The sequence below is a fragment of the Heterodontus francisci genome, chromosome 8, assembly GCF_036365525.1.
Source record: "Heterodontus francisci isolate sHetFra1 chromosome 8, sHetFra1.hap1, whole genome shotgun sequence".
Lineage (NCBI taxonomy): Eukaryota > Metazoa > Chordata > Chondrichthyes > Heterodontiformes > Heterodontidae > Heterodontus > Heterodontus francisci.
In genome coordinates, this window is record NC_090378.1 from 34,739,091 (window position 1) to 34,811,179 (window position 72,089).

General features: G+C 44.9%; 2 protein-coding genes across 2 annotated transcripts in view; both read left to right on the forward strand.

Annotated features, from left to right (window-relative positions):
• Positions 1–9,454: 9,454 nt before the first annotated feature.
• pif1 (PIF1 5'-to-3' DNA helicase homolog (S. cerevisiae)) lies at positions 9,455–43,426 on the forward strand. The gene is made up of 13 exons (XM_068036370.1): positions 9,455–9,737; positions 13,154–13,727; positions 14,825–14,954; positions 15,801–15,926; positions 17,584–17,737; positions 20,450–20,564; positions 21,409–21,515; positions 23,124–23,263; positions 25,579–25,685; positions 26,045–26,132; positions 30,883–31,028; positions 32,723–32,914; positions 42,953–43,426. Exons 2-13 carry the CDS (start codon positions 13,161–13,163, stop codon positions 43,022–43,024), a joined length of 1,944 nt encoding a protein of 647 aa, XP_067892471.1. The 5' UTR covers positions 9,455–9,737; positions 13,154–13,160; the 3' UTR covers positions 43,025–43,426.
• A 10,626-nt stretch (positions 43,427–54,052) lies between these two features.
• Positions 54,053–72,089, forward strand: part of rad54l (RAD54 like) — a 56,754-nt gene continuing 38,717 nt past the window's right edge. Inside the window, exons 1-6 of the mRNA XM_068036929.1 lie at positions 54,053–55,864; positions 56,982–57,050; positions 58,014–58,133; positions 61,844–61,904; positions 65,889–66,024; positions 68,401–68,470. Of these exons, the coding sequence (XP_067893030.1) occupies positions 55,862–55,864; positions 56,982–57,050; positions 58,014–58,133; positions 61,844–61,904; positions 65,889–66,024; positions 68,401–68,470 (459 nt within the window). The 5' untranslated portion in view covers positions 54,053–55,861. The remainder of the gene's footprint in view (positions 55,865–56,981; positions 57,051–58,013; positions 58,134–61,843; positions 61,905–65,888; positions 66,025–68,400; positions 68,471–72,089) is intronic.

The window sequence follows — 72,089 nt, forward strand, 5'->3', positions numbered from 1 at the left end:
CCCTCTCTCAAACAGATATACCGCTTTGGATACTGTTGTGGGGGTTGGCCTCCCAGTGGAAAGCAGCAACAGCCAAGTTCATGGCACCACGGATGGCTCTGCTGCACAGCAGGGCAGGAAAAGGGGTAGAAGAGCTATAGTGATAGGGGATTCTATTGTAAGGGGTACAGATAGGCAGTTCGGTGACCGCAAACGTGATTCCAGAATGGTAAGTTGCCTCCCTGGTGCTCGGGTCAAGGATGTCATGGAGCGGCTGCAGGACATTCCGAAGGGGGAGGGTGAGCAGACAGAGGTCATGGTACACATTGGTACCAATGACATAGGTAGAAAGAGGGATGAGGTCCTGCAACAAGAATTTAGGGAGCTAGGTAGCAGATTAAAAGGCAGGACCTCAAAAGGTTGTAATCTCTGGATTACTCCCAGTGCCACATGCTAGTGAGTATAGGAATAGGAGGATAGAGCAGACGAATGCATGGCTGAGGAGATGGTGCAGGAGGGAGGGCTTTAGTTAGCTGGCCCACTGTGTCTGTTTCTGGCAAAGGTGGGACCTGTACAAGTTGGACGGGTTGCACCTGAACCAGAATGGGACCAACATCCTTGCTGGGAGGTTTGCAAGAGCTGTTGGGGGGGTGGGTTAAACAAATTTGGCAGGGGAATGGGATACAAAGTGGAGGTACAGTAGGGGGTGATGCACAGTCAAATATAGAAGAGAAACTGAGTCAGTCTGGAAGGCAGAGCAAATATAGACCAGTTAAGCACAAGTGAAAAATGCAAGGCTGGATTGCATATTAATGCAAGGAGTCTTACTAATAAGGCAGATGAATTAAGGTCATTGATTAGCACATGGGATTATGATATTATTGCTATCACAGAGACATGGTTGAGGGAGGGGCAGGACTGGTAACTCAATGTTCCAGGGTATAGAATCTTCAGGTGTGACAGAGGAGGGGATAAAAGAGGAGGTGGCATTGCACTGTTGATCAAGGAGTCACTTACTGCAGTAAGGAGGGATGATATCTTAGAAGGTTCCTCAAATGAGGCCATATGGTTAGAACTTAAAAACAAAAAGGGGGCAATCACTTGGCTGGGCATGTACTACAGGGCTCCAAGCAGTCAAGGAGAGATAGAGGAGCAGATATGTAGGCAAATCTCAGAGAGGTGTAAAAATAATAGTAGGGGATTTCAACTTACCTAATATCAACCGGCACAGGCCAGGGACGTGAAAGGTGGCCCGAGTGTCCATGAGGCGGTCGTCGAGGCTCAGGGCCTCAATCCGGCCTCGGTCATCCTTCCGCCGTCACTGCTGGGAGCCGGGAAAGAAGCTCCACCAAGAGCTGGATGGCAACCACGAGCGCAGCATCAGCCTGGAGGACGATGATATCGAGGAGGCCATGCAGGCTGTGGGCTGGCCTGTTCGCCAGGGTTGCGACCCCTGCCGGACGCCTCCCCCCGACACCACCTTCCCCCCAGCACTCCCTTCCCAGCTCACCCCCCACCGCATCCCCTTCCCCTCCCCCCCACACCCCTCCCAGCTCCCCCCTCGCACCCCCTTCCCCCACCCCCTCTCCCTTGTACCCCCCTCCCAGTTCACCACCCTCGCACCCCCTTCCCCCACCCCCTTCAAAGCACGACAAAAAAAGGAAAGAAGATACAAGCCCTTCGTTTTGCAAGCTGGAACGTCAGAACTATGTGTCCTGGCCTGTTGGAAGACTTTACACAAATCAACGATTCTCGGAAGACCGCCATCATTAACAACGAGCTCAGTAGACTCAATGTGGACATTGCAGCACTTCAGGAGACACGCCTCCCTGCAAGCGGATCTCTAAGAGAGCAAGACTACACCTTCTTCTGGCAGGGTAGGGATCCTGAAGAACCAAGACAGCATGGAGTGGGCTTCGCCATCAGAAACTCTTTGCCCAGCATGATAGAGCCACCTTCAAATGGCTCGGAACACATACTGTCCATCCGACTGCTCACCGCCTCTGGTCCAGTACACCTACTCAGCATCTATGTTCCAACACTCTGCTCCCCACCTGAAGTTAAAGACCAGTTCTACGAGGAACTCCAGAATATCATTAGTAGCATTCCCAATACCGAACATTTGTTCCTGCTGGGGGACTTTAATACCAGGATTGGGGCCGAACATGAATCATGGCCCTCCTGCCTTGGGCGCTATGGCATTGGAAGGATGAATGAGAATGGACAGAGACTGCTGGAATTGTATACGTATCATCACCAACTCGTTCTTTCATACTAAACCCTGTCACCACGTTTCTTGGAGGCACCCAAGATCACGTCATTGGCACCAGCTAGACCTCATCGTCACAAGGCGAGCCTCTTTAAACAGCGTTCAAATCACACGCAGCTTCCACAGTGTGGACTGCGACACCGACCACTCCCTGGTGTGCGGCAAAGTTAGACTCAAACCAAAGAAGCTACATCACTCCACGCAGAATGGCCACCCGCGCATCAACACTAACAGAATTTCTTATCCACAGCTGTTACATAAGTTTCTAAATTCACTTGTGTCAGCCTTTCACAACACTCGTACAGGGGATGCAGAGACCAAGTGGGCCCACATCAGAGACGCCATCTATGACTCAGCAATGACCACCTATGGCAAATATGTGAAGCAGAATGCAGACTGGTTTCAATCTCACTTTGAAGAGCTGGAACCTGTCATAGCTGCTATGCGCATTGCACTGTTGGACTACAAGAAAGCCCCCAGCGAGTTAACATCCGTAGCACTGAAAGCAGTCAGCAGCGCTGCACAAAGAACAGCCAGGCGCTGCGCAAATGACTACTGGCAGCACCTATGCAGTTGTATTCAGCTGGCCTCTGACTCCGGAAACATCAGAGGAATGTATGATGGCATTAAGAGAGCTTTTAGGCCAACCATCAGGAAAATCACCCCCCTCAAGCCTAAATCAGGGGACACGATCACTGACCAACGCGAGCAAATGGACCACTGGGTGGAGCACTGCCTAGAACTGTACTCCAGGGAAAATGTTGTCACTGAGACCGCCCTCAATGCAGCCCAGTCTCTGCCAGTCAAGGATGAGCTGGACGAACAGCCAACAAAATCGGAACTGAGTGACGCCATTGATTCTCTAGCCAGTGGAAAAGCCCCTGGGAAGGACGGCATTACCCCTGAAATAATCAAGAATGCCAAGCCTGCTATACTCTCAGCACTCCATGAACTGCTTTGCCTGTGCTGGGATGAGGAAGCAGTACCACAGGACATGAGCGATGCCAATATCATCACCCTCTATAAGAACAAGGGTGACCACGGTGACTGTAACAACTACCGTGGAATCTCCCTGCTCAGCATAGTGGGGAAAATCTTCCCTCAAGTCATTTTAAACAGGCTCCAGAAGCTGGCTGAGCGTGTCTACCCTGAGGCACAGTGTGGCTTTTGAGCAGAGAGATCCACCATTGACATGCTGTTCTCCCTTCACCAGCTACAGGAGAAATGCCGCGAACTACAGATGCTTTCATTGATCTCACCAAAGCCTTTGACCTCGTCAGCAGACGTGGTCTCTCCGGACTACTAGCAAAGATCGGATGTCCACCAAAGCTACTAAGTATCATCACCTCATTCCATGAGGATATGAAAGGCACAATTCAATATAGTGGCGCCTCATCAGACCCCTTTCCTATCCTGAGTGGCGTGAAACAGGGCTGTGTTCTCGCACCTGCACTGTTTGGGATCTTCTTCTCCCTGCTGCTCTCACATGCGTTCAAGTCTTCAGAAGAAGGAATTTTCGCTCCACACAAGATCAGATGGCAGGTTGTTCAACCTTGCCCGTCTTAAGAGCGAAGACCAAAGTACGGAAGGTCCTCATCAGGGAACTCCTCTTTGCTGACGATGCTGCATTAACATCCCATGCAGAAGAGTGTCTGCAGAGATTCATCGACAGGATTGCGGCTGCCTGCAACGAATTTGGCCTAACCATCAGCCTCAAGAAAACGAACATCATGGGACAGGACGTCAGAAATGCTCCATCCATCAATATCGGCGACCACACACTGAAAGTGGTTCAAGAGTTCACCTACCTAGGCTCAACTATCACCAGTAACCTGTCTCTCGATGCAGAATTCAACAAGTGCAAGGGAAAGGCGTCTGCTGCTATGTCCAGACTGGCCAACAGAGTGTGGGAAAATGGCGCACTGACACGGAACACAAAAGTCCGAGTGTATCAAGCCTGTGTCCTCAGTACCTTGCTCTATGGCAGCGAGGCCTGGACAACGTATGTCAGCCAAGAGCGACGTCTCAATTCATTCCATCTTCGTTACCTCCGGAGAATCCTTGGCATCAGGTGGCAGGACCATATCTCCAACGTAGAAGTCCTCGAGGTGGCCAACAACCCCAGCATATACAGACTACTGAGCCAGCGGCGCTTGAGATGGCTTGGCCATGTGAGCCACATGGAAGATGGCAGGATCCCCAAGGACACATTGTACAGCAAGCTAATCACTGGTATCAGACCCACCGGCCATTCATATCTCCGCTTTAAAGACGTCTGCAAACGCGACATGATCACAAGTCATGGGAGTCAGTTGCCAGTGATCACCAGAGCTGGCGGACAGTTATAAAGGCGGGGGTAAAGACTGGTGAGTCGAAGAGACTGAGCTGTTGGCAGGAAAAAAGACAGAAGCACAAGGGGAGAGCCAACTGTGTAACAGCCCCGACAACGACTTTTATCTGCAGCAGCTGTGGAAGAGTCTGTCACTCTAGAATTGGCCTTTGTAGCCACCCCAGGCGCTGCTTCACAAACCACTGACCACCTCCAGGGGCTTGCCCATTGTCTCTTGAGACAAGGAGGCCAAAGAATATCAACTGGGATAGTCTTAGTGCAAAAGGCTTAAAGGGGGTGGAATTCTTAAAATGCATACAGGAGAGCTTTTTGAGCCAGTACGTAGAAAGTCCTACAAGAGAAGGGGCAGGACTAGACCTAATCCAATGGAATGAAGCTGGACAAGCAGTAGAAGTGTCAGTGGGGGAGCTTTTCGGGGATAGTGACCATAACTACCTTAAATCTGACTGAGTTGTGAAAAAGGACAAAGATGGGCCAGAAATGAAGGTACTGAATTGGGGGAAGGCTGATTTCAATCTGATAAAACAAGATCTGGCCTATGTGGACTGGGAGCAGCTACGTGTAGGAAAGTCTACATCAGACCAGTGGGAGTCATTCAAAGAGGAAATAGTGAGGGTTCAGAGCCAACATGTACCCATTAAGGTGAAGGGTAGGACCAACAAGTCCAGGGAACCCTGGATATCAACGGATATAGATGACTGGATCAGGAAAATAAAAGGAGGCTTATGGCAGATTCGGAGCGCTGAAAACAGCACAGGCACTAGAGGAGTATAGAAAGTGTAGGGGGGGTACTTAAAAAAGTAATTAGGAGAGCGAAGAGAGGACATGAAAAAACACTGGCGGGCAAGATAAAGGAAAATACTAAGGCGTTTTATAAGTATATTAAGGGCAAGAGGATAACCAGGGTAAGAGTAGGGCCCATTCGGGACCAAAGTGGCAATCTGTGTGTGGAGCCGGAGGACATAGGTGAGGTTTTAAATGATTACTTTTCATATGTGTTCACTATGGAGAAGGACGATGTGGGTGTAGAGATCAGGGAGGGGTATTGCGATATACTTGAACATATTAGCATTGAAAGGGAGGAAGTATTAGATGTTTTAGCGGGCTTAAAAGTGGATAAATCCCCAGGCCAAGATGAGATGTATCCCAGGCCGTTATGTGAAGCAGAGGCTCTGACACAAATTTTCAGATCCTTTCTGGCCTCGAGAGAGGTGCCAGAGGACTGGAGGACAGCGAGTGTGGTACCATTATTCAAGAAAGGTAGCAGGGATAGACCAGGTAATTACAAGCCGGTGAGTCTAACATCAGTGGTTGGGAAACTATTGGAAAAAATTCTGAGGGACAGGATTAATCTCCACTTGGAGAGGCAGAATTAATCAGGGATAGTCAGCATGGCTTTGTCAGGGCGAGATCGTGTCTAACTAACTTGATTGAATTTTTCGAGAAGGTGACTAGATGTGTAGATGAGGGTAAAGCAGTTGATATAATCTACATGGACTTCAGTAAGGCTTCTGATAAGGTCCCGCATGGGAGATTGGTTCAGAAGGGAAGAGCCCATGGGATCCAGGGCAATTTGGCAAATTGGATCCAATCAGAGAGTAATGGTCGAGGGTTGTTTTTGCGAGTGGAAGCCTGTGACCAGTGGTGTACCACAGGGATCAGTGCTGGGACCCTTGCTGTTTGTAGTGTACATTAATGATTTAGACTTGAATATAGGAGGTATGATAAGTAAGTTCGCAGATAACATGAAAATTGGTGGTGTTGTAAATAGTGAGGAGGAAAGCCTTAGATTACAGGACGATATTGATGAGCTGGAAGATGGGCGGAGCAGTGGCAAATGGAATTTAATCCTGAGAAGTGTGAGGTGATGCATTTTGGGAGGACTAACAAGGCAAGGGAATATACAATGGATGGTAGGACCCTAGGAAGTACAGAGGGTCAGAGGGACCTTGCTGTACTTGTCCATAGATCACTGAAGGCAGCAGCACAGGTAGATAAGGTGGTTAGGAAGGCATATGGGATACCTGCCTTTATGAGCCAAGGCATAGAATATAAGAGCAGGGAGGTTATGATGGAGCTGCATAAAACGCTAGTTAGGCCACAGCTGAAGTACTGTGTACAGTTCTGGGCACCACACTATAGTATGGATGTGATTGCACTGGAGAGGGTGCAGAGGAGATTCACCAGGATGTTGCCTGGGCTGGAGCATTTCAGCTATGAAGAGAGACTGAAAAGGTTAGGGTTGTTTTCCTTCGAGCAGAGAAGGCTGAGGGGAGACATGACTGAGGTATACAAAATTATGAGGGGCATTGATAGGTTAGATAGGAAGAGACTTTTTCTATTAGCGGAGGGGTCAATAAATAGGGGGCATAGATTTAAGGTAAGGGGTAGGAGGTTTAGAGGGGATTTGAGGAAAAAAAAATTTCACCCAGAGGGTGGTTGAAATCTGGAACACACTGCCTGAAGAGGTGGTAGAGGCAGGAACCCTCACAACATTTAAGAAGTATTTAGATGAGCACTTGAAACACCATAGCATACAAGGCTGTGGGCCAAGTGCTGGAAAATGGGATTAGAATAGTTAGGTGCTTGATGGCCGGCACAGACACGATGGGCCGAAGGGCCTGTTTCTGTGCTGTATAACTCTATGACAACGGTGGAGCAATTAAAATCGAGTACGGTCGAAGGGAAGGGGAAAAAAGGACATTTTTTTCTTAGGTTAGGTTTTATGATCTACTGATGAGCACTAAATTAACTAAAAAGTATAGTTTGTTTAAATTGTGTTGTCAAGAGTTATTTTAATATTCATTTTGGGGATGTGGGTGCAACTGGCCAGACAAGCATTTATTGCACATTCCCTAGTTGTCCTTGAAAAGGTAGTGGTGAGTCTTCTTCTTGAACCATTGTAGTCCATGTCGCAACTATGCTTCCACAGTATTGTCAGCTGGGGAGTTCAAGCATTTTGAACCAGCAATGATAAAGGAATTCCAATATATGTCCAAGTTGGGAAGTCATGCGACTTGATGGGAAACCTGGAGGTGATGCTGTTACCATGCACCTACTCCCCTTATCCTTCTATGTGGTGGAGGTTACAGTTTTAGGAGGTGCTGTCGAAGAGGCCTTGGCGAGGCACTGCAGTCACAGTGTACCAGAAGTGGAGGGAGTTTATGTTTTAGGTAGTGGATAGATCATGCCAAGCTTCTTCAGTGATGTTACGGCTGTTCCCATGCAGGCAAGTGTTAGCAGAGTTTTGTGCATATGACTTACATTGGCTCCTGGTTACATAATGCCTCGATCTAAAAGTCCTTATCCTTGTTTTTGAATCCCTCCATGGCCTTGCCCCTCCCCATCTCTGTAAACTCCTCCAGCCCTACAATGGTCTGAGACCTTTGTGCTCCTCAAATTCTGGCTTCATGCGCATCCTCGATTTTAATCGCTCCACCATTGGCAGTCATGCCTTCAGCTGCCTAGGCCCTAAGCTCTAGAATTCCCTCCCTAAACCTCTCTACCACCTCTAAGATAGTCCTTAAAACTTAACTCTTTGACCAAGCTTTTGGTCATCTGTTCTAATATCTCATGTGGCTTGATGTCAAATTTTGCTTGATCAAGCTTCTATGAAGCAGCTTGGGACATTTTACTATGTTAATGGCACAATGCAAATACAAGGTGTAGTTTTGTGGTGGACTGAATTCTTAGATCTGCAAACTCTGCTTCACAGCCATCGTATTGAACACCAGGGAACATTTCATGTACGCCATATATGTCTGAAGTGCAAACCATAACAATGTTGTTGTCCTAAGCTCATCATAATTTTCATGTTAATGTCAGCCGAGGATCATTTGATTACACTCTCACCTGAGTCAGAAAGGTTGTGGGTTCAGATTCAACTGCAGAGACTCGAGCAGAAAAATCAAGGCTGACACCCCAGTGTAGTACTGGGAGAGTGCTACACTGTTTGGAGCGTCATCTTTCAGATGATAAGTTAAACTGAAGCTCCATCTGCCCTGTCAAGTTGGCGTAAACAATCCCATGGTACTATTTTGAAGAAAGTCATGGGAGTTATTCCTGGTGTCCTGGCCAATATTTATCCCTCAATCAACAGCTGGCTGTTTATGGATGCTTGCTACATTTCCTACATTACAACAATCACTACACTTCAGAAGAACTTAATTGGCTGTAAAACACTTTGACATCCTGACGTCATGAAAGGCGCAATATAAATGCAACTTTTTATTATCAACAGGTGGAACAATGTCATCTGTTTACAAAGGTAAAATTAAAAAGCTGAACAATTGCAAACTTCAGTGGTTTACCTTTTTAAATGAAGTATTTACATCTTCATGCGACCGCTCCTTAACCTCAGTCCTGGCTCTGTAAAAAAATAGTTGTATTAGTTCATCCTGCACACATAATGCACACATTATGTAGCGCCTTTCACGAATTAAAACGTGCAAATGCACCTCACAGGAGCATTAGCATCTCCTATAAAGCTTTGGGGAGAGAGGGCTCTGCATCTCTCCCCTTCCTTAAAAAAACTGCAGACACTGGAAACCTGAAACCAGAACAGGTGATACACCTGAAAATAGATGCAAACCACAAGCCTTAACCTCCCTTTTCCACTAATAATAACAACCCCAGTATAGATTTCCCTTCCTGTCTGGGGCGCGTGTATTTCACTCTTTGCCCCACAATGTTGCTGCCGAACGCCCCTCAATGACGTCACAATGGAGAGTACGACCTCTGACCTGTGCCGTCGCGACGCATGGGAATGTGATTGGCTAAAACTTTAAAACCCCCTCCCCTGATTGGTGAAATTCGCGCCGGCAAATTTGAATGTTGCAGTGGATGCGGAGTGGGGCAGAGTGAATAAACTTGGAGAAACATCAGCTGCTGCCTGACTAATAAACAGTAAACTTACACGAGTCTGTGTGGAGGGAAAAAGGGGACAAGGACGCAGCCTGTGGACTGAAGTAGGGAAGCAAATCTACAGACAAAGATTCTCATTAACCCGTTGATTGAATCACAGAATCAGAACAACACAGAAACGTGAAACTGATTACATCTACAGTTGAATAGTGATACCCAGTAACTGAAATCGGTTGCGGGGCCGAGCCATATTCTGTGATTGACCCAGATAATCAAGTAAGTAATGCAAAGGATTTGGTGTAATGCAAGAATGTTACAGATAATTCTGTGTGTGGGTAAACTAGAAATAGAAGTGAAGCTAATCTAGAAACACCAAGTAACTTTCTGATGGTAAGATTTGCAGTTATGCTGCATTTCTAGAGGGATAGAATTGAAAAGTAGAGAGGTTATGCTAAACCTGTATTGAACCTTGGTTGGACCACACTTAGAGTACTGTGTGCAGTTCTGGTCGCCAGATTATTGAAAGGATATAGAAGAACTGGAGAGGCTGCAGAGAAGATTTACAAGGACAATACAAGACATGGGTATACATATCTGGAAGGGATTGACAGGCAGGCAGGTGGGGGTGGGGGGTGGTCTCCTTTTTTTCTCTTGAAAAAAGGTGAAGGGCTGACCTAACAGAAGTTTTCAAAATAATGAAAGGTTTTGATAAAGTGCGTTTGGAGAGAATGTTTCCTCTTGTAGGAAAGAGCATAAATAGAGGCCATCAATATAAGCTAGTCACCAATAAATCCAATAGGGAATTCAGAAGAAAATTCTTTACCCAAAGAGTGGTGAGAATGTGGAACATGGGAGTGGTTGAAGTGAATAGTACAGATGCATTTAAGGGGAAGCTATACAAGCATATGAGAGAGAAGGGAATAGAGGGTTATGATAGTTTTAGATGAGGAAAGATGGGAGGAAACTCGAGTGGAGCATAAATGCTGGCTGGTTGGGCCAAATGGCCTGTTTCTGTGCCATATACCCTTTGTAATTTACTGGTCTGAGACTGCTATCTGTTTGTCCATTGCAATTGGATACACCAGAGTTATACTGTTTCTTTTGCTTGTCCCAACACCATTGTCTTTTGCTTGCACCATTATCCCTTTTGTCATTCTTCCTTCCAAACTATCACAGCCCTTCCGTTTTCTTCTTTCCTACCCACCCACCTCCTGCCTCTGTACTTGTTTAAAACCTGTTACGTCTCTAACCTTTTCCAGTTCTGAAGAAAAGTCAATGACTTGGCGCAGTGGTTAGCACTGCAGCCGCACAGCTCCAGCGACCTGGGTTCGGTTCTGGGTACTGCCTGTGCGGAGTTTGCAATTTCTCCCTGTGACCACATGGGTTTCCTCCAGGTGCTCTGGTTTCCTCCCACATGCCAAAGACTTGCGGGTTGATAGGTAAATTGGCCATTGTAAATTGCTCCTAGTGTAGGTAGGTGGTATGATAATTGAGGGAAGGTGGGGATGTGAGAGGGAAATGGGATTAATGTAGGATTAGTATAAATGGGTGGTTGATGGTCAGCACGGACTTGTTGGGCCAAACGGCCTGTTTCGGTGTTGTATCTCTCTATGACTTGAAACACTAACTTGATTGCCTGTCCTGCTATTTCTAACATTTTCTGTTTTTATTCAAGAGTTACACTGTTATTCAGCTCTATTATATTTTAATGAAGAAAAAGTCAGTTCTGGGTCTCTGCATGTGCAAATAACATAGATGTGATGCAGATACATATAATTATTTATGGGAACATGTGCACATCATGAATTTTGAAATTGCTTAAATGAGCAGTGAATTCCATTTTAGAGCAAACACCTGGGGCAGAATTTTCAGGCCTTGCTGAGGTCGGGAACAGAGATGCCAGACATTTTAGGGGAGGTGGGTTCGGAGGCCAGCAGAGCTGTCCATCCCCATGTTGAAGTGCTCTTTGTTTAATATTCGTTCATGGGATGTGGGTGTCGCTAGCTAGGCCAGCATTTATTGCCCATCTCTAATTACCCTTGAGAAGGTGGCCTTATTGAATTGCCGGGAACCTGCTTCCATGCCAATAATGGGGAAGCCCAAGTCAAAATCCCAAAAAGTGACTGTTGCCCCCGGGGGCAGTTTCGGGACCCAGAAACTCATGTTTCCTGCCCCCAAAGTGAAAATTCAGCCCCTGGTCTTTGAGGGAAACAAACTACGTAAATTATTTCTTACAGAAGCAGAAAATGGTGCAAATGCACAAGCGGCCAGTCAGCAATAGTGTTGAGAACAGACAAGTTTGAATTTTGGGTGCTAATCTTCAGAACAAGGGCCTTCAAATGAAGGGTTTGCACTCAAAATGTAAACTTGTCTGTTTGTCTTAATGGAATTCTGAATTTGTACTATTTTTGAAGTTCCTTTACAGCTATTTTTATTCTGTGAAACTCTTGAGTGTCAATGAAACTTCATTGCATTTCACTGCTACTGTATTGACTACAATGAGTGTGGATAGAGTGGAAGTTTAGGGACTGAGAGGCATAGTCAAATATTCTCTTTTAACCTTCAGTATTGGTTTTGAAGAGCGATCACAAGGATTAGTGGAGCGCTCCATACATATCAAAATCAGTGCCTTCCATCTATCTCTATGCTCAATTATGTTTGTGCTTATTGTTTTCTTGTAGCATGCCAGGTGTCCAGAAACCAGCCTGGTAATCATAAGAAAAAGAATATAGATCTACCTGTTGTTGAGTGCTGATGAAGCTCTGGGCTGAATGCAACATTTTTCCCTGATTGGTGTAACTTTGCTATTTACTCCATTACATGAAACTTGGTCAGAAGTATTCAACCTGTCAACACCTGATATAATAGTACGGCCAGAATTTTACGTTGGGCAGGAGGCCCTGAAAAGTCGATGGTGAGCCCACCTCTGCTGGGCCTGGGGAGCCATGCCACGATTTTTCACTCCCCAGGCCCTTAACTGATCTTGGGCAGGGCTTCCACCTTCTTGAGGCAGGAAGTCCCACCTAATGGAGCTGCCAGTCGATCAGCAGGCCAGCAGCTCTTATTCCCAACGGCGCCACTGGGAGCGGACTGCTGGGACTACACCCAACCATTGGAAGTAAAAGGAAGGACAGCCCCCGGAACTCTGCTATGTGTCCCCGGCGAGGCCCCAAAAAGTCAGCCAGGCCCCGGCGAGGCAAGGGGGATCGGTTGGTGGGGATGGAGTGTTGTGCGTCAGGGGTGATTTGGACTCCGTGGGGCACAGAGTGCCTGATCAGGAGGGGCCCCCACCCCCCTCATCCTGCAAGCAGGCTGCCAGGTTCTACCAGGTGGGGTTCTTGGGGCCTTTGCCGTCTGGCCGCTGAGGGTAAAATACCCGTGGCAGTGGGAGGAGGACCCCAAGTGGTAATTACTTGGCCACTTAAGGGACTTGATTGGCTTGGGGTGGGCGGACAATTTCTTGCTGCTGTCACCCCTCGTAAAATTGCGGGGAGGGGGCGGGAGGGATTCAGGAATGGCCGCCAGCACCCCCGCATCTCTTTTTTCTCCCCCCCCCCCCCCACCACCCTCTCAATTTTATGCCTCACCCTGTCACCAGCCTGATCGTTGGGAGGCTGTAAAATTCCGGCCTTTAAGTCATAACTAGTAGTTTTATTTCAAATTGCAATGACAACATTTGTTTTCACTTGCAGGAGTAGAATGTTCTCTGCCTCTACAGGTGCTGAGGTCCAATGCAGTGTTACAATTGAATACCTCAACCAGGCTGGCCAGGCCACCAAGCGCAAAGGTATTCGCAATGCCACCATCACCCTTGGGCGTAATGAATTCCGTGACATTCTTCTCCAAGTACATGATGGGAAGCTGTCGCAAAACTTTGTCTTACGGGAAATCCAACTTTTTACGCGGTTTATTCGGGACGGGAAAAGTTCCATCAAACTGATTCCTGATAATATTCAGATCCTGGTTTCGAACTGTCCACCAGATAAACTGAAAGTACTCTTTAAAACACTTTCCATCAAATACGCAGCAGATAAGAAGATCAGGCAACCGGTCAGTGACCGCACACGGCTGCTCTCCACACTCCCTCGGACATTTGATACAATCAGTCCTGTGCAGGTACAGGACGTGAAAAGAGCTAACGAGCTTCAATCGCAGGGAGCTGTGCAGACGCCAATTTCAACCAAAGGGTTGAAGAATCAAATTGGTCACACTGGCCCAAGCAGGCAGATCAAACGACTACGCACTATCTCATCAGAAAACTGCCTGGTATGTAATCTTTTCCCAAGCTGGTTTATTTAATGTTGGTTTCAGTACTAGGTGACATACCAGAATGCCAATAGGAAGACAGAAAGGTGGTTGATTTGGAGGATGATGTGGTATGGTACCTTTGGTATACCAGTGTTTTGGACCACTTATGCCTATATGTTTCCCCATGCCAGAAGGACTGTCAAGAAAAGCATCAAGCAGGAAAGAGATGCTTCTTTCACTGACAAATGGAGAAAATTGTAGGGTAGTCACCTCCTCCTGGGGATCGTGAATAGGGAACCATTGACAAAGGTCTGCAAGTGGTTTGTCTTCCTACCTTCTCAGCTAAGGGGCTGCATGGAGATGGGGGCAACAGCTTTAAAAAATTTTACTGTGGTATTTATTAAATAATTGGGTCAAAATGGAAAGACGTCTTACCAGCCCTTAAACAGCAACAAAAATAAGAAAATTCCATACTAGAGGCTACAAAATTTTGTTTTTGATCTAGTGTGCAACTGGTGAACATTCCTATTCCATCCATTTACCTTTAGGTCCTGGGTTTGACTTCAGCTCAGAATAGGGTGCTCATCTCTTTATTAGCTGTGAGAGTCTAGCATGAATTGAGTTTGCACTGGTCCCAGTTTCTACTGCGCATGAATTCACCATGATATCTGCCCATTATTTGACACTAAAACCCATGTATGTGTGATACTTATTGTGAATATTGCAGGTTAAAAAACCTTTGCCCTTATGGCACATTTTTACAGACATTCCTCTTGGGGAAACTGGCTGACCACTGTTAAAGTTGAGAAACTGAACAACAGGGAGGCTGGCAGTCTCATTATCTTATTTAAAGTACCAAAGCATCTCCTTGGAGTGGGTTGGTCACCTGCCCAACTTCCTGCCTCCGTTAAAGCTGGAAGTGGGTGGGTTTGGGCTGGGATTCTGATGTTTCAAACTTTAACCTCCCACCTAACCCAGACCCTCCTGTTTTTTCTGGTAAAACACCACCCTAAGTTTTTACAGTAGATGGTCAAGCAGTAAAGTGAGGGGAGTGGTGGGGGGGTTTAGAAAAAAAAAGTAAAGCTTTTTGGTGTTTGTGTATTGTCCTGATGCAGGTTACAGCGCTGAAACCTGCCAAAAAACCCACCTTGTCAATGCCAGTAGGAAGGAAGCTCACGAAGGAACAGTCACATGTCCTGGGCATGATCCTGAAAGGAAAGAATATCTTCTTCACTGGAAGTGCTGGTAATTCTATAACTATTGTTAAGCTTAAAGAGGAAGATTGTGGAGACATTTCCTCTAGAAAAATATAATGGTCTGTGGCTCAAATTATAAATTATTTAGCGTAAGGTGGTTCAAAGTATTATAGAACAGCAAATCAGAATGATTGTTTGAATCTGTGATGAGTCCACGTAAGCGACAGATGGAGGTTTCACTTCTTATAAAGCAGGCCAGATTATCCTGGAAATGACAGAAATCCAGCATAGCCTAGTCTTGCCATCTTCTGACGAGATCAGCCAGAGGTACGATTCCTGAGGAAATTCGGAACCCTTCTATTCCCTCTTTTATTCTCACTACTTACCCCTGCATTTTTACACCAGGCCAGAGTAGCTTTACTCTTTATTAGTTTTGTCAAATGATGCCTGTGTGGAATGGGAAGCTTGGTGGATTAGCATGTTGTTATTCCACCTCCCGTGATCTGGAATCCAGGCCAAAGTTAACCTCTCCCTGCTAGCTCTGAGAAATGTAAGCCAAATGTACCTGTATGTAAATCGGTGTTTTGTAATTATATGATCACAATGCAAAATTTTCCATGAGGAAGCATTACCTGGTGCTAAATTGATAAGTGCTGCTCAGAGAAGGGGAAGGCTAGTATCAGAAATGTCATACAGGGTCATTTTCTGAGATTTGATCTAATGCACGTTGTTATCACAGAGGTGATAGAGCTGCACCTTGTTTCAAAGCTGTGATGTTGGCTATGAGGTAAAAGCTGTAAGATGTCCTATTATTGACACTGATTCTTCCCACCATATGTGTACAAATTTGTACTTTGCTAACCAGTCACTTTATTTTTTTAAACTTTAATTCAAGGGACTGGGAAATCTTTCTTGCTGAAAAGGATAGTCGGAGCATTGCCACCAAAGAGTACCTATACCACAGCTAGTACTGGAGTGGCTGCCTGTCACATTGGAGGAACAACCCTCCATTCATTTGCAGGTCAGTTGTGTGCCACGGTATCGTTCTCCATAGTAAACTGGTACAAGACTGGGAATGAGAAGGAGGTTATTCGGTGAACTGCAGCCACAGGACTGCCAAGAGGGTCCAAATCAAACTGCACTTCACAAAAAAAGCTCATAGTGGAGTTGGAAACTTATCCATGCCTCATGGCCTCTCAACAAGTTAATGTTCACTAATCCCATAAACCGGATGATAAATTGGTTTTGGACTCAAACATTTAATTTGTGTTTTCAACTGACCATGTGCTACATAAAGAATTCTCTTGAACTGTAGAGGTTTCGAGCACTGAAGGAGGCTAGTCACCCCATCATGCTTGTGCTAAAACATTCCAAAACATATTCCCATTGCCTTCTATTTTCCTATGGCTCAAATGCTTATCCAGTTTTCCCTTAAAAGAAAGCCTGTTTAGTCTCCTCGGAGTGATTAGCAACTCCAAATAAAATTGAAAAGTGAAGTGTGATATTTTTCCATGGTACACATAATATAATGAAAATTCTTGGATATCAGCTATTACTGTCCACATTGTTAACCAGCCCAGTGCATTCCATAGATGGTTAGACACAGCATATCAAGCCCATTTGAGAAGAACAAAGGGTTACAGAGGAAAGGAAGGTGTACACCCTATTGATTTTTTTTTTTACTGTTTTAGATAGCGGCTAATCAAGAAAAACTGGATCAAATAAATGTGCCAGCAAATGGTACAAATTCACACTGCTCAGCCTGCCTCTATTTGTTCATACATGTGTCTTGCCCCTCACAAAGTTATATAAATTACAGTGTTATTAGACCAATTTATCAGTGACACCTTTTAAGTAGTTCACTGCACAGATTATCTGGCTCTGTTAGTCCAGTTTTTAAATATATTCATTTTTAGGTAATGTTTCAAGCTGTTCCTTTTTAGGAGGATGGGCCCTTTAAGGAACAAGTTGAGAAAATTATTAATCTTTTTAATTAAAATAACACTAGCAGAAATGCCTCCAAATTATAGCTAATGATGAAGTTCTATCAGTCTGTCAAAGGAGCAGACGTATGCCCGAGGTCAAAAAGGGGAGAATTCTTTGAGCTAACACCTCAATCTAACACCTTTACACCTTCTCTCTTCTTTTACACCTTCTCCTTTTGTTATCTCTTGCTCCACCCCCGCTTTACTTGCTTATAACCTTTTACATTTCCAATAGTTGCTAGTTCTGAAGAAGGGTCACTGACCTGAAATGTTAACTCTGCTTCTCTTTCCACAGATGCTGCCAGACCTGCTGAGTATTTCCAGCATTTCTTGTTTTTATTTCAGATTTCCAGCATCCAGAGTATTTTGCTTTTACCTCGATCTAACAGGTGCAGTCAAAGGGAATTTCCTCGTTGTCAAATTTCAATGCCAGTCATCGACCTGGAACATTAAATGTATCTTTTTGTATAGATGCTGCCTGATCTGCTGAGTATTTTCAGCATTTTCTGTTTTTATACTCCATCTTGACCTATATTGTCTAAAAAGGTATAATTGGATGCTGGAAATGATTAAAACATTGTCATGAACGAGGGAGACAGTCTTAAGAGTTGAGATTGAGGTAGTGAAAGGACTGAAGTGAATATTTCTGTCCCTAAAATGTGTTACAAATATTGGATTTATTTTTTTCATTAGGAATCGGTTCAGGAAAAGCTCCCTTGCAACAGTGTGTAGAGCTGGCTCAGAGATCTGGGATTCTAAGACACTGGCAAAGCTGCAAACACCTCATCATAGATGAAATCTCCATGGTAGAAGGAGAATTCTTTGACAAACTTGAAGCTGTGGCCCGGTAAGTCATTTGGTAGGAGGAACAGATGTGCAGAATTATTCTTAAATGGTAACGGGATTAGAAAGTGTAGATGTACAAAGGGACCTGGGTGTCCTTGTCAATAAGTCACTGAAAGCTAACATGCAGGTGCAGCAAGCAATTAGAAAGGCTAATGGTATGTTCGCCTTTATCGCAAGAGGATATGAGTACAGGAGTAGTGAAGTCTTGCTTCAATAGTATAGGACCTTGGTTAGACTGTACCTGGAGTACTGTGTGCAGTTTTGGTCCCCCTACCTTGGGAAGGATAATATTGCCATAAAGGGACTGCAACGAAGGTTCACCAGACTTGTTCCCAGGATGGCGGGATATCCTATGAAAAGTGATTGGGGAAACTGGGCCTGTATTCTCTAGAGTTTCAAAGAATGAGAGGTGATCTCATTGAAAACTGCAACATTCTTAAAGGGATAGACATGGTAGATGCAGGTAAGATGTTTCCCCTGGTTGGGGAGACTAGAACCAGGGGACACAATTTCAAATTAAGGGGGAAACCACTTTGGACAGAGATGAGGAGAAATTTCTTTACTCAGAGTTGTGAATCTTTGGAATTCTCTACCCCAGAGGGCTGCGGAAGCTCAGTCATTGAGTATGTTTAAAGCAGAGATTGACAGATTTCTAAATACAAATGACATAAGGGGATATGGGGATAATGTGGGAAAAAGGCATTGAACTGGATGATCAGCCATGATCATATTGAATGGTGGGGTAGGCTTGAAGGGCTGAGTGGCCTACTCCTGCTCCTATGAGCTGCAAAACCACTATAGTACAGTTTCTTCTCTTTCCATCTCTTTAAACATCCCTGACCTTTTAATAGGACCGTGTATTGTAATGTTATCACTGCTGCACCCTGTCAGTGGCTGAGAGGGTATGTTGTCCACAGTTGACCATTAGAAGGTGTGTGAGACATCCCCAGAGTAACTGGCTGTCAAATGTGGCCACCTTTCTTCTAAGGAAACATCCAGTCTGTGCAAAGTGCTTTCACACAATAGCACAAGAGATCTATTTTGTAAGCCCATTGGACCTTGGCTACTAATGTTCCACATTGTACGATATGCTGTTTTTCTGGTATTCGTCACTGCATGGAACTTATTAAATGTACAATTTGCTTGGCTTCCAAGTACTATTCCATAAATGACGCTTTTCTGATGATCCCTGTCCTCCTGAACCTGCTAATGCTGCAGTGGTTTCTGAAAGTATAACACTGTTGACAAACTGAAAATCCTTGCTGTTTCTCAGCTTGCTTTCTGTTCATGTTACATGATTGTGGTGATATTTAGCTGGCGAGTATCATGAAATGGACTCATTTGGTAACATCATCTAAAGACATGGGGGTTAGCCTCCTCATGTCCACTAACAATACCCAAATCTTCCTCACCATCACCTCTCTCAATCCCTTCATTGCCTCTGTACTGTCAGACTGCTTATCTTGGATGAGTCCCAATTGGGAAGATTGAAGCCGCCATCATCTTCTGTCCCTGCCACAATCTCCATACCCTCAGCACTGATTCAATCCTCCTCCCTGGCTGTAACAGGTTGATTCAGATTGTTCATAACCTGAGCATTCTATTCAACCTTGAGCTGAGCTTTTTATCCCATATACTCTACATCACAAAGGCCACCTATTTCCACCTCTTCAATATCCGCTGCTTCCATCCTTACCTCAACCCATCTGTTGTTGAAAGTCCAATCCATGCCTTTTGTCACCTCCAGTCTTGACTATTCAATTGCTCTTCTGGTTGATCTCACATCCTGCATACTCTAAACATCAGTTTATCCAAACGTCTGCTGCCCATATCGTGTCCTGCACCAAGACCACCTCACCATTACATTTGTCCTTGGGATATACATTGGCTCTCAGTCATTCAACACTTACAATTTAAAATTTTCATCCATTCATGACCTTTTCCCCACCCTATCTCCATTATTGCCAACCCTACCAGTCCCCTCAGAACTTTCCATTCCTCTGACTCTGGCCTCTTGTGAACCCCTTCCTCCCTTCGCTTTACCATTGGTGGTTGTGCCTTCAATCACCTAGGCTGCATGCTCTGAAATTCCCTCACTCTGCTTCTCCACATTCCTCCTCTCCTGTTAATACCCTCCTTAACTTTTTCTTTCTCATCAAGCTATTTCTGACCCTGTCCTATTATTTCTTTCTTTGGCTTGGTGTCAATTTATTTCTGTGCAGGGTCATGGGTCATTTTTCTATGTTAAAGGCGCTATATAAATGGAATTTGTTAATGTAGTAAACATAAATGGATGTAATGATAATGGGTTTTATAGAGTAACAGTACTGAGGTTTTCAGTGGGTACTCTTTGTCATATAGCTGATTATTGGCTTGTGTTTTAATCTGCTTAAGGCACCCCGTTCCAGATGAAACTTGCTGGACCCTGCAGTTTACTTGTGGATAACAATGCAGAACATGGCATATGTATCGTGATCTTGACTTAAGAAACATTGGCAACCACTTTGACCCGTTTTTTTATAGCTACTTAATTACAACATGACTGAATGAGGCTCAGAAAATCCCAAGTCTTAGTATAATATAACTTCCTTAAATTGATGTAAAAAATGAACAACCTATTCATGAAATGTTTATGGATGTCTCTCCTATTTCTTTGTAGTCACTGATCGCTGAGCATCTTGAGCTGATTCAGTGGTCCATTTTACTATTGCAGGATTGTTCGGAAATGCAATGAGCCATTTGGTGGAATCCAGCTGATAGTTTGTGGAGATTTTCTACAGCTTCCTCCTGTGACTCAAAACAAGGAAAAATACAAATTTTGTTTCCAGGTAATGAGTTGACTAATCTAAACGTTTTTTTTGAAAATTCAGGTTTTACAAAAAAAAAAGTTCCACCACCTTGTTTCCCAAGTAGTGCTTTGCGTGTACCTGCTCCTGATTCAAAATGAATGAAGATGCAAGAACTGTGATTGAGTTAACTTGCACAACCCGTGCCCACAGACAATAATTATAAGTTGTCAACATGTAATGCAAAGCCATCTGTATTTTCATTGTAAAAATCAGTCTTTAAAAATTGCAGATGTTATTTTTGAGTATGGCAAAGTGTTAAAATGGTCAGCAATTCAGAATCAACTGTCAATGTGATGTCAGCTACTCCTTTTAAGCACTGATGTTTTGAGGATTTTTGTTGCGAGTTGGCTGTGTTCAAAAAATTTCAGTAGCCATGCACTGGGTCTTTGGAAGGGAGAAGTAAAAACGGCCACCTTGAACAAGGTTTAGAGTATAGATGGGTGTTGTCTGATCTGACTAGATTTGGGAACTCTTTTTATTACGATCTTGAATGATATTGAATCAGATCGTATTGCCGTTCACATACTCGGTTATTTAGAGCTGCAAATTATAAACTATTCCATTGTGCTCCGTTATATTAAGAGAACAGATAGTGGAAAATGAAGAGAATTGATGGACTGCAGAGGATACACCATAATGGAAAGGAGAAGTGCAACAAGGAGGAAAACAAACATGGAGAATACCTAATTGTGCACCCTGTTGTACATTATTTATTTCATAAGTGGGAAAGAGTTTACAGGAGATACTCTGTCCCATTTATTGGATTTGAAGAGCCTCTGTTCAATTGCTCAGTAAAGTGAATGCACTTTGCACTTTATTTAAGGCTAAGAGTTGGCAGAAGTGTATCCACGTGAACATGGAACTAACAGATGTGCGAAGACAAACGGATAAAAAATTCATTGCAATGTTGCAGGCTATTCGGCTTGGGAGGCAAGTATTATATAGTATTTACAGCACCAAGTATCTTGCAAAAAAAAAAAAGCCTCCATTTTCAGTGATGCATTTTGTGACTCTGGTTATTGCAGTGTGTGTGTGAGATTGAATTTTTCATTTAAAATGGATGAAGCTTGCTATATTTGACAAAAGGAAAATCTGTCCAAAGCACAACAAATATAGCCACTGAAGCAGGCCATATAAATGAATTTAAGAGGCAATTGGATGTGTTTCTGGACAGATTGAGAGAAGGAAGAGATTGAGGGATATATAGTAAGTGCAATTGATCTTCAAAAATGGATGTATTTTTGGGCCTAATGGCTTTCTCCCTAAAGTTCTTTTATGTTCTTACTAAAGGTTTTCCAAGTGCCCAATAAAAGTTTACAATGGTTTGAATACTTATTATTTTGTTAGTGATAGCATCACTGAGCTTGGCCAAAAAAGATCTATCCCCTTCTCCCATCCCATCTGTTGAAAACATCAGGCCATGATATATTTTCTGTAATTTTCACTTGGGGAGTAGTGTAGTGGGAGAAATTAGATGAGCCAGTGAGTTACAGTCCCTCTATAATGAGAAGTAGTTGTTTCAACCTTGGGTCGGAGGGTAACACTTTCTCCTCTGAGTGGATTCAAGACCCATTCCAGAGACTTGAGCACATAATCTAGACTAATATTCCAGTGTAGTACTGCATTGTCTTAAGGGGCATCTTTCAGATAAGACATAAAATCAAGGCCTCATCTGCCCTTTCAAGTTGATGCAAAAAATTCCTTGGCACTATTCAAAGAAGAGCAGTGGAGTTTTCTCTGGTGTGCTGGCCAATATTTAATCCTCGCTAAAATATCTCCAAATTGTTATCACCATTATTGTCATTATCTTAACCTGTTTGTGGGACCTTGCTGTGCAATGTATTGAAAAGGATATTAAACATGAGGAAGTAATACTGGAGCAAAGTGCATCTAAAGTTTGTTATGGAGGGGAAAAAAAACACTGGTGTGGACTTGATGAGCTAAATGGCCAGTATCTGTGCTGCAGCAATCTATGGTTTGACGATTAGTTTTAGTTGCCTCATGTAGCCCCTATGATCTTCACCATTTCTTTTTTTGTTTTGTAACTCTGGATCAACGATCCCTCTAATTTTTTTTTTTGTTTAAGTGTGTGGGTAATTTATTTAAGTGCGTTGCTCCCTTAAATATCTTTTGTGCAGCCGCGCAAGCGGGGGTAATTTAAATGGGCCAACTTGTGTGCGGCCTACATGGGAACTTTTGAGTTGCTGCGCAGCCTAGAGGGAACATTACTCGCGACCTATTAGTATTTAATAAACTGGGCATCTGACTGAAATATCACTGGCACACCACTGCACCTGCACCCCCAACACCCACTGCACCCCCACCGGCCAGGGCATTTTGTGCTCAGAGTGCACTACACATTTTAGATAGGAAGGGGTGATGGGTGGAACACTGGTCAGATCCATCCAGCTGCTGACAACGACCCATGTTGTTGGCTGCTCTGGAAACTGTATCAATGGTGGTGGTCTGACTATTCTGTAGATGTATACTGGAAATTACTTATGGCTGTTCTGAAAGGCACATCTCTCTTGAAATCAGATGCCCAGAAGAAGTTGCGGTCCAGTTGATCAACACAGCCAACCAGAAGATAGATCAAGATGGAATCCTAGCAACGCGGCTTTGCACGCACAAAGATGATGTGGAACTGACCAACAAGCAAAGGCTCCAGCAGTTAACAGGTAATGGGTGAAGGTCCTGTGTAGAGTTCTGTGACTGATCCAGTGAGAGTCCATCTTGTGCTGTTGACAGATTGATTGATTCAGCATTTGCTTTATTGTAAACTGTAAGGCTGGGACTTTATCCAGGCGATGGGGGGTCTTGACAGCTAGAAAAAGTGACACCCAGAACCCTGCTTTGCCTCTTCTATGTTGGCCCACCGAATCAAATGCCACTTCGGCACTTTAGTGGACTGTGGCAGGCCTTCCACGGGATCGAGTATCCTGGTGACGGAGGTCCTACCTTCAGAGCTGCTGGCCAATCAGAGGCCGGCAGCTCTTTAACTGAGCAGTGCCACCTCAGAGGCAGTGGCTGCTGCCAGTGGAGCACCTACCTGAGGCCCAGGAGAGGTGTTGGACCCAGGCCACAGGTAGGTCAGGGAGTGAGGGGTCTTGCCGGGTAGGGGTCGCAGGGGAAGGGTATGTGGGGGGGTGGCAGCAATGACGGAGGAGTGGCTCTCAGCGCCCGCGACCCCTTTCCCAATGTTGGGCCACTCTTTCGGGCACTGTGTCTATTAACAAAGGACACCCCGCCCCACCCCCCACCCCCGAGCCGGTATGCAGCCCACAGGGTTTCTCCTGTCATGCTTCCTGTGCAGCGACTGGGCTGCCCACCGCACGGGTAATTGCGGCGGTGGGATGAGGCCCTTAATTGGGCATTAATTGCCCAGTTAAGAGCCTCAACTGGCACCAGGATGGGAAGGTCATTCCAGGGCAGGAAGGCCTTTGACTTAATTTTGGCGGAGGCGGGAAGGTGGCGGGGCTCCCCCCCCCCCCCCCGACACTACCATCCCACCCCATTATATGCTCTCCCCACCTCCAAATCTGCCATGGGGGAAGAGTGTAAAATTCCCCCCTAAGTGTTCCTATTTCCAACCAGATTAGCTGACCCATCAGGTTTGAGACAGTCAGTATTATTTGTAATTCGACAGCAGCTGTTTAGTATTACAAAGGATATACTTTGAGGATTTCATTGGACAATAATCATTATACAATAATGGGCCAGTTTGTATTTACTGAGTTACGCTGAATTATTCAATGAGCCACTGTTGGTCGTGATATGTTTTCACTTTACACTTGGGTTTATATATATTTCTTTTAATTGAATAGTTTTACATTTGTGTTCAGGGAACTCCATGCAGTGAGGATAAGAGAATTGCTTGGATGTTCTGATGTAGCTGTTGCTCTGTGGGTGAGCAGTTGTCACGACAATGCAGAGACTGAACTGCTCAGTATGACGACTGACTGTTAGTTGGTTTGTAAGATTGTTTGTTCCTGTGGTCAGATTTTAAAAATCTGATCCAGCAGGTAATACTTGCTTTATGTCTTCAAAATCTTACTCCTGAGGTTATGGTGATCCCCTGCTGGACTTCAGCTACTTTCAATGTGCAGCTTTCCATTTTGTTTTCCTTCACCCAAGTGAGGAATCTCAATGCTAGGAAGTAGAACATTTTCACTGTCAGTAACAAGCAGCCCCACCCAGTTCTGGTGAAACACCAGTTAAATGCAAGTAAAGCTTGTTTCATCTGTCTTGACCTCTGTCTCAAGAGCACCCCACTTCTTTAACATGACCTCTTCCCAAAGAGATTACCAATTTAGTATGGAACAGTATCCACTTGCAGAGGTCCCTCCTTCCCTCACATCTGCAGATTGAGCTCTGTGGCAATGGCTGATGTGGGGGGAAAAAAATTCCACAAGATAACAACGGATAACTTGCCTAACCTTTGTAGGCATCGAGGACTCTCGCCTCAGTGGTGTCAGCTTTTCAAAGACGGTAAAGTGAAAGCACGTGAATGCCACACATCACGTATAAGATTGCAAACGCCTGGTAGGATCGTGGCAAATTAGATACAAATTCAGGCAAAACAGTACGTAACAGATTTAAATTATGATCTTGTTGCGGCAGAGGTGCCGCCATGGAACTTAGCAGCCTCCAAGAAAATCAGAAACTGACATTACAGCATCGGGCTCTGTGGTAGACACTGCCAATTCTCCGGCTCCCCCGCCAAAAAAAAACCTTCTAACAAAGCATAAAATCCAGTCCTAGCTGTGTGTGGGAATTGCCACTATATAGGCATGTGTCATAAAACTCAGTGCTCTCACTTCTTAGCACTCAACACAAGTCACAATGAGCTACTCTTTGAGATGAATGTAATACCTTAAGTTAAGTCAACTTAATGTAGACGTATAACCCTTGTACTGCAGAGGAGGAGCTAGGGTGACTGAGTTGACTGTAGTCCCTGTGAAGTGCTCACCTCATTTTTATTTTCTTTTTCTAGGGGAGCTGCACACGTATGAGGCTGTCGACAGTGATCCCATGTTCGTACAAATATTAAATACACAATGTCCAGTAGGTCAGACACTGCAACTGAAGAAAGGGGCACAGGTTAGTATTTAATATTAAAGGCTAGTGTTTCTGCACTAGATCCAGTTAGCTCTGATATTCTTCTTATCCCTTTATTATTATTTCCCTCTTGACTCCCCTGCCCCCATCCCCTTTATGTTGGGTACCTGTTGGTTTCTTCTCCCATTAGACCCTAAGATTGATGTTTTAAACTGGTTTGATGTCCTGGTTCAAAACAATGCTAGACTATGCTGCCCAATGATAGCTAGAGTAAAATTCTGGATACCAGTGTTGGAACAGAGACCCTGTATGCTGAGGCTATAACTGAGGGATATTTCACATATAGGAACACCTCTAACCTAACTGTTCTCCATCTTCAACTGGTTTTCTCTGTTCTGTAGGTGATGCTGACTAAAAACCTGGACGTAGAGCGGGGAATGGTAAATGGTGCTCGAGGAGTTGTCATTGGCTTTGAACCTGGAAACAAACGTAGGTGCTTGTGTGTATAGAACTATAGAAATTTACAGCTTGGAAGGAGGCCATTCGGCCCATCGTGTCCGTACCAGTTGACTAGTAACCATCCAGCTTAATCCTGCTTTTCAGCTGTTGGTCAATAGCCTTGTCGATTTACAACACTTCAAGTGCACACCCAAGTGCTTTTCAAATGTTTTGAGGGTTTTCTGCCTCTACCACCCTTTCAGGCAGTGCGTTCCAGATCCCCACCTAAACCTCTGACCCCTTACCCTAAATCTGTGCCCTCTTTACCAAGAGTTCTAGGGCCTTCCTATCCGCTCTATCTGGACCCTCCATAATTTCATTAACTTCAATTAGGATTCCCCTCAGCCTCCTCTGATCCAACGAAAACAACCCTCACCTATCCAATCTTCTGTACCCTCTCGAGTGTGTTACGACTGCTCAGGACAAAGCCCCCAATCAAAATATGTGATTCTGATCGCGGTGGCAGCAACGCACTGTCAGTTCAGTCCTGTTGCTCCACAGGTCACATCGTATTTCTTTAAGATTTCCAAATAGAAAAAAATCAGCCAAATTGAACAATCTAGTAACCCCCGAATGAAGTGAACCAAACCAGGTATCTTCAGATATCAACAAGTTAACTCTTTTTTTTTTATTTAAAAAAAAAGCTAAAATCTTAAACACTTAAGATAAACCATTATTACAAGACCTTATAATTTCTTCTTTAAAAATCTAACTCCCGCATTCACATACGTAAACTCAAACTAACAGTAGTTTGGTTTTTAATTAGCTGACTGAAAAATAAAGTCTTTTCAAATTACATTCCTGCCAAATGGAGTCCAATACAACACAGTCAAAGTTCACTTGCAGTCTTCCAAGGTCTGATGAAACAGAAGGTTCTTGCAAAGATAGGAATTCAGCAGTTGTAGCATAAACTGTCCCTTCAGTGATAAACACAGCAATACTGCTAATTTGTTAAGAAAGAAATGTTTTTCTTATTTTCTTATGGAATTAATTCGGTTTGAAGCTTTGCAGGATTTTGAGAGAAACAACACAGCTATTCCTCCTTCAGTTTAAATTGTCTCAGAGAGCTCTCCTTCCCTCAATTGCTGGAACAGTTTCTCAACTGACTGCTGCTCAGCTAATTTTTTAAAAGTCAAAATTGCAACATTGAATCTCTATCTCTGTCTGTCTGTGTGTGTGTGTGTGTCTCTCTCTCTCTGTCTCTACACTTCTAAGTATCCTACAATTTATTGTGTATTCCCTTCCCTAAATGCATTACTCTCCGGATTTAACTCAATTTGCTATCTATGGTCTATAGCTATCATCTTCATTATCAACCACAAAGCCAATTTTTGTATCGTCTGCAAACTTCTTAATCATACCCCCTACATTCAAGTCCAAATCATTGATAATTACCCCAAAAAGCAAGGGACATAGTATTGATCCATGCAGAACCACACTTCTAGTCACAAAAACACCCATCGACCATTACCCTTTGCTTCCTGCCTCTGAGCCAATTTTGGATCCAACTTGCCACTTTGCCTTGGATCCCATGGACTTTTACTTTTGTGATCAGTTTGCCATTTGGCCCTTATCAAAATCCTTGCTAAAATCCACTTAGACTATATCAAATGCACTCATCTCATCGACCCTCCTTGTTACCTCCTCAAAAAATTAAACCATGTTAATCAGACACTACCTTCCCTTAACAAATCCGTGCAGACTGTCTTTGATTTAATCCATGCCTTTCTAAATGAAGATTTATCCTGTCCCTCAGAATTTTTTCCCATAATTTTCCACTACCAAGACTAGGCTGAGTTGGCCTATAATTACATGGTCTATCTCTTTCACCCTTTTTAAATAATGGTGCAATATTAGCTGTCCTCCAGTCCTCTGGCACTGCCTGTAGCAAGAGAGGATTGAAAAATGATGGTCAGAGCCTCCACTATTTCTTCTCTTGCCTCCCTTAATAGCCTAGGATACATTTCATCTGGGCCTAGGGATTTATCTACTTTCAAAGATTTGAAAACCCCTTAATACTTCCTCTGTCACTATTTTAATTTCATCTAAAATTTCACACTCCTCCTTGATTGCAATGTCTGTATTATCCTCCCTCTCTCTTTTATGAAAACAGACACAAAGGGAGGAATTTTATCCTCTTTTTCCGCAGTGGCTTTGGAGGCAGAGAGAGTATAAAATCGGGTGGGATGGTGATAGTGGGTTCAAATTTTTCAAATCTTTGCTCTCAGCTCATCAGCCTTATTCCCTAGATGCTTGCATTCAAGTATATACCATTTAGCACTGCCAATCTCCCTTGTCTATTTTCTAGCTTTGGAATGCACATTACATGCCATGTGGGAAATATTGGACTCTTCTCATGGCCTGGACGACCACATGTGCAGGAAGTTTTGCCAGTTACAGTAGTTTGAGCTCTGGGTTTTGGAGCTTGAGCAGTAGCTGGAGTCACTATGGAGCATCCGAAGTGGACTGTAGAAAATACTATGATATACCACACCTAGACTTTCAAAAAGCCTTTGAGTTCTGTAAGAAAATTGCTACTTAACCTTAAACCTAAACAATAATATTGGAGAATGGATGAAGAATTGGTTGGGTAAAAAGCAGTGGATACTAATTAGGTGTATCAGTATTGGGGAAGTGCTGAGTGATACCCCAGGTGTCGGTGGTGGGACTTCAACAGCTTCTAATTTGCATTAGCAACTTGCATTTAGAAGGTCAATGCAACTTTGTTTAATTAGGAATGGTACAAAACTACATGGGAATTAGGGTGGGAGAGGCAATTGAATCTGAAGATGCAGCCGGGGACTTGCAGAATGTGTCAAAATATGACAATGTGAAACTTATATTACAGACAAAGACAATGTTGCATATAAGAGGAAAGAAATTATATCATTCGTAGAATCATAGAATAGTACAACACAGAAGTAAGCCATTTGGCCCAATGAGTATGCGCCGGCTCTTTCCCCATTTCCCTGCAATATTTTTCTCTTTCAAGTATTTATCCAATTCCCTTTCAAAAGCTACTATTTAATCTGCTTCCATCCCCTTTCAGCGAGTGCATTCCAAATCCTAACCACTTGTTGCATTAAAAAAGCTTTTTCTCATGACTCCTTTGATTCTTTTACTAATCAATGACCTTAAATCTGTGCCCTCTGGTTATTGACCTTCCGGCCGTTGGAAACTGTTTCTTTTTAGTCCATGAGTCATGTCAAAATAGCTAAAGGTCACATTGCAGAGACCTGGAGTATTATATACAATGCTTCTCTGTGCTTAGCATGCCCAATTGTCTTGTTGCAACAATCAACAAAACAAATAGAATGCTGAAGTATATAGCTAAAATGTTAATATATATATGACCGGAAGTTACACTTAAATTGTACAGTGCTCTGGTAGAATCATCCTTGTGTATGGTGCCCAGTTCTATTCACTGACATACAAGGGAGGAGCCTGCAGGAGAAAGGTCCCTTGTTTTGGGATTGAGCGATGAGGAAAGTAACTTGATCTTTTCATCCATAAAATAACATGATGGAGAAGGGGATGTATCGAGGTATATAAAATAACCTTGTAGAAAAAGCAGATCTGGGACATTGTTACATTAAACTGATAATAGGCACAGTGGAAGGCAAATTTAGGACTTGTGTCGGGTAGAACTTCATAAGGAGTCATTACATAAGGGATTGATCAGGGAGAGTGGTGAAGGAGAAAACACTGGAACCATGGAAGGTATAGCTGGATGCTGTGATGTGGGAGCAGGAAGAGAGTAAAAGGGGACCTTTTTTCTGGATAGATGATCTAAATCGGCCAAATGTTCTTCCTCGTCCATATTGTGTTTCCAGGGACTCTTTTTTTGCACACTTGCTTATGTTTGGCAGCTGGGAATGAGAAGAAGAATAATGTGTGATCCAGGGAAATCTAAGGATCAGGGAAGGAAGGAGAATAACATTTGGTACTGAATGAGAAGTTTGAGAGTTCTTTTGTGAGATATTAAGGAGGTAATTTTAACCCCTCCAAAAATGGTTGGGCTGGGTGAGAAGTTAAAATTTGAAAAATTTCAAATACAACACCAACTCATTTCAAACCCATCTACTTCTTGTCCCACCTCCATTAAAACGGGGAGAGGGCAATCAATCCGCTCTCGGGGACAGGTCGAATGATAGAAGCTGTTAAGGAGGTTGCGTGCCTCCACCTTTTACATGCTTTTCATGTTTAAGCCATTTTGAATGGGTTTCCTGGAAAACCCCAGCAGGTTAAAGGGGGCCAGAAGGACCAGATCCATGAGGTAAGTGCAGTGACAGCACTGCCTGTCGGTCAGGAAGAGTAGGAATGTTTCCCCTGCCCCCTGGCCCAACAATGTTACCTGCTTCAATTCCATGGTCGCTGACCATGATCCAAGACCACCCCCAACCACAGTCTCCCTCCCTCCCTCTGGCTGGCAGGCTGCACCCAGGGAGCAATCAGGCTGGCTGTTGGGCGGAAAACCTGCAGGTAATATTTAAAAGACTTCCTACAATTAATATCTGCAAGACATCTGGGAAACCCATACTTCCGGATTTCTAGTCCAGAACTCCCATTCACTCATTCGTTCCCTCCCCATAAATATAGGGGTCAAAATGTATCTCCATACACTTCTGGTTTTGACTGTTGGGTCTCTGTATATATCATGAGGCATCTACAGAATGGTTATATGTTACACACATCTATCTCTAACTGAATATATAAACTATTGAGATTTTTTTCTTCATAGCGCTGCCCCGGGTGCGATTCTTATGTGGTGTAACGGAGACAATCAAGCCAGAACGTTGGATGGTTAAAGCTTTAGGTGGGACCTACTTGACAAGGCACCAGCTGCCTCTGAAGTTGGCCTGGGCCATCTCCATTCACAAGAGTCAGGTATGCAGTCTCCTATTAAAGTGCACCTTGTGTAAGATGTTGTGTTTTCATGGCAAAAGGATTATATTCTTCATAAAGATGCATTTTGGGAATTTTGAAAGAATACAGTTATATATCACCTCTCTGAAATCTCATCAAGCAATTCATAATTAATTGCTTTAAATTGGAGGTGTGCTATGTCGACGAATGCAACAGCATTTTGTGCAAAGGTGGTGTTGGCCTGTACTCTGGAATCAATCCTTGCTCTTCTTTGAATTCTGCCAACAGCATCACCAGAATAGCCAGACTAATTTAACGCTTCATATGAAGGACAGCACCCCTGACAGTGCAGCATTCCCTCAACAGTTTACTGAAGTATCAGCATAGATTGTATAGTCCAATCTGGACTGGGCTTTGAACCTATAACCTTTTAACTCTAGGGCAAGAGTGCTGCAAACGGAAACATTTGATATGCTGGAAAATCTTTTCAATCTAAAACAACTCTGATGTGTAAATTTGAACATTCAGATAACTTTTTTTTTTACCTTAAATACTGATGGATCATACCTTTTGTTTATGTTAAGCAGAGTATGAAATTGAAGATGTTGCTATCAAATGCACACAAACCCTTGGTATTTGGACAATCGACCTGCATGTTTGGCTGTGAAACTTCCTTTAAGTGGAAGTCTAGGAGGTCTATTCGTTCAAAGAATTTTTTTTTAAATTTAAAGGAACATTGGATTTTCACACTGAAGTGAGACCTGATTTTTCAGGTTTCCTTCCTCTAAACAGCTCTGGCAGCATCATGAACTATGAGGTGCTGCGTGCAATCTGTTAATGGCCCATTTCATTTTAACTGGGGTTGCAATTTCGGAACACATTGGGAGCTGATCCGGAGTTGTCTGACCTCATGGGCAACACAACACCCCAGTCATAAGCCAGTTCTTCAAATCTCCCTGTTTATTTTGTTTTGTTGCTGAAGTCCTCCTTCAGTTCTCCAAAGGTTAACGTAACATTTTTTTCCCCCTCACACTGCACAAGGAACAGAACAAGCATTTCATGGACTGACAGTAGCTGATGTTTTCAGTCTGCAGCTTCAAAGCCCCTCCACCAAGCCTCTGGGCACAGATGCAGATTCTTGTAGCTGGAACTCTTCAACTTTGCCAGTAAAGCTTGTGATTGGCATACAAAGATGAATTAATAGATGGCTTAGGGTTCTGTGAGCTTTTGTTGGAGAGGCAGTCAGTTACTGGAACAGATTACATTTGATAGACATTCTAGGTATTGCAGTTCTCTTGTCATATTTCCACTACCCAGAGGGAATTGTCTGTGTTGGGAATTGGCAAATGGAGAGAAATCAATTTCACAGGTGTTGCTTTAGTTTGTTTCCTATAAGTATAGACAAACAGATATAATTCATAGTAGAGATTTAAAATAAAAGAAAACTTGGAAATCTGAAATAAATGCTGCAAAAATGATGTGGGTAGATCTTGACTTTGTGCATTAGTGTGAAACAGCTCATGGGGAATCAGCAGCCTGTTGTACATGACTTCCGATTTTTAATTGTTTTTCATTTGTGGGAATACTGCTTGGGCCTTTGTGTGTACACCTTTAGAAATATATAGATCTATATAAATAATATGTATCACTGGAGTAAATACTTTGTAATTTATATTTGTTTTATTTTTCTGTCTTTTTCTCGCCCTTCGTCTCAGGGGATGTCATTAGACTGTGTGGAGATTTCACTGTCCCGGGTATTTGAAAGCGGTCAGGCATATGTGGCGCTCTCTCGTGCTCGAAGCCTGGAAGGTCTTCGAGTAATGGACTTTGACAGAAAAGTGGTCCACGCTAACACTGATGTGCTACGTTTTTATAGCAGATTAAAAAAGGAACGGGTCCTGATGCAGGTGAGTGGGATGGTGGGTTATGTCAGGCCTAAATTTCAGTCCCTTGAATTTTGTCATTTTGCAGAAACTGGGAATCTTTGCTCAGAGGAGGAAACCATGTTTACAAGGTCCATTTGTTTTGTTTTAATTTTCAGTATATAATCTGTTTTATTATTTCACTATGGGAATCCTGTTTTTTTTTTTAAATACTCAAAATTAATCAAATATTTTACATATCCTAATATCATAGGGCTGAGATTGCACAGGATGCCAGCAAGGGAGGATGGCAATCCCGCATGGGAGCACGAGTTGAAGGCCTGGCAGATTTTAATTGTCAGGCCTTGTTTGAATGTCATTGGTCAGCTGTTTGGCCATTTCTGGCAGACAGTGTCAACTGGCCTGCGAGGGAGGAGGATGATAGAGTGGCCCACATCAGTGCCATGGGAGTGGAAAATGGAGCTGCTCTATTTTAACTGCTTCCCACTCTTTTCCCACCAATCGGAGATTAAAAATTCCCCTGCATGTGCTGTTTTCTGACCTATTACCAGTGCTTTTTCAGTGTTGCTTGGCACCTTTCTGAATAGTCATCTGGTGATGGGTCTGGTGTATAATTGCAGGAGCAAGATGTGTTCTATTGCTTGGTACTGCCCCGCATTTGTGTGTTACTTATCTACCTCTTTACACACTACAAAAAGCAACTGGAAGGGATTGGCTGGTGTAGTCGGTTAGTACGCTGTTCTTTCACCATTGAGGCCTCGATTTGAACCAATGCTAAAAGAATAGGATAAAAGGTCTGTCAGCAATTCTATCGTGGCTGGAAGATTACAATTTGAAAAACGCTGCAATTGTCTTCGCACACACACTACAGAGATCTGGTTCTCAGTTTACCCTTGCCATAAAGCTGGCTTTTGTAGGAATTGGAAACGCCTCCCTGGTGCATTAAGGTGGCATTTTTGTTTTGGGAGTTAAGGTAGAGGCAGCATGGAATGTTAATTGTGTATCAATTGTTTAAGTGTATGTAGGTGAAGGGTGTTAATTAGGGTCCTACTTGAGCACATCTAAGGAGACACTTACTGAGACTGGGGGAGGTTTTGAGTGAGGAGTTACTTTATTTATTTCGAGATACAGCACTGAAACAGGCCCTTCGGCCCACCGAGTCTGTGCCGACCATCAACCACCCATTTATACTAATCCTACACTAATCCCATATTCCTACCACATCCCCACCTGTCCCTAATATTTCCCTACCACCTACCTATACTAGGGGCAATTTATAATGGCCAATTTACCTACCAACCCGCAAGTCTTTGGCATGTGGGAGGAAACCGGAGCACCCGGAGAAAACCCACGCAGACACAGGGAGAACTTGCAAACTCCACACAGGCAGTACCCAGAATTGAACCCGGGTCGTTGGAGCTGTGAGGCTGCGGTGCTAACCACTGTGCCGCCCCTACATGTTCGTAATCCTTTTACTTTGTACAATAAATGTAACACTGAGTAAAGATTAGCTCCAGCATCCTCTTTCAACAACAAGGGCTGGACTTTTACATTGAGGCAGTGGCCCCTGCCACCAGCTGAACAGTCGAGGGAGAGTCCACCTCCACTGGACCTGGAAGCCACACATCAATTTTGCGTGGCCCAGATGCTTAATTGGCCTTAGTCAGGGCTTCCGCCCCTCCTGAGGCAGGAAGTCCCTCCTCCAAGAGCTGCTGGATAATCAGAGGGCTGGCAGCTCCTCAGTCCCAGTAGTGCCACCAGGAGTGATATCCACTGCTGGGACTGCACTCAGCCAGAAGAGGACGATGGACGTTGCCCTTCAGGAAGGTAAGTGGGGTCAGGCATCGGGGACAATCGGCCGGGTTCCCAGCGAAAGGGCGGGAGTTAGTGAGCAGAGCAAGGGGTTAGTTTTAGCAGGGGCAGCCCATGTTGCCGGGTGGTGGTGGGGGGGGGGGAGGGGTTTGCTGGGGGGTGCCCTCTGTGGGGCACAGGGTGTCTTTTCAAGAGGGCATTACCCCCCACCCTCCCCCCCACCCCAGCCCACAAGGAAGTGGCGACAGGAAGAGGCCCTTAAGTGGCTATTAACTGACCACTTAAGGGCCTCAATTGGCCAGGGGCAGGCGGGCCGTTTGCCGCCTCTCCCTGCCCCTGCTGGTAAAATAGCAGGGGTAGGTAGGTGACCGGAATGGCACCCCCTGCCTCCCACTTGATTTTACCACCCCCACCACCCTCCCTGCCTGCTCCTGGAGGTTGTAAAATTCCAACCAAGCTTTAACATAGCAGAATGAGCGTCAAGGCTCTCTGGAGAGGGCTCATAAATAATGACTCACTCCCAAGGAACCCCCCCATCCTGACTGCTAAAAGACAGTCACCTACTCCAAGGGAAAACACGGTCGAAATTATTTTTATTAGTCTATAGCAACAGAAATAATATGTGAGGGAGTCATAAAAATTCAGAAAGAATAAAGAATTTCCAAGTTGTTATGCTTGTGGTACACTAATGCTTGGCTGCAGTTGGACAGACATTTGATGATCTTGCAGATTCCCCTTTACGGTTTTTGGATCTAAACTTTGGAGTTGAGAAACGCTTTGTACCCTGTATGTAAATCACATTACAACTGAGCTGACAGCTCTCAATGTTAGTTGGAGAAATGTTCCCATCTCCAGCAATGGTATCAATCATTTTTGTTTACATTTTTTGCAAATTCTGGTGCCTTTTATTCATAATACCCAACATTCTATTTTATTTAGGTTTGATTGGCAGTTACTGTTATACAAATGTCTTGTCAAGTTACAGTAATTTATTTTGAGTTCTAATGTTGAGTGTGATTGAGTGCTTTTTTTTTATCCTTTCATGGGATGTGGTCGTCGCCACTGGCAAGACCAGCATTTGTTGCCCTTCCCTATTTGTCTTTGAGAAGGTGATTGTGAGCTGCCACCTTGAATCGCTGCAGTCCATGTGTGTAGCTACACCCACAGTGCTGCGAGGAAGGGAGATCCAGGATTTTACCCTGCAATAGTGAAGGAACGGCAATATAGTTCCAAGTCAGGATGGTGAGTGACTTGGAGGGGAACTTGCAGGTGGTGTTCCCATGCGTCTACTGCCTTCATCCTTGTAGGTGGTGGTAAAGGTCGCCGGTTTGGAAGGTGCTGTCAAAGGAGGCTTGGTGCATTGCTGCAATACATCCTGATACAAATCTGCTGCCACGGGACGCTGGTGGTGGAGGGAGTGAATGTTCAAGGTGGTAGATGGGGTGTTAATCAAGTGGGCTGCTTTGTCTTGGATGGTGTCGAGCTACTTGAAATGAGGCAAGTGGAGAGTATTCCATCACACACCTGACTTGTGCCTTGTAGATGGTGGACATGCTTTGGGGAGGTGAGTTACTTCAGAATTCCCAACCTCTGACCTGCTGTTGTAGCCACAGTATTTATGTGGCTGGTCCAGTTCAGTTTCTGGTCAATGTTAACCCCAGAATGTTGATAGTGGGGGATTCAGCAATGGTAATACCATTGAATGTTGAGGGGAGAAGGTTTGATCCTCTCTTGTTGGAGATGGGTCATTGCCTGGCACTTGTGTGGCGCAAATGTTACTTGCCACTATGAGCTCAAGCCTGAATGTTGTATAGGTCATGCCGCATGAGAGCACAGACTGCTTCAGTATCTGAGGAGTTGTGAATGGTACTGACCACCGTGCAATCATCAGCGCGCATCACCTCTTCTGACCTTATCGATGGAAGGTCGTTGATGAAACAGCTGAAGATGGTTAGGCTTAGGACACTACCCTGAAGAACTCCTGCAGCAATGTCATGGGGTTGAGATGATTGGCCTCCAACAACTACAACCATCTTCCTTTGTGCTAGGTATGACTTCAACCAGTGGAGCATTTTCCCCCTGATTCTCATTGACATTGGTTTTTTTTTAGGGCGCATACGAACATAAAAATTAGGAGTAGGAGTAGGGCCCTTGAGCCTTCTCCGCCATTTAACAAGATCATGGCTGTTCTGATTGTAACCTCAACTCCATATTCCCACCTACCCCTGATTAACCTTCCACCCCCTTGCTTATCAAGAATCTATCTACCTCTGCCTTAAAAGAATTCAAAGACTCTGCTGCCGCCACCTTTTGAGGAAGAGAATTCCAAAGACTCACGACCCTCTGAGAGAAAAAATGTCTCTTCATTTCTGTCTTAAATAGGTGACCCCTTATATTTAAACAATTACCTCTAGTTCTAGATTCTCCCACAAGAGGAAACATCCTTTCCACATCCACCCTGTCGAGACCCCTCAGGATCCTTGATGTTAAATGTTAAATGCTGCCTTGATGTCAAGGGCAGTCACTCTCATCTCACTTCCTGGAATTCAGCTCTTTTTTTTTCTCCCATGTTTGGACCAAGGCTGTAATGAGGTCTGGAGCCAAGTGGCCCTGGCGGAACCCAAACTGAGCATCACTGAGCAGGTTGTTGCTGTGTAAGTGCTGCTTGACAGCACGGTCAATGATGCCTTCCTTCACTTTGCTCATGATTGAGAGTAGACTGATGGGACGGTATGGTAATTGGCCAGATTGAATTTGACTTGCTTTTTGTGGACAAGACATACCTGAGCAATTTTCTACATTGTTGGGTAGATGCCATTATTGGCTGCACTGGAACAGATTGGCTAGCGGCGTGGCTAGGTCTGGAGCACGAGTCTTCAGTATTACTTACCAGGGTGTTTTCAGGGCCCGTAGCCTTTGCCATGTCCAGTGCCTTCACCATTTCCTGATATCACGTGGAGTGACTTGAATTGGCTGAAGACTGGCATCTAGGAGGCTGAAATGGATCATCCACTCGGCACTTCTGGATGAAAATGGTTGCAAAAGTTTCAGCCTTGTATTTTGCACTGACGTGCTGGGCTTCTCCATCATTGAGGGTGGGGATATTGTGAAGCCGCCTCCTCTAGTTACTTGTTTAATTATCCACCACCATTCATAACTGGATGTGGCTTGTGATTAAAAAAAAAATACTTGCAGATTATGGCGATTTGTCTCATACTAAGATTCTAGAACATAATGCCAAGAACTCACCAAGGACCTCAACCTACTTCTGTGGTCTGCTCTAAATGAGAAGTCTTATCAGCATTTATATTGGGGGAAAAAACTGCTAGGAAGAGTTGTGATTAATGTTGCATGATTTTTGGTTTGTTCCATTACTTTTGGTCAGTGGGTGCTGCTGTTCTCTCTCTATCTCGACGTACCATGGTTCAGTTGGTAACTGAGTCAGGAGGTTGTGGTTTTGAGTCTTGCACCAAGAGTTTGAGCTGATATGTAGCTGGACACTGCAGTACAGCATTGATGAGGTGCTGTATTGTTGGATGTGTCGATCTTTTGGATGAGATATTAAACTCTGGTGTCACCCTATTCAGGTGAACATCAAAGATCCCATAGCACCATTCAAAGAGGAGCAGGGAGTTCAAAATATCCCTCAAAATTGTCGGGAAATTGAGAGTCTATAATTAAGGACAAAGTGACTAAACGCCTTGGAAGTTTTCAGCTGATCAGAGAGAGCCAGCATGGATTTGTAAAAGATGGGTTATACCTGACGAAGATAATTGGATTTTTTGAAGAAGTGACTAAAGTAGTGGACAAGGGAATATCTGTAGGTGTTATTTATATGGGCATCCAGAAGGCATTTGACAAAGTCCCTTGAGAAGATTTACTAGGATGTTGCCAGGAAAGGAGAATTTTAGCTATGATGAAAGATTGGATAGGCTGGAGTTGTTTTCTTGGGATCAGAGCAGGCTGAGTGGAGACTCAATTAATGTATATGAATGGTGAGGGGCCTGGATAGAAAGGAGAAAGGTTAATAACCAGGGGACATAGACTTAAAGTAATTGGCAGGAGGATTAGGGGAGAGCCCGGGGGTGGTGGGGGGTCTGGAACTCACTGCCTGAAAGGGTAGTAGAGGCAGAAACGTTCATCACGTTTATATAAAAAAAAAAGAAAATTGGATATGGAGTTAAGTGCTGGGATCTACAGGGGTTCGGACTAACAGCTGGAAATTGGGACTAGACTGGATAGCTCTTTTTCGATCTAACGGATACAATGGCCGCCTCCTGTGCCACAGATTTTTCTATGTTTCTATAAGACACTGTTGCCTAAAGTTGAAGCTCATGAAATTGAAGGCAAATTATTGGCCTGGCTAGGAAATTGGCAGATCAGCAGGAAACCGAGAATAGGGAAAATAGGCAGATATTGTAGTTGGCAGAATGTGACGGTGTCCTGCAAGGTTCTGTTTTGGGGCATCAACTATTCACTGTATTTATTAACGGCTTAGATAACCATAGAATCATAGAAATTTACAGCATGGAAGGAGGTCATTTGGCCCATTATGTTCGCACTAACGGACAAGTAACCATCCAGCCTAATCCCACTTTTCAGCTTTTGGTCCATAGCCTTGTAGGTTACAGCACTTTAAGTGCATAATCAATTATTTTTTAAATGCTATGAGGGTATCTGCTTCTACCACCCTTTTCAGGCAGTGACTTCCGGATCCCAACCACCCTCTAGGTGAAAAGAATTCCCATTTGAATCCCCTCCTAAACCACCTACCCCTTGCCCTAAATCTATGCGCCCTGGTTATGGACCCATCAAACAAAGGGAATAGGGCCTTCCTATCCACTCTATATAAACCCCTCCTAATTTTATACACTTCAGTTAGATCTCCCCTCCGCCTCATCTGTTCCAAAGAAAACAACCCTAGCCAATCCAATCGTTCCTCATAACTACAATTTTCCAGTCCATGCAACATCTTTGTAAATCTCCTTTGTACCTTTTAGTGCAGTCACATCTCTTCTAAAGTACAGAACTACAAGCAGTACTCCAGCTGTGGCCTAACTAGTGTTTTTTACACAGTTCCAGCATGATCTACCAGCCCTTATATTCTATGTCTCGGCAATTATCCCGTATGCCTTCTTGACCACCTTATCTACCTGCCCAGCCAGTTTCAGGGATCTATGGACATACACTCCAAGGTTCCTCTGTTGCTCTACATTTCTCCGTATCCCACCATTTATTGTGTATTCCCTTGCCTTGTTAGCCTTCGCCAAATGTATTGCCTCACACATCTCTGGACTGAACTCCATTTGCCACTGTTCCACCCACCTGACTAGTCCATTGATATCTTCCTGCAGTCTATAGCTTTCTTCTTCAATATCAACCACACAGCCAATTTTTGTATTGTCTGTCTGCAAACTTAACTACCCCGCCCCCAACCCCCATCCCCACCACCACCCCCACTACATTCAAGTCCAAATCACTGATATATAGGGACATAGTACTGGGTCCCGATGAACCCCACTGGAAACAGCCTTCCGTCACAAAAACACCCATCAGTCATTACCTTTTGCTTCCTGCCTCTGAGACAATTTGGATCCAACTTGTTACTTTGACTTGGATCCCATGAACTTTTACTTTTGTGTCCGGATATACACCTCAAGTGCTGTAACCTGCAGGGCTATGACCAAATGCTGGAAAGTGGGATTAGGCTGGGTGGCTCGTTTTCAGCTGGCACAGACATGATGGGCCAAGTGGCCTCTTTCTGTGCCATAAAGTTTCTTTCTATGATTCTATCATTAAAATGTCAAGAACAGGTACAGAAAATAATCAAAAAAGCCAATGGAATGCTGGCCTTTATAGCTAAAGGATTATAATACAAGGGAGTAGAAGTTATGCTTCAGATATACAAAGACCTGGTTAGACTACACCTGGAGTTCTGCAAGCTGTTCTGAGCATCACACCTTAGGAAGTATATTGGCCTTGGAGGGAGTGCAGTGTAAATTTGCCAGAATAATACCGGGACTCCAAGAGTTTAATCCTGAAGAGAGATTACGAAAACTATGGTTGTACTCTCTGGAATTTGGAAGGTTAAGGGGTGATTTGATCGAAGTTTAAGATATTAAAGGGAACAGATGAGATAGATAGAAAGAAACTATTTCTACTAGGGAGCATCGTCTTAAAAAAAAAAATTGGAGCCAGACTTTCAGAAGTGAAAGTAGGAAATGCTTCTACATGAGGAGTCTGGTAAACGTTTGGAACTCATTTCCACAAATGGCAATTGATGGTAGATCAATTGTAAAATTTAAAACACAGTCCATGGAATAAAAGGGTCAATAGCAGCATGAATACGAAATTGGCTGAGCGAAAACAGACAATAGTAGTGGACAGTTGCTTTTCTGACTGGAGGAAAGTATATAAGTGGGATTCCTCCGGGACCGGTTTTAGATCCCCTGCTTTTCTTTATATATTAATAAGCTAGACTTTGGTATACAGGGCACAATTTCAAAATTTATGGATAACACAGAACTTGGAAGCATTGTGAACTTTGAGGAGAATAATGATAAACTTCAAGAGGACATAGACAGGCTGGTGGAATGGGCAGACAAGTGGCAGATGAAATTTAATGCAGAGAAGTATGAAGTGATTCATTTTGGCAGGAAGGATGAAGAGAGACACTATAAAATAAAGGATACAATTGTAAAGGGGGTGGGAGGAGCAGAGGGACCTGGGGGTATATGTGCACAAACTTTGAAGATGGTAGGGCAGGTTGAGAAAGTGGTTAATAAAGCATACAGGATCCTGACTTTATAAATAGAGGCATGGAGTACAAAAGCAAGAAAGTTATAATGAACATGCATAAAACACTGGTTCGGCGTCAACTGGAGTACCGGGTCTGGTTCTGGGCACCACACTTTAGGAAGAATGTGAAGACATGAGAGATGGTGCAAAAAATATTTGAGAGTTGTTCTGGGGAGGAGGAACTTCAGTTACGTGGATAGATTGGAGAAGCTGGGGCTGTTCTCCATGGAGAAGAGAAGATAAAGAGGAGATTTGATAGAAGTGTTCAAAATCATGAGCGGTCTGGACAGAGTAGATAGGGAGAAACTGTTCCCGTTGGCTAAAGGATCAAGAGCCAGAGGACATCGATTTAACATGAATGGCAAAAGAAGCAACGGTGACATGAGGAGAAACCTTTTTTATACAGCGAGTGGTTGCAATCTGGAACGACCTGCCTGAAAGTGTGGTGGAGGCAGGATCAATCGTGGATTCCAAAAGGGAATTTAATAATTAGCTGAACGGAGAAACTTTGCAGGGCTATGGGAAAAGGTGGGGGAATGGGACGAGGTGAGTTGCTCTTGCAGAGCTGGCATGGACATGATGGCCCGAATGGCCTCCTCCCAGGCTGTAACCATTCTAAGATTCCATTCTATGATTGATTTTTGCTAACAAAAAGTATTAAGGGATGTGGGCAAGTGGAGTTAGGTTGTAGATCAGCTATGACCTCAGTGAATGGCGGAATAGGCTTGAAGGGCTAAATGGCCTCCTCCTGTTCCTATGTTCATTTTGACCTGGTCATATTAACTGCTGTTTGTGGAATGTTGCTGTGTGCAAATGGCTGTTGTATTTGCTAGATAACTGTCACTGCACTGCCAGAGTAGTCACTGTACGTGAAGCACTTAAAACATCTAGATGATACGCTAGGATATAAATACCCTTCCTTCTTTCTTCATCCAACCATTCAGAATGTATTTTATTATGAATATAGTCATGAACTGAAGAATTATTCTGTATCAACCGCAATGTTTTAGCTCTTGCGCATTTCAAGCCAGTGATCCTAGTCACTCATCAACATAGCATTGTTTAATAAAAATGTGAAATGGACAGAACCTAAAAGTTCTATCACTGCACTTTGGCTGAATTTTAACAGGAGGTTTGATAGTGAGACTCCCTGTTTAAATATTGAATGTGGTGCTAGTAACTGAGCGGGGTGTATTAATGGTTAGAAACCTTAATTTGGGTCAAATGAAAGGTTGTGCCTTCAGCTGAGTGTTGGGAGTTATCTGGGATCTATAGTAACAGGAATATAATTTATTTTTTTTTAGAAAGTTTACCAGAACATGCCAGATCGTTTGTGCCGCTCACCACCTTAGTTGCGACAATGTCTGTTGAATTACTTTCTCTTTTAACTGTTCTTTGTGTTGCTAACTGCTTGCTGATGAGCTCAATTATTCTTCTTTACCTTTATTTTAGCCCTCGCTGGATGGTCACTTTGAAATGGAGTATCAGGAAAATCAGATGCCTGGAAGACAGAGTGTCCTATGATGAAGACCCTCCTCTTTTACGTCATCCTCAAGTTATGATTCATTGTAACTTGTGCTGATTTTAAATATGTATTTTGGACACTGGTCTTGCACTTTATAATATTTTAAACTAGCAGTAAGCCTATTTAAGACATATTTATGGTATTGGAGAAGAGACAAGTGCTGTGGAAATAAAAATATCAGTGGCAATTTTCTAATTCCTAACAATGACATTTCTCCTCTTAATCACATAATGCACAGTGGCACAGTGGTTAGCACCGCAGCCTCACAGCTCCAGCGACCTGGGTTCAATTCTGGGTACTGCCTGTGTGGAGTTTGCAAGTTCTCCCTGTGTCTGCGTGGGTTTTCTCCGGGTGCTCCGGTTTCCTCCCACAAGCCAAAAGACTTGCAGGTTGGTAGGTAAATTGGCCATTATAAATTGCCACTAGTATAGGTAGGTGGTAGGGAAATATTAGGGACAGGTGGGGATGTGGTAGGAATATGGGATTAGTGTAGGATTAGTATAAATGGGTGGTTGACTCGGTGGGCCGAAGGGCCTGTTTCAGTGCTGTATCTCTAAACTAAACTAAACATAAATAAACCACTGCTTAAGAAAATAAAATGAATTAAACCACCCCATCCTGCCTTGTAATTTGAAATGTTTCTCTCCACCCTTGTATGTTAGTTAGTGCCTCACTCCAAATCATTGTCTTCCTCTTCCTCCTTCCCATGGCAATAAAGATATATTTTTCTCTCCCTCCTTTTTCCAGCAGTTTTTCTTTCACCCCCTCCTGATACTGTTGCCCTTTTGCTGGGCTATTGTGCTACAGCTGCACAACAAACCAAAACAGACAGTTGTCATATTTGAGCAATCACCTGGCTACTGCCTTAGACTGCACTTGAAATCATTGAAATAAACAAATATGAATATTTTTAAATAGCATTTCTACCCCTTCAGGTATGTAAAACCAATTGTTTTGCTTCCCTGCAGCTGTCTTTAATGAACCTGTACAGATCAGGGATTGGGTCTGGAATCTGTTTGCCTCAGTTACTTGCTGGCTTCAACAGCACAACTACTGCAGGAGCTAAATAAATCTTAAATAGTTTTCTGCACTGTGGGGAAAGGCTGAAAAGCAGGACGAGAAGGAAGAGTTTTAAATTCCTGAAGTGACCTCTACAATGAAGAACAGCAGACTTGATCCACAACTTTGCCAATGCTGTTATTAACAACTAAGAGCTGCCTGAGTGACTAGGCCTCAAATTTCTGCATCCCTGCCCACAATGGCTGAGTTAGAGATTTTATGCGTGGTTGATCACAAATTTTACATAAAGCATTTCCTTTCATATGCAACAAAACTAGAATGAGCTACTAATGAATATACCTCGTACAATGGTTTACACTATGGGCAGAATTTTCATTTCTGGGTCCCAATTTCGCTGTCTTGATGACATGTCGATCAGGAACTCAAAAATGTCGGTGGAGATTTTAGAGGAGGCAGTCAATTCAGTGTCCTCTTCCAGGAGCCCTGTCCAAATAAGGACAGCAGGCAGGCTCCCGAGTCTGGAGGGCCAATGGGAGGCCGTCCACCACTGAAAGATTGGCAAGCCCACAGTCAGAGGTGGGCGCTGCTGAAGTATGTGGAGACGCATCAGGGCATCTCCATTCCCAGCCGCTGCACACAAAAGGGATAAATAAGGCCATAACGGTTAGGGCTGTTGGACATGAGGGGGAAAGCCGCCCACAGTAATGGGCACTGCTGTGGTTGTAGTCGATATTTGGAGTGGCGCCTTCCACATTGAAAGTCTACCCGACCTGCCACTGGGAGGCCACCGCCTTTTCTTGGACGTCCTCCTGACATGACAGGAACCCTGTGCGCCAGCTGGAAAATCCAGTCAGCAGCAGGAGAATGCCCTTAAGTAAGCCCTCAAGGGACTGAATTGGTTACGCACCGTGGCAGGCGGTAACCATTCCCGCCATCATCCCGAATCCTTCATAATCTCATGGAGACGGGAACACGTGGAGTCAGCTCAATGGGATTTCTCTACGGCTTACAGCAACCAACCCCGCCCCCCCCCACCCACCGCCTGCACAGGCCATTGAAAATTCAGCCCAATATTGGTGGAACTTATACCACATATGGCAGGCCCATTGCTGAGTGGTAACACTCTTGATTCTGAGTCAGAAGGTTGTGGATTCGATCCCCACTCCAGAGACTTAAGCGCATAATGTAAGTTGGCACTTCAATGTGGTATTAAGTGCTGTACTGTTGGAGGTGCCATCTTTCACACAAAATGTTAAACCAAGGCCCCACCTGGATGTAACAGAACCCATCGGACTATATGAAAAACAGAAGAATTCTCCCAGTATCCTGGCCAACATTTATTGCTCAACTAACACCGCTAAAACAGATTAGTCATTTATCTCAGTGCTGTTTGTGGTATCTTGCTATGTGAAAACTGGCTGCCATGTTTCCTTACATCACAACAGTGGCCACGCTTCAAAAGTAATTCATTGGCTTGGTAATGTTTTGGGTTATCCGGAGGACATGAAAGGTGTTTTATAAATGCAGGTTCTTATTAAATTTTCATATGTTGTTTGTCCTTAAATTGAGCGCTTCTGAGATGAGAATTTGCAACCTAAAATGCAGTTGCGGGCCTCCCATTAAAGGCCTGCAACCCAACCCGAACCCGAAGGGGCCCGACAACGTGTCAGGTTTGGGTCGGGTCGGGTCGCTCTTCCGGGTCCGGCTTTCCGGGTTGGGCCGGGTCCGGGTCAGGCACACACAGTAAGTATTGCATTTTGCTCTGCTGGTAAGTGTCAAAGGTTGAAAAGCCTACCTGAGCTGGGAGTCCAGGACGTCAAGAAGGGAAACTCCGAGTCTGTGCAGTGAGCATCGCTATGACGTCATCGCGCTCATTCTGCAGATTTGGAGTCAGAAGGTAGGTAAAGTGAACATTCCGGTGGTCAGGTCAGGCTCGGCTCGGCTCGGGTGCGGGAAAAATGGAGGGACTCGGACTCGGGTCCGATGTGGTTCTGTTGGGTTTGGGTCAGGTTTTTCTTTTCCTGACCTGAGCAGGCCTTTACTTCCCATAACCTGCAAGATTGGCCGTTTAGCAGGTGTACATGTCACGGCCACAGATTCTTGAATACTATGATACGTTTGAATGTAACCATTTACTTACAGTGTGTTTTATTAGTTTCCAGACATCACTTAGGGTGCATCATTTCCTTATCGCATCTGAACTAGAGGCCTGCTCAGGTTGGGAAAAAAGAACCCGACCGAACCACCGCGGACCCGAGCCCGACCCGGCCTGAGTCCCTCCGATTTTGCCCCGAGCCGACCCGAACCCGCCTCGACCCGAGCCCAAACATCCCTTTACTCACCTTCGGACTCAGAATCTCCACGAAGCTGCAGCGCATGCGTGATGACGTCATTGTGACGTCACTCGCTCACTGTGCAAACTCAGTTTCGTCCCAGACTCCCAGCTCAGGTACGTTTTTTAAAATTTCAATACTTACCAGCAGAGCACTTACCGTGTGTGTCCGGCCCGACTTGGACTTACTCCGACCTCAGCCCGAACGTTGTACCCTGAAGATGGGCCCTACCCGACCCGAACCTGGCATGTGTTGTCGGGTTTGGGTCGGGTAGCAGGCCTCTAATTTGAACTACATTATCAATCTAGGGATATTTTGACAGCTCCTGTGCTCCATCTGCTGGTAAGAAAAATATTAGCATCTGTCAAGATACAAGACACAGAAGATGACGAGAGTTGAAAACCCACAGGAAGTCTCCATCCCACCATAAGTGTTGAAGTTTGTCGGGTCACCCAATTTAAAGACAAGCAGTAGATTGTTATGCCATCATCTGAGCAGCTTCCCATGGTGGTTAAGCTGCTAATTACAGCTCTAGTGCCTGCTCTGGGGTCTACCAGGAATATCACACCCCAGGAACATAACAGAAATTTACAATTCTCACAAAAACTGGAATGAGGGGCAAGTTGGATGAACTACCATTTGAGTGGCTAGTATGCTGATTTCACTGAGTGTACAAGATGCCAGCCCTGCCACAGTCTAGTTCTTAGAGTGGAACTTCTGTTCTAGGGGTTCCCATTCCATCATACACCATTGGCCTTGTAAGAGAAAGTTTAGTTCTGATAGAGGTATTATTAAGATTCATTACATTGTTATGTACAGTAAGATACGTATAGGTAGAATGGCTTTCAACATAAAAATGGAGCATTAACGCCAGCATAGACCAGTTGGGCTGAATAGCCAGTTACTGTGCTGTAAGAATACACTCGCTATTTGGTAGGTAAAATATAAAAATTGATGTTTCCAATTTTCGACACCCCTAATCGCCATCCAGCATCAAATGAGTACCTATCTACTTTACTTTCCACAGAGCCAATCACTGACAGCTCTCATAGTTAATATCAGCTATTGAAACTATTGTAAATTTAAAATGTTTACTGAAATATAGGGGTACATTTTGTGAAGCCCGACACTGCAATAGGGAGAGGAAGAAGTTATAGGAACATAGGAATTATTAGATGAAAAGAGACCAAGGTTCATCTAGTTCGCCTTCTACCATAGAATCATAGAATGGTTACAGCACAGAAGGAGGCCATTCGGCCAGTCGTGTCTGTGCCAGCTCTCTGCAAGAGCAACTCAGCGAGTCCCACTCCCCTGCATTTCTCTTCAGACAATTACCCTTTTGCAAGCCATGACTGAATCTACCTCCACCACTCTCTCAGGCCTGCATTCCAGATCCTAACCACTCGCTACGTGAAAAAGGTTTTTCCTTTGGTTCACCTTAAATCAGTGCATCTGAATCGCAATCCTTCCACCAAAGGGAACAGTTTCTCCCTGTCTAGATGCCTCTGTCAAATCTCCTCTCAACCTCTCTACTCTAAGAACAACCCCTGCTTCTCAAATCTATCCATGTAACAGAACTCCTTCATATGGAACCATTCTTGTGAATCTTTTCTGCACCGTCTCTAAAACCTTCACATCCTTCCTACAGTGTGGTGCCCAGAATTGGACACAATACTCCAGTTGAGGCTGAACCAGTGTCTTATAAAGGTTCATCATAACTTTCTTGCTGTTGTACTCTAGGCCTCTATAAAGGCCAAGATCCTGTATGGCTTATTAACCACTTTCTCAACCAGCACTGTCACCTTCAACAATTTGTGCTCATATACCCCCAGGTCCCTCTGCTCCTGTACCCACTTTAGAACTTTATCCTTTATTTGATATTGCCTCTCCTCATTCTTCCTACGAAAGTGCATCACTTCACACTTCTCTGCATTAAATTTCATCTGCCACATGTCTGTCCATTCCACCAGCTTTTCTATGTCCTCTAGAAGTTTATCACAGTTCACAGTGATAATTTTGCAATTGTGCCCTGCACACCCAAATCCAAGTCATTAACATATATCAAGAAAAGCAGGAGTCCTAACACTGAACGCTGGGGAACCCCACTATATACCATCCTGCAGTCTGCAAAACAAGAGCACACCACTACTCTGTTTGAGTATTGCTGAAAACAGACACTTCGTCGAAGCTTTTCATCCTGCACCCACCAGGACAACCTGCAAGAACTCTAATGCAAGGGAAAGCAACAAACCCACGCTGTATGAGAAGAGAGTGCTGATTGGTTGGCAAGCGATGTAATGTGGTATATGAATTTCAATGCCAGTGTGATGCTAGGTATATAGGTCGTACATCCCCAAGACTGGCGGATCGTATCAAACAGCATGTCTCTTCCATGTTCGCAACGGGCAAGGTACAATAAAATTAAAACACCACTCCTTTATAATTACCCGCAGTGTTAATAATTCTTGGTTGGTTTTAAATCATTCCTTCCCTTATCTTGAACTTTTTAGCAATGCAGCATGTTTTGCAGGTGGCATACCACCTTGGGGAACATATTCAGGTAGACAGAAGCACACATGTCAATCAGCCAGTCTGTATCCCTCATTGTTCTGGTAATCACAGAATTACAGAATCATAGAATTATTACAGCAGAGAAGGAGGCCATTCGGCCCATCATGTCTGCGCCAGCTCTCCGAATGAGCAATTCACCTAGCGCCATTCCCCCACCTTCTCCCCATAACCCTGCACATTCTTCCTTTTCAGATCACAGTCTAATTCCCTTTTGAATGCCTCAATTGAACCTGCCTGCACCACAGTCTTAGGCAGTGCATTCCAGACTTTAACCACTTGCTAAGTGTGAAGGAAACCCCTCATACCAAATGGAAAATATTAATTTTGTCGTATGGAACTCTGCTTGAGAATTTTTAGTGGACATGGACATTAAAAATAACTTTTAAAAAGCAGAACAGAACAGCTAAAGATGGCCACACACAATTTGCATATGAGGAGCCAAAGGCCGGCTGAGAGACAGAGGGGTGGGCGTAAAGAAATGTGGCCCGGAACGGATAGGGACCACGTCGTGGAGTCGCCGCGATTTCAAATGTGGTGGCTCATTTGCATGGCCAAGGTGCTTGCCTCCCGCGACGATATGGAGAGGACGGGCAAGCCATTGGCAGCAATGGTGTCCGGCGCCAGTGCGCAGGTGCCGGCGCCATCTTTAAAAGGCTTACAACCCTCAATGTACATTTAAAACTTAAAGGGCCAGTTAATGCAAAAATGAATAAAATGACCTTTCCATGCACTCTCCCACCCCCCAATGGTATATCACAACATTCCTGCCCATTTTCCCCTCAGAATACCTGCCTCGAAATTCGACCTTCCTCACCCGCAAACCCCCCCCCCCAGTCTAACTGGAACAATAGGGCTGCTCCCTGATTCAATTAATGAGAATGGTTCTGTCAATCGTGGTGATCAAAAGCCATTGATACCCTTTAACTTTGAAGGAGCCAACCCTTTCCCCTACCAAGTATGTCTGAAGAACTTTGAATTTCAAACAACCTTCCAGAGACTTCTGCTTTCAAACAAAGAGGTGGTCACATGACATACCTGCTGGTGTAACACTGAATTTGTGAATTATGCCTCAAAAAGAAAAAAAAGAGACTGTGACTGAACCCCAAGAAGAAAGCACCCCTGTCTCTGTCTCCTTCTCCAGCAAAGTCCCAGGAAAACCTCGGTGGAGCTACTAAGCCTCAAGACTACAGAACCTTACAGCCAACAACCAAGAGGAAAGATAAAACCTCTCTTTGGCCTTTCAGAACCAGAGAAGCAAACCTGAATTGTGCACGTGGCCCCAGCAAGGACTTCAAGACTTTAACTTCAACTAAGGGCCTTGAAACTCAGTATTTGAATTCCATTTAATATGGACCTTACTTCAACCTCTCAAGTCTATCTTTTCCCCTCTATATCTACTTGTATTTGTGTGTGGTGTGTGTGCCTCTCGTATGAATGTGAGCGTGGATGCGTCGCGTATTTTAGCAATTTCAACCGTTTAGAGTGATGAGGTTAATAAACTGACACCTTTCCTGTTTAAACTCATGGAAACCTGTCTGATTGGTTTATTTACAATTATTATTGGAGGAACAGTGAGCAAGGACTCACTGAGGGGGTAAGCTAAAATCACTGTCTTAAAAGAATAAACCCTGTTGCGGTCAAACGAGGGAAGGGATGAAAGGGAAGCCTGAGACCCCTTCATCACCTGGTCGTAACACTGCGTGAAGAAGTTCTTCCTTATGTCGCTTTTGCTTCTTTTATCAATTACTTTAAATCTGTGCCTTCTCGTTCTCGATCCTTTCATGAGTGGGGACAGTTTCTCCCTATCTACTCTGTCCAGACCCCTCATGGTTTTGAATACTTCTATCAAATCAGCTCTCAGCCTTCTCTTTAAGGAAAACAGTCCAAACTTCTCCAATCTATCTTCATAACTGAAGTTCCTCATCCCTGGAACCATTCTCTTGAATCTTTTCTGCACTCTCCCCAATGCTTTCCTGTGCGGCACCCAAAACTGGATACAATACTCTAGCTGAGGCCTGACTAGTGTTTTATACAAGTTCAACATAACCTCCTTTCTCTTGTACACTATGTCCCTATTAATAAAGTCCAGGACACTGTATGCTTTATTAACTGCTCTCTCCATCTGTCCTGCCACCTTCAATGACTTATGCACATGTACACCCAGGTCCCTCTGCTCCTGCAACCCTTTTAGAGTTCTTGCCTTTATCTTATATTGTCTCTCCATGTTCTTCCTACCAAAATCTCCCATCTCCAGTAATTACTTTTAAGCTCTTCACCACAGGGCTCTTCTGAACACTATGTCATGTCTACCTTTACCACTAATTACGTCCTCTTCCCAATGTTTGACACTATCCATCCCCTTGCAAATTGGTTCACTTCTACTTATTTACTTTGCTTGTTTTCATTCCAACCTGTGCCATTGTAGAGAGTGCAATTTTTTTTTAATTTCCAAAATATACTTTATTCATAAAAATCTGTAAAAATTACATTGCCAAACAGTTTCAAACAGCATCAAAAAATACAAACAATGCAAGGGAGATCAGTTTCCTTCAATACAATCATGAGTTGCCTCACAACCCTTCCATTTCATTTGTCATGCCATTAACATTTTTACATTTTACAGCAAATGAAAATTTTTCCGATACAGTTCAAGGGGTTTCCCATGGATCCAGCCCCTCAGTTCACCTTACACTGTGGTCTTTCCTCATTGAGCCTTTGCTGCGGCTGCCCCAAGCTTTAGGGCGTCCCTCAGCACGTAATCCTGGACCTTGGAATGTGTCAGTCTGCAACATTCGGTCGTGGACAACTCTTTGTGCTGGAAGACCAGCAAGTTTCGGGCAGACCAAAGGGCGTCTTTCACCGAATTGATAGTCCTCCAGCAGCAGTTGATGTTTGTCTCGGTGTGCGTCCCTGGGAACAGCCCGTAGAGCACAGACTCCTGTGTTACAGAGCTGCTTGGGATGAACCTCGACAAAAACCACTGCATCTCTTTCCACACCTGCTTTGCAAAGACACATTCCAGGAGGAGGTGGGCAACCGTCTCTTCCCCACCACAGCCACCGCGTGGGCATTGCGCAGAGGGGGAGAGACTTAGGGTGTGCAGGAAGGATCTGACGGGAAGGGCTCTTCTCACCACCAGCCAAGCTACATCTTGGTGCTTGTTTGAAAGTTCTGGTGATGAGGCATTCCGCCAAATGACTTTGACGGTCTGCTCGGGGAACTATCCGACAGGATCCACCGTCTCCTTTTCCCGTAGGGCCTTGAGGACATTCCGTGCAGACCACTGCCTGATGGATCGGTGGTCAAAGGTGTTTTCCCGCAGAAACTACTCCACGAAGGATAGGTGGTACGGCACGGTCCAACTGCATGGAGCGTTCCACGGGAATGTGACCAGGCCCATCCTTCGCAACACCAGGGACAGATAGAACCTCAGCACGTAGTGACAATTGGAGTTTGCGTACTGGGGGTCTACACACAGCTTGATGCAGCCGCACACGAAGGTGGTCATCAGGATTAGGGCCACGTTGGGTACATTTTTCCCGCCCTTATCCAGAGGTTCGAACATCGTGTCCCTCTGGACCCGGTCCATTTTAGATCCCCAGATGAAGCGGAAAATGGCTCGGGTGACTGCCACAGCGCAGGAGTGGGGTATGGGCCAGACCTGCGCCACGTACAGCAACAACGTGAGCGCCTCGCACCTGATGACCAGGTTCTTACCCACCATGGAGAGAGATCGCTGCTCCCACATGCTCAGCTTGTGTTGTACCTTGGCTACTCGCTCCTCCCAGGTTTTGGTGCACGCCCCGGCCCTTCCGAACCATATCCCCAGCACCTTCAGGTAGTCTAACCTGACGGTGAAGGGGACAAAGAATCGGTCAACCCAGTTGCTTCTGCCTCCAGCACAGTCATCTCAAGTGTATCACAAAGTTTCATCTAGGGCCTCTCCTTTTCCTATTGAGACACTACATCTTGGTGATATCAATTATAGGCATGGGGTCAACTTTTATACATAAGTTGACAATATCCAGCTCCACTTCTCAGCAAGGTAGCTGTGGGTCACTAGGAGATGAAGGAGGCAAGCTTGTGCTGAGGAGCACTAGATTAGCATGTATCAATTTTTACCCCTCATCTTTTTCTGATTATTGCTTATCTTCCATTTCCAAAAGGGAAATATTGTACAGACTTTTCCAAACTCACAAATAGAATGTGTTGACAATTTGTCAAACACCATTTTATGAAGACAATGTCTCTTTAAAATAATTGTTTTAAAGTTTGGAAGTTAATGAAACTTCTTCGATTTCCAATCTCTCTGGGATTTTAACACTGAATGTGAGAGTAAAAAGCAGTATTTTTATGATTATTATTTTTCAGCAGTGCGGCCCGGCGCTGCTTCGCTCCCGCACCAGTCACCGAGCTGCAGCCAGTACGCAGGAATCTGTTTGTAAACGCGGTCCCGCTCAGCGGCCGGAGCCTCCGCGGCACCCGTAAGCTGGACTGCGCAGGCGTGCTACCCTGCTCCACTTACTGGGCGGCAAGTTTGAGTGAGGGAGAGATATATATACCGCGAGTGACTGTCAGGTAACGGGGCAGAGGCCAGGAGCCGGCCTGCGGATTGGAGAGACTGGGCTAGGAGCTGCTCACTGCACCGCCTGAATTGGACAGGGAACTCGGGCAAGGAGAGGGAGGGCCACAGGGAGACTGAGCCGGGGATTGACACAGGGAGACTGACCTGGGTCCTGGCAGAGGGAGACTGAGCCGTGGATTGGCACAGGGAGACTGAGCCGGGGATTGGCACAGGGAGACTGAGCCGTGGATTGGCACAGGGAGACTGAGCCGGGGATTGGCACAGGGAGACTGAGCCGTGGATTGGCACAGGGAGACTGAGCCGGGGATTGGCACAGGGAGACTGACCTGGGTCCTGGCAGAGGGAGACTGAGCCGTGGATTGGCACAGGGAGACTGAGCCGGGGATTGGCACAGGGAGACTGAGCCGTGGATTGGCACAGGGAGACTGAGCCGGGGATTGGCACAGGGAGACTGAGCCGTGGATTGGCACAGGGAGACTGAGCCGTGGATTGGCACAGGGAGACTGACCTGGGTCCTGGCAGAGGGAGACTGAGCCGTGGATTGGCACAGGGAGACTGAGCCGTGGATTGGCACAGGGAGACTGAGCCGTGGATTGGCACAGGGAGACTGAGCCGGGGATTGGCACAGGGAGACTGACCTGGGTCCTGGCAGAGGGAGACTGAGCCGTGGATTGGCACAGGGAGACTGAGCTGTGGATTGGGACAGGGAGACTGAGCCGTGGATTGGCACAGGGAGACTGAGCCGTGGATTGGCACAGGGAGACTGAGCCGTGGATTGGCACAGGGAGACTGAGCCGGGGATTGACACAGGGAGACTGACCTGGGTCCTGGCAGAGGGAGACTGAGCTGTGGATTGGGACAGGGAGACTGAGCCGTGGATTGGCACAGGGAGACTGAGCCGTGGATTGGCACAGGGAGACTGAGCCGTGGATTGGCACAGGGAGACTGAGCCGGGGATTGACACAGGGAGACTGACCTGGGTCCTGGCAGAGGGACACTGAGCTGGGGATTGGCACAGGGAGACTGAGCCGTGGATTGGCACAGGGAGACTGAGCCGTGGATTGGCACAGGGAGACTGAGCCGGGAATTGGAACAGGGAGACTGAGCCGGGAATTGGCACAGGGAGACTGAGCTGTGAATTGGCACAGGGAGACTGAGCTGGGAATTGGCACAGGGAGACTGAGCCGTGGATTGGTACAGGGAGACTGAGCCGGGGATTGACACAGGGAGACTGACCTGGGTCCTGGCAGAGGGACACTGAGCTGGGGATTGGCACAGGGAGACTGAGCCGTGGATTGGCACAGGGAGACTGAGCCGGGAATTGGCACAGGGAGACTGAGCCGGGGATTGGCACAGGGAGACTGAGCCGGGGATTGGCACAGGGAGACTGAGCCGGGGATTGGCACAGGGAGACTGAGCCGGGAATTGGTACAGGGAGACTGAGCCGGGGATTGGTACAGGGAGACTGAGCCGGGGATTGGCACACGGTGAGTGAGTTTTCACCAATGGATTCACACAGGGGGACAATGACAATCTAAGGACTTGCACAGATTCAAATCAAATGAGGGAGGGCCACACAGTATAATCCAGGGATTGGGACAGAGGTATGCTTTCTAAACAGTTTGACAGACCGCAGATCTAATGCAGCTCTGTTTGACTTAATTAAGTTTAAGATTGAGGCAAATCATGAAATGGGTAGAAACCTGATCAACTAGTGGATTGTGAGCTAATCATGTTTACATTGGATAAGTGATGTACGGTAGGAGAAGATCATTAGTATGTATTGAAAAATGAAGTATAAAATAGCAGAAAGTGAGATTGTGAATGGGAATGACACTAGCCAGGTAATTGTACTCTATAAAAGAAAAAATAATCAATTAATGAGAAAAGGAAAATAAACCAGCTGAATATAAAGTTGAAGAATAAAATTGTGAAAGGGTTTCTAAAGGCACAGTTATAGTTTAGCAGTGATTTATAAAGTAGCCCAAATTTATTAGAACCTCCTAAGATTTTAGAGCAAGCTCAGTCCAAAGGAAGAAGTTGTACAAGTGGAAGCTAGAAAATAATTGCTAAGTGACGATTAAGACCTGATAATTGGAGTCACAAAAGCAGTGAATCAACTGCTCAACAATGGAATAGAGAATGGAAGCTAAAGAATTCCCACTGTTCAATGATTATGAACTAGAAGTTGGATGAGACAAAAGCACCCACATTCAGCCAGCTGTTCAAGTAAAGAACAACATGGAGCTTTAATGGGAAAGAAGAAACTTTAAAACTGATTGAATAAATCAATATTCTGAGTTGCATTGGAACCACAGTATCAGAAAATGGTAAGTAAAGTTTGAGAGTGATTGCGTTGGCAGAGTATTTAGGATCTCCCTTTCAACTGCCCTGTTTTTAATCAGAGATGTCTCTACCAGAATTGCTGAGAAAAGTGGCAGCAGCATGTTCATTCACCCCTGAGTCAGCAACTGTTACTACAAGACTGAAGCACATAACGAAAGCTGAGCTTCCAATGCAGTGCTAAAGAAGTGCTGCATTGTTAGATGTCCCATCCTTCAAATGACATACTAAACCCAAGCCTCATTTGGTCTTTTGTGGTTCTGGGGGTGTTAAGGACCTCATGGCACTATTTGAAGAAGAACTGTTATTTCCTGAACCAACCTGACAAAAACAGATTAACTGCAGCTAGTGAAATCTTGCTGTGTGCAGTTGTCTGTTACATTAACCTACATAATTGTCACTGCGCTTCAAAGTTACTCATTATATGCAAAACACTTTGGAACATTTCTGAAAAATATGAGAAAGCACTAAATAAATGCAAATCTTTCATATAAGATTCCGAAGCGAGCCAAGTCAACCTCTTTGTCAACTGTACAAAAACTACACTCTTGACCTAAATACCAATTTAAGTTCTACCCTTCAACGTAATGCAAGTTGGACATATGTTTAGGATTTGACACCAATTTTCTTTATATTTACTTGCCAAGCAAATGATTGAAAGTTTTTACTTAATTGAGAATCTGCTTTACATTTGAAATATACTAGAAGCATTTCTTAGATGGCTTGCCATTTACACGTAAACCTAAATGTTAGTCATTTAATAGTTATGAAGACTTTTCAAACAGATGCAAACACTAAATTGCATTTTTAAACTGACCATTCGCATGTTGTAACAATTCGAAGATTATTATAGTGAAGCTGTTGTCCTAATCAATATTCATCTCTCAACCAATATCACTTAAAAAAAATTATCTGCTCATTATCACTTTGCTGTTTGTGGGACCTTGCTGTATGCAAATTGGCCACTGTGTTTTCTACGTTACAACAGTGACTACACTTCAAAAGGTGGCTGTAAAGTGCTTTGCGATGTTCTGAAGTTACTGTAGAAATGCAGGTCTACCTTTCTTTCTGACCTTTTCTAAATTTGTCATTTTCCTTCCTCAGAGAAGAAGTTTAGCCCCGAGTCAGCTTGCCAAGCGAAAGCCAGGACATTTGACTGATGACGAGGATGCGGTACAGTAATCTAATGCAAATTTGAAATGAATGAACTATTAATGTCTTTTATTTACGTGCTTGTGTGTGTAAGCTGAATCTGTGCTGTTGAGCTGTGCTTTTTCCAAGTGATTGTTACAGCACCTGATGCAAATAACATTGTGACAAAAAATGGAATGTGTCCTTTATAGTATAATCAGACACTATAAAACATTGGTTAGGGGATGGCAAATGTAAGGATGCAGCTCTCTGTCCACGAAGAGCGAGTGTGATGTCTTTTCAGTTGCAATTACAGTTCTTTGGGTGAGCTCTATTGAAATTCAATGAAAAATGAGTTAAATCAGAGAAATCATGTTCCATACTTTGTTCTTATTATATGAAAAAACACTGACCTGCCTGGACCCACTTCTCACAACTGATCGTGTTTGAATTGCAATATAGTGGACTTTCCTTTTCATCTCATTTCCAGCATACTAATGGGATGGTTTTCAGGAGGCCAGTGCAGTTTTTTCTCATTCTAAACTTTTCTTATGGTCTTAGGAATGTCATAGGCAAATCTTCCAAAAAGGTAACATGGCATTTCTTCCTCAGCACTGAAAGTAATCATAAATGTTTTAAAAATATAAAATAATTTATAGAGGTGTGAAATTAAATGAGGTGGGACAAGCAGAGTGAAGGTTGGCCAGAATGGAAGGTTTTTGATTTTACTGACATATGTACTTTAGTTCTAGCAGGTCAATTCCTGTCTCTCATTTTCCCATTTGGGATTAGGGATTCACTGGGCTAAAATCCACATTGGATTATTTCTGCACCACATTGTGTCAGCATATGATGGAACTCTTGAGTGTACAGTATCTTTAAAAACCTGATGTTTTAGCTGTAGGAATAGTTGGGAGATTGATGACAAAAGCTGGAATATGTAGTTTGCATAAAATCAAACAGTATAACATTTTTTAAAAATGGAATGCACTTTTTTTTTTACAGAATCCAAAAAGGCGAAAGCTGGGCTCTGAGCATAACAACAGTGAAAGTTTTATGTCACCATTTCGGAAACCACTAGCACAGCTGACCAATCGGCCTGTGTGCCTTGACAGCAGCCAGCATGTGAGTGACCAGTGCTCTAAGTAATTGATTATGGGGAAGGAACCTGAGAGTGGGAGGGCCCTGTAGATGTATCTTTGGGGTAGAGCTAAGGATGATTGAATTCTGCTGATTGCAATTGTCAAGTTTGTTGCAAACAGTGTAGGATCTACATAACTGTACAACAGTGATACAAGCAATCATGCTATAATAATCCCTAACCAATATGAGAAAGTCTGGGCTGCAGAATTTTGCCTGGGTCTGCTGACCATGTGGTGTGGTTCTGCAGTACATAAACCAGAAAAATCTTAGGTTTGTATACTAGTTCAGGGTGTCTGTGCTTTTTGCCTTTCAGGTGTATGGGAGTGTCATATGGAGCGTTAGGGGCTATGTGTAGTTTCAACCCATGTTTCCATTAATTTTCACATATGTTAACTTGGTGATACTATCAGATCTTGATATTCTATTTAGGATTCATTCACTAATAAGACAATCCTTTCCTGGCTTATAAAAGAAAACAGGACAAGCCAACAAAGGAGAAATATAAGCGCAAGCAGGACTGAGTTGCCTGGCTTCTTTGTCAATGGCGAGGAGCAGGAAATGTTTTGGGTACTCTTGTTCGAGTCTTTGTTGAGTTGGCTGATCTTGGTGGTTGCACTCCTTCAATTGGTCTTGCTAGTTCTGAACTAAGGAAGGGAAAACACAAGTTGCCTGGAAAATGTGTTTGTGGACAGCAAGTGAGGATAGGATTGGGTCTGGTTGCAAAGCCTTTCAATCCCACGACCGAACACTCGAGTAGAAGCTTATGTGTTTTCAAAATGGTTATTTTTCTCCTCTTCCAAAGAGGGTTAGAAGGCATATGGAATCCTTTCCTTTATTTGGTTAAGAAATCAGATGGAATCCTTTCCTTTATTTGGTTAAGAAGGCATATGGAATCCTTTCCTTTATTAGCTGAGGTAAAGAATACAAGAGCTGGAACTGTATAACTCATTAGTTAGGCCACAACTTGAGTACTGTGTGCAGTTCTGGTCACCATTACAGAAAGGATGTAATTGCACTAGAGAGGGTATCGAGGAGATTTACGAGAATGTTGCCAGGACTGGAAAAATGCAGCTATGGGAAAAGATTGGATAGGCTGGGGTTGTTCTCCTTGGAACAGAGAAGGCTGAAGGAGATCTGATTGAAATGTGCAAAATTTTGAGGGGCCTGGATAGAGCGGAGGTGAAGGGTCTATTCACCCTAGCAGAGAGGTCAGTGACGGGGCATAGATTTAAAGTGATTGGTAGAAACATTAGAGGGGAGATGAGGAAAAACTTTTTCACCCAGAGGGTAGTGGGGGTCTGGAACTCACTGCCTGAAAGGGTAGTTGAGGCAGAGACCCTAAACTTATTCAAAAGGAGTCTGGATATGCACCTCAAGTGCCATAAGCTGCAGGGCTACAGACCAAATGCTGGACGGTGGGATTGGAATAGGTGGATTGTTTATCAGCTGACACAGACATGATGGGCCAAGTGGCCTCTTTCTGTGCCTTAAACTTTCTATTATTCTATGAACGGCAAAAATGAACAAATTTTAAAGACCAGTGTGCTTGCTGCTTGGAGATTCATGAGAACAGCATGGGTTCAGTCGGTTTACAAAGTTATGAGCGACATGGACAGAGTGGATAGTCAGAAGCTTTTTCCCAGGCTGGAAGAGTCAGTTACTAGGGGACATAGGTTTAAGGTGAGAGGGGCAAAGTTTAGAGGGGATGTGCGAGGCAAGTTCTTTACACAGAGGGTGGTGAGTGCCTGGAACTTGCTGCTGGGGGAGGTGGTGGAAGCAGGTACGATAGCGACGTTTAAGAGGCATCTTGACAAATACATGAATAGGATGGGAATAGAGGGATACGGTCCCCGGAAGTGCAGAAGGTTTTAGTTTAGGCAGGCATCAAGATCGGCGCAGGCTTGGAGGGCCGAATGCCCTGTTCCTGTGTTGTACTGTTCTTTGTTCTTTGGTTGCATAAATAAATTAATTCCCAGCGCTTGTGGCGAGGATGGCTCCATTGAGAATTTACTGTAATGATTCAGGGTGGGGGAGTAAGAGCTAGAATCCTGGATTCTATACTTTGCAGTACTGGGCTTTGTTGCTCCAAAGTGCTGCATCTTTGGACTGCCAATGAAGCTGTTCTGAACATGACTTTATTATCTAATGAGAAAAGGTCTTCATGTTACTCAAATGTTATAACCTTTAGTTTGGATTATTCTTGAAAAATATGGCCTTAAAAGAGCAGATAGGCATTTTTCTGTAATTCCTAGAAATCCAATGATATCAGGCTACCTTTAGGGTCCTTCTACTGGCATTGATAGAGATTGAGCTAATAAAGAATGTGCATTTATATATTGCCTTATTACCTCTCCTGGAAATATTCCTTTAGTGCTTTGCATACAATGAATTGCTTTCAAGGTGCAGACATTGTTTTATAGATGAATGTGGCAACTATTTTTGTGCACTGTAACATTCCATAAACTAATCAATTTGATGGTATTGGTTGAGGAAATAATTTTGGCCGGGATAGCAAGGGGACACCCTGCTGTTCTTTTGAATAGTGCCATTGGATCCACCTAAATCGCTGAAACAGGCAGATTCAGTAATGATGTAACACCTCATAATCGAAGGGCAGCACCTCTGGTAATACAGTATTGCACTGAAATGTTAGCCTTAAGTCCTGAAGTGGAGCTGTGGAACCCACAACTTCCTCATAGGCTGTAAACCTGTATTCTGATGCTTTGGTTTGTGGGAACTTGCTATGTGCGAAAGAGTTGCTGCATTTTTCTATGCAACAGTCACTACAATGTGAGAGAAAGCCCTTCAGTTTTTTTTCTATGCTTATTAAGATGAACAGCAGACATAGAACACTTACAATGGCACCCACTCTTAACTCCATACAATCATAGATCAGGCACAGTGCTGTTTAGATGCAGAGTAAAGCTAACAATACTGCCTTAACAGACTCAGAAGACTGCTTCTTACTTTACCAGTGTCATGATTCCATTGTCTACATCAGCCATAGTTGTTGAATAATTTAGTGAGATTGATGATTTAGTGCTAAATTGGAAGTGATTTTGTGATGGGAACTCCCATCCATTCGGCACTTGATTGAGGTGGCCTAAACCTATTAATTGAAGAACCCATATAGCCATTGGATAGCGTGATTTTTATCTATCCGTTTGAGCTGGATTTGAATTCAGATCCAAGAGATGAAATTACACTTACCTTCCAATCAGTTTATTTTGAAATTAAAACCAGAAAATACTGGAAATACTCAGCATCTGTAGAAAGAGAAACAGAGTTAACATTTCAGGTCAATAACCTTTCATCAGAACTGGGAAAAGTTAGAAATGTAATAGATTTTGTACAGGTACTAACTGTTCCCAGTTTATTTTGAATTTTTGCATTCCTATTTTGCTAGTGGGGAGCCTTCATTTGACAATAATGTCAGATCATAGAACTAAACTAAGGAGCTTGCCAGAGGCCATACTTTTTGCTGTCACAGTAGAAGCAAATCTCAAAAAACAGATTTAATTTCAACATTATTTATAAGTATATCAATAGAAATGTACAGGAATGTAAAAGATCATTGCAGTCTAACTAGCCAATCTCAATGGCTATTAGAAACATATTTCTAATCGATTTATCATAAATGTGTTTGTCAGAATGATGTATTTGTTGATATTTTCTCTTTCTGCTTCCAACAGGAGGCTTTCATTCGCAGCATCCTGGCCAAACCTTTCCGAGTGCCTATTCCAAACTATACAGGTATAAGCAGCAGCCTGTGTGGGGAAAAATCTGCTCTTTGTCTGTGAAATACTGTCACTAGCTTCTGGTAGAATAGCTAAATGTAGGATAGCTAGATTATATATTTTAGAGCTGTAGTGTAACAGCTGCCTCAATTGTAGGAACCTTTAGTTGACCTGTTAACTTTGAAAGTTGTAACTGGATCACTTTTATTTAAGATTTAATGGATATACTAAAGTGAATCCCAAGTTCTAATCTAATCAAGACGCTCTGATGGTCTATATATTAGAATTATTGGGCAGCTTTTGCGAATTATTACATCACTACAACCAAGGAGATCATAAAGAGCAAAGGCGAAGTGTGAACAATTCCCAACACTCTGCGATTAAACTGTAACCCTGAACTAATTACCAGCTGTCTAATATTATTTACAATATTAATCTCTTATGACATTGCTCATGAAAAAATTATTGAAACTTAATTTTAAAACATTGAACAGTATTAAAAACAATCTGTTACCCCTGTGTCCTGGCCAATATTTATTTATGTCCATATCAAATTTATTTTAAAATTTGTTTTCTTTCTGTTCTAATATTTAGCTTGTAATCCTCAGTTTATATTTGTACTGGTATAATTATCTTTTTGTCATAATTCCTTCTATTCATAAACCCTTCTATTGCTTTAAAATATTTACTTGTGCAAAATTATATTTACCTTTTTTCTATTTAGCAACCTAAGCCTATGTTTATTAAGATATACATTCCTTAACTGCATAAATTATGATTAAATTTGAGATTTTTATGAAAACAATTGTTATGTTCACATATTTATAAATGAAACGAGCATTAAGTTTGAGGCATGCATGTGGCTGGGGCCAGAGGGAAGAGAAGGAGTGAAGTCTGGTATTGTAGTGTAGCTCAAGCCCCAAGCAAATTGTGCTGCTAGACAGGAATTGAAGGCATCTGTCTGTTTAGACTGAGAACAGTGGGAGAGTGCCTCATGTCAGGAAAGGAAGAAAGACTTGCATTTATATAGCAACTTCCACGCCCTCAGGACATCCCAAAGTACTTTACATCCAATGAAGTACTTTTGAAGTGTAGTCACTATTCTGACGTTGAAAATGCGGCAGCCGATTTGCGCATAGTAAGGTCCCACAAACAACAATGACCAAATAATCTGTTTTTTGTGATGTTGATTGAGACATAAGTATTGGCCAGGACACAGGTAATAACTCCCCTGCTGTTGTTTGACATAACGCTATAGGATCTTTTACATCCACCTGAGAGAACATATGGGGCCTCAGATTATCGTCTCATCCAAAACTCTACAAGTGCAGCATTCCCTCAGTGTGGCACTGGAGTGTCAGCCTAGTTTTTTGTGCTCGAGTCTCCGGAATGGGACTTGAACCAACAACCTTCTGACTCGGGCAAGAATGCAACCAACTGAGCCACAGCAGACACTGAAAGAGAGTGGAAGAATCAGTTCTTATGTGGGGGATTGAGCGGTGCATAAAAATTAGGAGTGCAGGCGTGGGCATATAAAACAACTAAATTGGGGTTAAAGCTGGGAGGGAGGAGCAAAGTGTGCGACTTGAGCTGCTGCACGTTGGAAGGGAGCAAAGGAGACTATAGGGAAGTCCAGGACCTGGAGTAGTGCATTGACTTCTGGGAGTTGTAGTCTGGTTATATCACAGCAGGCTCATAGTGCATTTGAGGATATATTACAATAGAGGCTGGGTCGTAGGAGTTGTCTGGCTCAGAACCTGGGACCTTAACTGGACAGTTACTTCCCAGGGAAAGTAATAGTAGAGGCTAGGACTATAAGTTTCCAAAGTTTTTGAAAAACAATATTTTGACTGGAGAATATGTATAGTGATATCTGACTTCAAATTTGAGACTCGAATAAGCCAGAAAATTAGCCTTTCTTCAGTTGTTGATATAATACAGGTGAAATTACTAAGCACTTGGAGAAACATGAGCCCAACAGTATCAGTCGGCATTGATTGCTTATAGGCGGGTCATGCTCAACCAACCTTGTGAATTTTATGAAGAAATAACAGAAAAGATACACAAATGAAATAGAGTGAATGTGGTTTATATAGTTCCTCAAAACTCATTTGATAAGGGGAATGTGACCACATGGAAAGAATAAAGGGAAGTTTTACAATGGCGGCGCAGTGGTTAGCACTGCAACCTCACAGCTCCAGCGACCCGAGTTCAATTCTGGGTACTGCCTGTGTGGAGTTTGCAAGTTCTCCCTGTGTCTGCGTGGGTTTTCGCCGGGTGCTCCGGTTTCCTCCCACAGCCAAAGACTTGCAGGTTGGTAGGTAAATTGGTCATTATAAATTGCCCCTAGTATAGGTAGGTGGTAGGGAAATATAGGGACAGGTGGGGATGTGGTAGGATATGGGATTAGTGTAGGATTAGTATAAATGGGTGGTTGATGTTCGGCACAGACTCGGTGGGCCGAAGGGCCTGTTTCAGTGCTGTATCTCTAAATAAATAAATTCATGGTGTTTCATATGGATTAGCTCTTGTTAAATGATCTGGACTTAGGAATTGAAATCTGGGGATAACACCAAAGTGAGGGTGTGACGAAGGTTGTGAAAAACTGCAGAAGGATGTAGACTAGCATGATGGACAGATAGGTGGCAGATCCAGTTCAATGCAGAAAATGTGAAGTCATACATTTTGGAAATAAGATCAGGCAAAAGGAATACACTGTAAATGAGAGGTCTTAACAGAAGCAGAGGTACTTTTGTATTTAGATAATATGTCACAGAAGTGCAAGTAGACAGGACACAAAAAAGGCAAACAGAATCTTGCTTTTTTATCGAGAGGAATTTAGATAGTTGCTTAATGAGGTATTAAACATAATGGGGAGCGAGCAGACAGTGGAATTGTATCGGGTGGCCATTGGAACTACAGCTTATGTTTTTTGTGCAGTTACTTACTGAAAGCCAATCAAAACATTAAGGTAGGAAGGAGCACATAACACTCCAGAAGAGTGGGGCCTGATCTGAAGCCATCTATATGATGTGCTTCATTGCATATGCTCAGTCTAAGTTAGGCTCTGTAAGGGAATATGAATGGAGCTGCCCTCTCAATGGCTATATGCATAAGCATATCATTAAGTTTTCCAATGCATAAATGCATATGCAATGTTTGGACGTCAATCACTGTATAGACATGCAACCAAATAAATGTGTGCCAGATTGACTAGCATTTGTATCTTTGGATCAGAAAGTGGGGTTGAGCTCTTAATTTAGGCTGATCGTTCAATACATAAATGAAGGATTGCTATAGTGTCAGAGGAGTCATCCTTCAGGTAAGATATTCTACTGTGATGCCATCTATTTGATAAAGATTCCATCGCACTATTCAAAGAGCAGGTCACTCTTCTGGTATCCTGGCTAACATTTATTTCTTGACAAACAACTGGACATCCATTTTATTACTGTGTGTGGAATGGTGTTCACACAGTGGCTACAGTGTTTTTATATGTAATGACCACTGCACTCCAAAATTAGTTTATTGTGTCAAAAGCAAACTACTCTGGATGTTAGAAATGTGAAATAAATTCAGAAAATGCTGGAAATACTCAGCAGGTCAGGCAGCATCTGTAGAGAGAGAAACAGAGTTAACATCTTGGGTCAATGATTTTTCATCAAAACTTAATATGTGACATCGTGACATAATGTGACTACTAATGCAAGCACTGTAGTTTTTTTTTAAGTTCATTATTAAGGAGTCACTGTTGGTACTTTTCTGGTAATCACCGACACTTTAATGCTTCCAGAATTGTTCACAGCATGAAACCTAATTTTATTTCAGCTCAGATTTAGAGGAAAGGACCTCTTATCAGTCTTGGAGGCTGAATCTGTTCTGGGCACCAATTGTCATTGTTAAAGGAGTTAGCGAGCGAAGACCTGGATGGTTTGTTCTATATCAGCGGTATGTGAAATTTTTGATTTGAACTAACTCTTGCATGCATGTCATATTTAAGGCTCTCTTGGACTGAAGGCACTGGGGATTAAGCGAGCAGGAGCTAGACGATCTCTCTATGATCCATATGAAGAAGGTGCTTTGGTACTCTATGAGCCTCCACCTCTGAGTGCACATGACCAACTAAAAGCTGACAAGTGAGTAATAACAATTCTTCTTTGTCAAAGGATTTATGGGGTGTAGCCATATTCCAGTAACATCTTACACTTAAATGCTTGTACCCCTAGTTATCTCGTTCAACTACAGTGTGTAAAATTCAGGATAATTTTATCCATTTTCCTCATTTTATCATATGGGAACCTGTTAAGTAGAGTCTGCTTACTTGATCAAAATATCTAATCTGACTATACTATGGTGGGTTCATTCTTCAGCATGGCAGTAAAAGCATAAGATTGAAGGGTGCATCCATCTGGATGCTTTTGGAGTACTAGCACATAACAGATTCCTAGAAGCTGCTAGCGACTGTTGGTCATGGCATGGGACTGTTTCAGCATACCAGTCCTCAGGATGATAATTTGCAATGCATTAAACTCTGCAATTCAGTTTGGGTAGACTCTTTCCACCCTTTCCCCAAATAAGCTCGCTGTAATCTCCATGTTGCTGATAAAATTGGTGGAACCGGTGACAAAAGTAGGCTTTTTTCTTTGTCTAGTTTTGACTTAATGGCTGTTTCTTTTAATTCAGACACTCATCAAAAGGATTTTTTTAAAATAAGCAACAGTTAGATTCTTATCCCAAGCTTAACTCAGTACAAATGTTGCAAATTTCATTGGTTGTCTGTTAAGCTTGAGGGAGAAACCAAGCTATTTTCAATCCAACTCAGTTTGTATCAGTCATGCATATGGTAACCAGTTACTTTCAAATATGGGAGACTATTCAAATCTAAGAAATCCTGAGAATGCTATTCAGGGCTATTTAAAGAGCTGTTGATGTTCAAATCTAATAGTCATTTTACAATTTGCAAAAGATGCTATTTAGGTTACCACAGCTTCTACTGTGCTAAGAAAGACAAAGCAGTCCTTTCAGTCCTTATAAAGGCTACCTATAAAGGTATAGCTTAGCATTTGGGTTCTAACCTTTTGTTACTTTGCTATCAAAGAGGAAAATAGAAGAATTTCTTCTGTAAATACATTACATATGTATGTTATCTTTTTATACTTCTTTAGTTAAATAAATGTGCTTTAATATCTTAAAGTTAAAAGGCTGCGTTTGCTGACAACGCAACCACTAGGTGGCGCTGCACTGGCACATGTGCAAATGCAGCCTGTTCGACTAAAACGTCACAATCAGCGACGTGCAGACAGCTGCCAGGACTAAAGATGGCGCTGCTCAAATAATCACACAAAGGCCATGTGTTTACATGGCAGCAGGGAATGGCTGGAGAGATATTGGGGGGGGGGGAATTGCGAGCGGTGGGGGAGGCGGAATTGCCAGAGAAAGCGGGATGGTGGCGGGGGGAGGAGGAGAGCACACCTGCCGCCACCAATGTCTTTGGCCGCTCTCTCCCGGCTTCCCCCACGCTCTCTCCCGGCTTCCCCCACGCTCTCTCCCGGCTTCCCCCACGCTCTGTCCCGGCTTCCCCCACGCTCTGTCCCGGCTTCCCCCACGCTCTGTCCCGCTGCTTTTCCCACGCTCTCTCCCGCCGCTTTTCCCACGCTCTCTCCTCCCATGTTATGCGATGACATCATCTGCGCATGCGCCAACCAGTCCTGGCAATGCAGAACGCAACGCATGCACAGAAAGCAGGAGCCCGTTTGCGCATGTGCGCATTTTGGCGCAGTCGGATGACGTCAGTGGCCGGGTGCGTTGTCAAGAATCACTTTGAACTTGAAATGAGGCCTGATGTTGTGATGTTCTACGGCTTCTGGAAGGTGGGCGTGAGATCCTGTAGAAGCATGTTTTAATTTCAGTAGCTAAAATAATTTACAGAAATTTTGCTCTAAAAAGCTAAGAAATTGGGACTCACATTTGAAAATAATGTTGAATATGGAGACTGAGATTGTTAAAGTAATAATCCTATTAAAGACCCAAAAATTTATCCAAATCCAAAATTAGTGTAAGTTCTTCATAAGGGACTTTTATAGTGTGAAAATGAAAGCAGAGAAACTTAATATCAACACATTGGGATTGTACCGGATATCATCTGACTTAAAATGATTGTCCTGATTTTTAAATAAACAAGAATGGAAAGGGAGAAGTCTAAATATAAGAAAATCAAACCTGATCATACAGGCCTGGAAAAACTGTTCTGAAAATGATTTGTACAGTGAAAACATTTGAGATATTGGGACAGTAAAAGGACTAAATTGGCCCTGCAGAGCCTCTTTACTGCTAATTTTAAACATTAAAAAAAATCATTTGGAAAAATATAAAAATATTCGCAAGAAGCATTAAATGTGATGAGGTTCTGGTAAATTAAATAGTAAAGTCAGGCAGTAATTAGTCTATTAATCGTCAAGATCAAGCAACATAATTTGAGTAATTCTGTTATTTGAATTTTCCCTTTCTGTCAGAGAGAAGCTTCCAGTACATGTAGTGGTGGATCCTATCTTGTCCTCTGTCTTAAGACCCCATCAGAGAGAGGTGGGTTCAGGAACATTTTGGTGTATAACTGTTAATGGCACTTATGGATGAGAAAAAGATGCTTTGTTGACTTACGGTGCACTTCAACATAATTATTGCATTGCTTAAAGAAATGGGCAAAGCTTCATCATAGGAAACTAGCATAACCTAGTTGTATCTTTGTGTGGGAACATAAAGGATAGGGGCAGAAGTAGGACACATGGTTGCTTCATCCTGTTCTGCCATTCAGTAAGATCATGGCTGATCACTACCTTAAAGCGGCAGGAGAGGACCTGAGCCAAAGCGGACAGAGCGGGAGCTGGGATAGAGCAGCAGGAGCTGCGATAGAGCAGCGGGAGCTGGGATAGAGTGGTGAGAGCACACCTGGGATAAAGTGATGAGATAGAAACTGAGATAGAGCAGTGGGAGCTGGGATAGAGCAGCGGGAGCAGGAGCTGGGATAGAGCAGCGGGAGCTGGGATAGAATGGTGAGAGCACACCTGGGATAAAGTGATGAGATAGAAACTGAGAGCAGTGGGAGCTGGGATAGAGCGGCTAGAGCAGGAGCTGGGATAGAACATCGGGAGCTGGGATAGAGTGGCTAGAGCAGGAGCAGGGATAGAGCAGCGGGAGCTGGGATAGAGCGGCAAGAGCAGGAGCTGGGATAGAGCAGCGGGAGCTGGGATTGAGCGGCGAGAGCAGGAGCTGGGATAGAACATCGGGAGCTGGGATAGAGTGGCTAGAGCAGGAGCAGGGATAGAGCAGCGGGAGCTGGGATAGAGCGGCAAGAGCAGGAGCTGGGATAGAGCAGCGGGAGCTGGGATAGAGCGGCTAGAGCAGGAGCTGGGATAGAGCGGCTAGAGCAGGAGCTGGGATAGAGCGGCTAGAGCAGGAGCTGGGATAGAGCGGCTAGAGCAGGAGCTGGGATAGAGCAGCGGGAGCTGGGATTGAGCGGCGAGAGCAGGAGCTGGGATAGAACATCGGGAGTTGGGATAGAGTGGCTAGAGCAGGAGCAGGGATAGAGCAGCGGGAGCTGGAATAGAGTGGCTAGAGCAGGAGCAGGGACAGAGCAGCGGGAGCAGGAGCTGGGATAGAGCAGCGGGAGCTGGGAGAGAGTGGCTAGAGCAGGAGCTGGGAGAGAGTGGCTAGAGCAGGAGCTGGGAGAGAGTGGCTAGAGCAGGAGCTGGGATAGAGCGGCGGGAGCAGGAGCTGGGATGGAGCAGCGGGAGCAGGAGCTGGGATAGAGCAGCGGGAGCTAGGATAGAGTGGCTAGAGCAGGAGCAGGGATAGAGCAGCGGGAGCTGGGATAGAGCGGCAAGAGCAGGAGCTGGGACAGAGCAGCGGGAGCTGGGATAGAGCAGCGGCAGCGGGAGCTGGGAGAGAGCAGCGGGAGCTGGGATAGAGCAGCGGGAGCTGGGATTCAGTGGCGAGAGCAGGAGCTGGGATAGAGCAGCGGGAGCTGAGATAGAGCGGCGAGAGCAGGAGCTGGGATATAACATCGGGAGCTGGGATAGAGCGGCTAGAGCAGGAGCTGGGATAGAGCAGCGGGAGCTGGGATTGAGCGGCGAGAGCAGGAGCTGGGATAGAGCAGCGGGAGCTGGGTTTGAGCGGCGAGAACAGGAGCTGGGATAGGGCAGCGAGAGCGGGAGCTAGGATAGGGCAGCGAGAGCGGGAGCTGGGATGGGGCGGCGAGAGCGGGAGCTGGGATGGGGCGGCGAGAGCGGGAGCTGGGATGGGGCGGCGAGAGCGGAGACTGGGATGGGGCGGCGAGAGCGGGAGCTGGGATGGGGCGGCGAGAGCGGGAGCTGGGATGGGGCGGCGAGAGCGGGAGCTGGGATGGGGCGGCGAGAGCGGGAGCTGGGATGGGGCGGCGAGAGCGGGAGCTGGGATGGGGCGGCGAGAGCGGGAGCGGGGATGGGGCGGCGAGAGCGGGAGCTGGGATGGGGCGGCGGGAGCTGGGATGGGGCGGTGGGAGCGGGAGCTGGGATAGGGCGGCGAGAGCGGGAGCTGGGTTGGGGCGGCGAGAGCGGGAGCTGGGTTGGGGCGGCGAGAGCGGGAGCTGGGTTGGGGCGGCGAGAGCGGGAGCTGGGTTGGGGCGGCGAGAGCGGGAGCTGGGTTGGGGCGGCGAGAGCGGGAGCTGGGTTGGGGCGGCGAGAGCGGGAGCAGGGATGGGGCGGCGAGAGCGGGTGCTGGGATAGAGCGGCGAGAGGGGGAGCTGGGATAGGGCAGCGAGAGCAGGAGCTGGAATAGAGCAGCGAGAGCGGGAGCTGGGATAGCGCAGGAGCTGGGATAGAGCAGCGAGACTGGGAGCTGGGATAGGGCGGCGAGTGCGGGAGCAGGGTTAGGGCAGCGGGAGCTGGGATAGAGCGGCGCGAGTGGGAGCTGGGATAGAGCGGCGCGAGTGGGAGCTGGGATAGAGCGGCGCGAGTGGGAGCTGGGATAGAGCGGCGCGAGTGGGAGCTGGGATAGAGCGGCGAGAGTGGGAACTGGGATAGAGCGGTAGCTGGGATAGGGCGGCGAGAGCGGGAGTTGGGATAGAGCAGGAGCTGGGATAGGGCGGCGAGAGCGGGAGCTGGGATAGGGCGGCGAGAGCAGGAGCTGGGATAGAGCAGGAGCTGGGATAGGATGGCGAGAGCGGGAGCTGGGATAGGATGGCGAGAGCGGGAGCTGGGATAGGATGGCGAGAGCGGGAGCTGGGATAGAGCAGCGAGAGCAGGAGCTGGGATGGGGCGGCGAGAGCGGGAGCTGGGATGGGGCGGCGAGAGCGGGAGCTGGGTTGGGGCGGCGAGGGCAGGAGCTGGGATGGGGCAGCGGGAGCTGGGATGGGGCGGCGGGAGCGGGAGCTGGGATGGGGCGGCGAGCGGGAGCTGGGATGGGGCGGCGAGAGCGGGAGCTGGGATGGGGCGGCGAGAGCGGGAGCTGGGATGGGGCGGCGAGAGCGGGAGCTGGGATGGGGCGGCGAGAGCGGGAGCTGGGATGGGGCGGCGAGAGCGGGAGCTGGGATGGGGCGGCGAGAGCGGGAGCTGGGATGGGGCGGCGAGAGCGGGAGCTGGGATGGGGCGGCGAGAGCGGGAGCTGGGATGGGGCGGCGAGAGCGGGAGCTGGGATGGGGCGGCGAGAGCGGGAGCTGGGATGGGGCGGCGAGAGCGGGAGCGGGGATGGGGCGGCGAGAGCGGGAGCTGGGATGGGGCGGCGAGAGCGGGAGCTGGGATGGGGCGGCGAGAGCGGGAGCTGGGATGGGGCGGCGAGAGCGGGAGCTGGGATGGGGCGGCGAGAGCGGGAGCTGGGATAGAGCGGCGAGAGCGGGAGCTGGGTTGGGGCGGCGAGAGCGGGAGCTGGGTTGGGGCGGCGAGAGCGGGAGCAGGGATGGGGCGGCGAGAGCGGGTGCTGGGATAGAGCGGCGAGAGCGGGAGCTGGGATAGCGCAGGAGCTGGGATAGAGCAGCGAGACTGGGAGCTGGGATAGGGCGGCGAGTGCGGGAGCAGGGTTAGGGCAGCGGGAGCTGGGATAGAGCGGCGCGAGTGGGAGCTGGGATAGAGCGGCGAGAGTGGGAGCTGGGATAGAGCGGCGAGAGTGGGAACTGGGATAGAGCGGTAGCTGGGATAGGGCGGCGAGAGCGGGAGTTGGGATAGAGCGGGAG

What these genes read in the sequence shown, in the direction of transcription:
- pif1 (XM_068036370.1), top strand. Translation starts at nt 13,161, where the DNA reads ATGTTCTCTGCCTCTACAGGTGCTGAGGTCCAATGCAGTGTTACAATT. An exon ending in AACTGAAGAAAGGGGCACAG is followed by an intron (nt 25,686 to 26,044) that starts GTTAGTATTTAA and finishes TCTGTTCTGTAG; the next exon opens with GTGATGCTGACTAAAAACCT. An exon ending in TCTCCATTCACAAGAGTCAG is followed by an intron (nt 31,029 to 32,722) that starts GTATGCAGTCTC and finishes CCTTCGTCTCAG; the next exon opens with GGGATGTCATTAGACTGTGT.